The sequence below is a fragment of the Gorilla gorilla genome, chromosome 3 (assembly GCF_029281585.2).
Source record: "Gorilla gorilla gorilla isolate KB3781 chromosome 3, NHGRI_mGorGor1-v2.1_pri, whole genome shotgun sequence".
NCBI classification, from domain to species: Eukaryota; Metazoa; Chordata; class Mammalia; order Primates; family Hominidae; genus Gorilla; species Gorilla gorilla.
This window is the reverse complement of record NC_073227.2, coordinates 27,386,973-27,459,061: the sequence shown is the minus strand read 5'-3', so window position 1 is coordinate 27,459,061 and position 72,089 is coordinate 27,386,973. Positions and strand designations below refer to the sequence as shown.

General features: G+C 35.6%; 1 long non-coding RNA gene across 1 annotated transcript; it reads right to left on the bottom strand.

Annotated features, from left to right (window-relative positions):
• Positions 1-21,014: 21,014 nt before the first annotated feature.
• Positions 21,015-48,093, bottom strand: LOC134758240 (uncharacterized). Its single transcript, XR_010133208.1, has 5 exons — positions 48,040-48,093; positions 36,624-36,738; positions 22,372-22,420; positions 21,397-21,423; positions 21,015-21,246 (listed from the first exon to the last, which is right to left on the bottom strand). It is a non-coding gene; the product is annotated as an uncharacterized lncRNA (long non-coding RNA).
• Positions 48,094-72,089: the final 23,996 nt, after the last annotated feature.

The window sequence follows — 72,089 nt, the reverse complement described above, 5'->3', positions numbered from 1 at the left end:
GTGCTAGACTTTTATAGGACTGACAGTACAGTAGGTTTGTTTACACTAGCATCATAACAAACGTGAGATCTTTGTGAGTAATAATGAAGCAAGTAAAACAGATTGTGGGCTCAAAATAAGTTGAGTTAATAGCCAACTTGTATTACCTAATAACTGCATAAACTCATCAACAAACTTTGCCTGCCAACAGTTCAGTTTTCACGTCTAAAGAATGTTGATAATAATAACTACTGTTTTGAACACAGAATTTATTGATGATTAAACAGTATTTCAAATACTTTATCAAACATATGAAGTCCCAATAGTTGATAGTTTTTATTATTCTGTTCATGATTAACAATGACAATAATATGTATTGTTCTGATTAGCTGTAGCTGAGTATATAGCCACCGAAAAATATAATGGCTAAAATTGAAAACCATTGTACCACACTTCATGATTCCAAGGGTAGGCCTGAGCTCAACTGAGTATTCTCCTTCCTGGCCTCATGTGAGGTCTTTTCTGTGTTCCAATCAGATGGTGGCTGTGACTGGAGCTGCTTAACTCTCCCCTGTGTGCACCCATGTGCCCCTTCTCCACACAGCAAGTTACCCTCCATGGCCTTGTCATGTGGCCATTCTTTTGGGCAAACTAGCCTGGGTTTCTTTTATGGTGGCTGTTATGGAATGAATATTTTACTCCCCTAAATTCATGTGGTAAAGCCTAAATTCCCAGTGGGTTGGTAAGGTAGACCTCCCTTATTCCTGGGAAATGTGTCTCAAGGCCCTAGTGAATACTTGAAACCGCAGATACTAAAAAATCATATATTTAATGTGATTTTTTTTCTATGCACATGTACCTATGATAAAGTTTAATTTGTAAATTAGACATAGTAAGAGTGTAACAACAATAATTATTTATAAAATAAAAGTTATTATGTTGTATTGTCATAATAGTTGTGTGAATATGATCTCTTTTTCTTTCTCTCTCCCTCAAAATGTCTTATTGTACTGCATCTGAGGTAACTAAAACCATGGAAAGCAATATGTAGATAAGCAGGGTCTACTGTATTTGGAGATGGGATCTTTGAATGACAATTAATCCCTTATCTTCTTAAAGTGGCCACTTTAAGAAGATAAAGAGCTCTGATTCTCTGCCATGTGAGATTAAATCCAAACATGGCCATGTGCAAGCCAGGAAAAGGCCACTTGCTAGTCAACGGATCTGCTGACACCTTGATCTTGGACTTCCCAGCCTCCAGAACTGTGAGAAATAAATTTCTGTTGTTTAAGCCACCTAGCCTATGGTATTTTTCTTATAGCAGCTTGAATTGACTAAGACAGTGCTTGGGGTGTCAAGAGAAAGGAAGCAGAGGTCAGAACTCCGAAGTCCTAGAACACCACATTGTCTGTATTCTATTGGTCCTATCAGTCACAGGCTTAAAGGGGAGAGGATACCAAGGAGAGAGGATATATGTTTCCTCTTAAAGGGCAGAGTAGCATGTGTATATAGGAAATTGTCTGGAGATTAGCTGCCAATGGTATGATTCATTTAAAGTACCGATGTTATATTGTCTATTTTATCAGTGTCGCAGGTTCTTTGCACAGAGACTTTGCATCCAGATAACAGCTTTGTTACTGTTATTGAGAGTCAACAGGAATCTGTTAGTTATACATTCAGACTGTACTGCAGTAGACACCACATTAGGGAAGAGGCAAATCATGGGTTTGCAGCAGAAATGAAAATATATTGGTCTATGTAGTGTGATGAAAAGGCAGAAGCATTGGTGGAAGCAAAACCAGTATTCAGCTTCTGGCTCTGCACTAGTCAGATCTGTAAAAGCCAAGGCTAAATATTTCTGAGACTCAACTGAGTCACCTGTGACCAAGTTCCAGGTGCTGAGGCTATGTAATAAACCACTCCCATCTGGTGGCTTCAACAAAACATCATGACTTTTGCTCATGTATCTGCAATCTGGACAGGGCCCTATGAGGAAGTTTTTTTCTGCTATTCTTACCATCAGCAGGAGTGCCTCAAAGGCCAGGGGCTGGACTCTCTGAAGTCTTCCTCATTCACATGCTGGCATCTGGACTTGAACAGCTCTGAGATGGAGCAGCTGAAGCCCCTTGGGCTAGTCTATCTCCATATAATATAAGTTCAAGGGAGCTAAACTTCTTACATGGAGGTGCAGGACTCCAAAGACCTCAGTACCCAAGACAGATTAAAAGAGAAGGAGGAAAAGAGAGAGAAAGAACCAGGTAGTAACTGTATATAGTTTATACAGCATCCTATTGATTAGAAGTGAATCATTTCATGTTGATGCAAATTTAAGGGGTGAGCAATTATATCACACTTCTTGTGGAAGAAGCATGTATTAGTCTGTTTTCATGCTGCTGATAAAGACATACTTGAGACTGGGTAACTTATAAAAGAAAGAGGTTTAATGAACTCACAGTTCCACATGGCTGGGGAGACCTCACAATCATGGTGGAAGGCAAACAAAAAGCAAAGGCACATCTTACATGGCAACAGGCAAGTGTTGCGGGAAGTCAGGGATCCCGAACGGAGGGACCGGCTGAAGCCATGGCAGAAGAACATAAATTGTGAAGATTTCATGGACATTTATTAGTTCCCCAAATTAATACTTTTATAATTTCTTATGCCTGTCTTTGCTGCAATCTCCAAACATAAATTGTGAAGATTTCATGGACACTTATCGCTTCCCCAATCAATACTCTTGTGATTTCCTATGCCTGTATTTAATCTCTTAATCCCATCATCTTCGTAAGCTGAGAATGAATGTTGCCTCAGGACCCTGTGATGATTGCGTTAACTGCACAAATTGTTTAAACTGTATGAAATCTTGGCACCTTGAAAACAGAACAGGAAAACAGCAATGTTCAGGAAACAAAGGATATATAACCTTAAAGTCTGGTTGCCTGTGAGCTGGGTGGAACAGAGCCATATTTCTCTTCTTTCAAAAGCAAATAGGAGAAATATCACTGAATTCTTTTTCTCAGCAAGGAACAGCCCTGAGAAAGAGAATGCCTGTCTAGGGGTAGGCCTCTAAAATGGCCGCTCTGGGGATGTCTGTCTTTTATGGTTGTAGATAAGGGATGAAATAAGCCCTGGTATCCTGTAGCACTCCCAGGCTTATTAGGATGAGGAAACTCCTGCCTAATAAATTTTGGTCAGACCAGTTGTCTGCTCTCAAACGCTGCCTCGTGATAAGGTGTTATCAATGACAATGTGTGCCAAAACTTCATTAGCAATTTTAATTTCGCCCAGGTCCTGTGATCTCGCCCTGCCTCCATTTGCCTTGTGATATTTTATTACCTTGTGAAGCATGTGATCTCTGTGATCCACACCGTATTCGTACACTCCCTCCCCTTTTAAAAATCACTAATAAAAACTTGCTGGTTTTGAGGCTTGAGGGTCATCACGGAACCTGCTGACATGTGATGTCTCCCCCGGACGCCCAGCTTTAAAATTTCTCTCTTTTGTACTCTTTCCCTTTATTTATCAGACTGGACAACACTTAGGGAAAATAGAAAAGGACCCATGTGAAATATCAGGGGCTGAATTCCACCCGATAGGCAAGAGATCTTGTGCAGGGGAACTCCCATTTATAAAACAATCAGATCTCATGAGATTTGTTCACTACCACAAGGACAGCATGGGAAAAACCCACCCCCATGATTCAGTTACCTCCCACCAGGTCCCTCTCATGATACATGGGGATTATGGGAGCTACAGTTCAAGATGAGATTTGGGTGGGGACATAGCGAAACCACATCAGAGCATCAAAGGGGTTGCAGACATGTTTTAAAACTTCTTAACTTCTTAGGATGATACCTCTGCCCTAATTAGTTACTCACTCCACTGAATGTTAGTTGCTCACTATACATTCATTTATTTTTTTTCTCCCTACCTGGGCCTCATGCTCCCATTGTACCACTCACTTTAATTTCTCAAAACAATAATTTGAAAAGATTCAGATAGAGCATCATTTCAAGATCTCGTTTAATTTCTCAGGTCTCAGGGAACATTCCAGTGGTATAGAAGCAGATCCTTCTGTGCAGCTTTAGATATCTGCCTAATATCAGCATTCTTAGAAGGCTCAAGTAATCCATTAGAGGGCCAGCTTAAGGCAGGAGGAACAAAGCACTGGTGTTTTTACAAGGCAGTCAGCCTCTTCTCTATTACTTGGCAGGACTTCAAATTGCCATGGGTTAATGTGTTGGCTCTGGGAAGCTCCAGTTTTGAAATGAAGCCCAGAGTAGTATAGCATGGACCTACTTGGAGAAACTTAATCTAAGAGTAATGTGTGAAAGGAAATGAATGCAGAGATCAACTTTGAGGTCTAAAGGAGGCTGTGGAGAAACCCACAGTGGACTGCAGTTTTAATTCAGCTGGTAGTTATGCAAATTAGGGAAAATATATCCTTCTCTCTGAGTATCACTCTTTTTGTTCATCTGACTCTTCTACCTTGGTTTCCTGGTCAGCAAGGAATCTTTCAAGACTCAGTGAAAATATAATCACCTCTATTTTAATTAGACTCTTTTATTTGCTGTGTGATATGTGGGAATAAATGAACATTTCTGAGCTTCCTTTTCTTCATCTCTGAAATGAAAAGACTAGAAGAGTAAATTATGAGGATGCTTTTCAGCTGAAAAATGTTATTATTCTTTGTTTTTCAAATAGCAAAACCCAGTCCAATGTATGGCATTTGAATTATGTATTTTTCCTACAAATGTGGGTGCTCTAGAATCTCAATGGAAATGTCATCAACAAACAGAAATATTTCCAATTTCCTGGGAACCCAGTTAAAACTCTTTCAGATTGTAAATTTTGGAGATCATTTTCACTAATTATATTTTTCTGTTAACTGAATATTTGGCTGGAAATTTTAAATAAAATATAACTTGGATTGTTTTGGAATTAGAAGCAGGTGACACAATATTTTTACACCTCAAAATAATTTTGATAGGTATTTTGGCATAACTTGCTCAATAAATGGCTGTAATACTAGAGCAAGAAAACGTATTCAATTACTAACAGAAAATGTGTGTCCCCCGGGGGTTATGGAAAATACATTCAGGCATAAAATGTTCGAAGTGAAATTATTTTAGAGTGCACTTCTTTTAAAATGCAAATGGAATTTGAAATTGTACATTGGCACATTTGATCTCAGTGGAATTTTGCAACCACATATTATTATATCACTCCTCTTCTCTGTCATGTATCCAGAGTACCCAGGTGACCAATTGACTAGAATTATCCCTCTATATTTTTAAATGTCTAAAGCATGGCAGTCTTTTTGTAGGAGATAAGGCAAATCACTATTAAAAAGCAGTTTTGAAATTCATTCCAGATGCTTGATGTTTACTTCTGAAAAGATGAGGGACAATAAAAACCGTGGGGCTAGGTGCCGTGGCTCCTGTCTGTAATCCTAACACTTTGGGAGGCTGAAGAGGGCAGATCACTTAAACCCAGAAGTTTAACACCAAACTGAGCAACATGGCAAGACCCCGTCTCTACAAAAAAATACAAAAATTAACCAGGCATGGTGGTGAGTGGCTGCAGTCCCAGCTGCTTGGTAGGCTGAGGTGGGAGGATCACTTGAACCCAAGAGATGGAGAGATCAAGGCTACAGTGAGCTGTGATCATGCCACTGTACTCCAGCCTGAGTGACAGAGTGAAACCTTGTCTCAAAAACAAATAAATAAATATCATAGTTATCTACTAAATGGACCCATGTGATTGAGCAAAAAGGCCTATGCTCTCACCTTCCCCTTAAAAGTATTTCATCAGGAATATTTTTAGTTGAATTCATATGCACTCACGCATGCACACACTCATACAACATCATGTTTATTTTTATATCTACATATGTAATTGATAATTTAAAAAACTCAACTGAATTTGCTTTATCTGTGATGAAATAGTATTGATAAAGTAATTGTATAATAGTATTTTGGTTTAGGAGACATATTTAAGCTTATGAGAACAAAATATCTTTTAATTCCCTTATCTCTCTTCATTTTGTTACAGTTATTTTTACATCAATTATAACTCAATTACAACTAGACATCAAGTAACATCTTCTCTTATAATTTTCCTAATATTTTATTAATTTTAATAAGAGTTCCAAATAGATTATAATCAATCAATTATGAAACAATTGTGTTTTCTATTGTGTGATAAGCTTTTGTAGGTATGGTGAACATGAAGTGCAATATTCTTTTTCTGATTTTAAGCATTTTTCTATCTATCGTGGTGCTGACACAGAGCAGGAACCTATATCTAAATTCATATGGGTTGAAGTCATATGAATTTATGACTTCATAATTCTAATGGCCAATTAGAATTACCTGACACTGATCCTCCCTGCTCCCACAAAAGAGAGGGAAAACAAATGAATCAGCAAATATATTTTGAGTAGAGTGACCTAGGAAGTATACTGGAGAGCACCAGAGGCACAGTGAAATCCCTGTGAAGTACGGAAGCCCAGGATAGCACCGTAGAGAGGGCAGTGAGATATCCTGCCTCTGCCACAGAGTTTCCCCCACTGCTGTTGGCACAGAGTCAGGAGGGACTTCTTATGGAGAAAAGGGAAGCTGAGATCTCCAGGGGTCCCCATTGCTGCCACAAACACCAGCTATCCTTGCTGTAAGAGAGGGCTTTGGTCCTCACAGGCCCCAAATCCAGTGTGGAAAGTAGCCATCAGCCTGTGCATCTGCATTGCCTTTGAATACAAGCCCACCTTGTGTACCATTCACTCCCGTGATCAAAGCTGCTACAGCATAGTGCTATCTTGAAACCAGACCCACTACTAGAGTGTGTTCTTCCTGGAGACCTCGCCATCCCTGAAGCCTCGCTGTAACTCTACTTTATTTATATGGATGCCTCCAGCACCGTGACCTGGCTGCCCACAGCCTAGACCAGATGAGATAGCTGAGATCCTGGTGTCCAAACCCATGCAACATACACAGGATAACCTGTACAGCAGGGAAGCTGCCAAACAGCAGACTGGCCACTTTGCCTACACAGATTTGTCACACAACTGGCAGCCCCCAAGTCTGCACATACCCACCACCAGCTATACAGCCAGTACTACAGTGGCCCCATCCTACAGAGGAACCACCACAGAGCCCTGAAATTCCACTCTTCCTGAACTCATGTATGCCTATTTTGATAGCCAATCATGTAGCAATCCTGTATTAGTCCATTTTCATGCTGCTGATAAAGACATACCCACCAAGACCGGGAAGAAAAAAATATTTAATTGGACTTACAGTTCCACATGGCTGGGGAGGCCTCAGAAACATGGTGGGAGGTGAAAGGCACTTCTTACACGGCAGTGGCAAGAGAAAATGAGGAAGAAGCAAATGCAGAAATGCCCGATAAACCCATCAGATCTCATGAGACTTATTCATTATCACGAGAATAGCATGGGAGGACTGGCCCCCATGATTCAGTTACCTCCCCCGGGGTCCCTCCCACAACATGTGGGAATTCTGGGAGATACAATTCAAGTTGAGATTTGGGTGGGGACACAGCCAAACCATGTCATTCCCCTCCTGGCCTCTCCAAATATCGCGTCCTCACATTTCAAAACAAATCATGCCTTCCCAACAGTTCCCCCAAAGTTTTAACTCATTTCAGCATTAACACAAAAGTCCACAGTCCAAAGTCTCATCTGAGACAAGGCAAGTCCCTTCCACCTATGAGCCTGTAAAATCAAAAGCAAGCTAGTTACTTCCTGGATACAGTGGGGGTACAGGTGTTGGGTAAATACAGTCATTCTAAATGGGAGAAATTGGACAAAACAAAGGGGTTACAGAGTCCATGCAAGTCCAAAATCCAGTGGGGCAGTCAAATTTTAAAGCTGTAAAATGATCTCCTTGACTCCAGGTCTCACATCCAGGTCACGCTGATGCCAGAGGTGGGTTCCCATAGTGTTGGGCATCTCCACTCCTGTGGCTTTGCATGGTAAATCCTCCCTTCTAGCTGCCTTCATGGGCTGGTGTTGAGTGTCTGTGGTTTTCCCAGGTGCACAGTGCAAGCTGTCAGTGGATCTATCATTCTGGGGTCTGGATGAGGGTTGCCCTCTTCTTATAGCTCCACTAGGCAGTGCCCCAGTAGGGACTCTGTGTGGGGGCCCTAACCCCACATTTCCCTTCTGCAATTCACTAGCAGAGGGTGTCCATGAGGGCCCCACCCCTGTAGCAAACTTGCCTGGGCATCCAGGCATTTCCATACATCTTCTGAAATCTAGGCGGAGGTTCCCAAATCTCAATTCTTGACTTCTGTGAACTTTCAAGCTTAACATCACATGGAAGCTGCCAAGGGTTGGGGCTTCCACCCTCTGAAGCCACAACCCAAGCTGTAGGTTGGCCCCTTTCAGCCATGGCTGGAGTAGCTGGGACACAGGGAACCAAGTCCCTAGGCTGCACACAGCACAGAGACCCCAGGCCCAGCCCACAGAACCACATTTTCCTCCTCAGCCTCCTGGCCTGTGATGGAAGGGGCTGCTGTGAGGGTCTCTGACATGGCCTGGAGACATTTTCTCCATGGTCTTGGGGATTAACATTAGGCTCCTTGCTACTTACGCAAATTTCTGCAGCTGGCTTGAATTTCTCCACAGGAAACAGGTTTTTCTTTTCTCTTGTATAGTCAGGCTGCAAATTTTCCAAGCTTTTATCCTCTGCTTCCCTTATAAAACCGAATGCCTTTAATCGCACTCAAGTCACCTCTTGAATGCTCTTCTGCTTAGAAATTTCTTCTGCCAGATACCCTAAATCACCTCTCTCAAGTTCAAAGTTCCAAAAATCTCTAGGGCAGGCGCAAAAAGCCGCCAATCTCTTTGCTAAAACATAACAAGAGTTACCTTTGCTCCACCATCAACAAGTCTCTAAGAGGTTCCAAACTTTCCTACATTTTCCTGTCTTGTTCTGAGCCCTCCAAACTGTTCCAACCTCTGCCTGTTACCCAGTTCCAAAGTTGCTTCCACATTTTTTGGGTATCTTCAGCAATGCCCCACTCTACTGGTCCTAATTTACTGTATTAGTCTGTTTTCATGCTGCTGATAAAGACATCCCCGAGACTGGGAAGAAAAAGAGGTTTAATTGGACTTACAGTTCCACATGGCTGGGGAGGCCTCAGAATTACAGTGGGAGGTGAAAGGCACTTCTTACATGGTGGCAGCAAGAGCAAATGAGGAAGAAGCAAAAGCAGAATCCCCTAATAAACCCATCAGATTTTGTGAGACTTATTTACTATCACGAGAATAGCATGGGAAAGATTGGCCCCCATGATTCAATTACCTCTCCCTGGGTCCCTCCCACAATACGTGGGAATTCTGGGAGATACAATTCAAGTTGAGATTTGGGTGGCGACACAGCAAAACCATATCAAATCCCAAGACACAAACAGACTGCCACAGAGGCATGTGGCCCTGCAGCATCTGCCTGTACCTGTGACTGGCCTGATGGCTGCTCTGGTGGTGCCACCCTCACTCTGAAGAGATAGCCTGACAGCCACTGGGCGGTTGCACCAACATATGCCCAAGCCTTGCCCAACAACCAGCCTGGAAGTTCCTACCACCTCCCCCAAAAGCCCTACAGACAGCCTGTTGGCTTTCTGTATCTGCACATGCCTAGCTCAACAACCAGATGCACAGATATCAATTTGGGGACATAAGAAACAAAAACAAAAAAAAGGCAGGAAAACATTGTCACCCTCCAAAAAAACATAATACCTCTTAAGTAAAATAACTCACCATTTATTAAATGCCTGAAAAGGAATTCAAATTGATAATCATAAGGAAAGTCAGGAAGTTACAAAAGAACACAGTCGATTTAACAAAATCAGGAAACAGTTCATGATCTGAATAAGGAATTTTGATAGATATAAAAAAAAGAACAAACTAAATGTTGGAGCTGAATAAGTCAATGAATTAAGTTTTAAAATACAATTGATAGAGAGACTGATATGTGAGCGTTCATGTTGCCCTGGATGGGAATTTTGTGAAGAAGCTAGATAAAAGGGAGGGGGATAAAAGCAAGGAGAATACAGAGACTCTAACCAGACAATCCCTCCACCTGGGGGGTGGCAAAAGAGTTATGGCCTAAAATCTGGATGATTCTGAGCAAGACAGTGTGGAATCCCAGGACATGGGATCCTTGGAAAGAAGGGGAGGATAGTGAGAATGATATGGAGGTGACAGAAACCTGAGGTCCTTTCCACAGTGTGTCTGACGGTACACTTGAAGACAAAAGCCAAGGACACCATGCTATTCAGTTGGCTTCAAAATAAATAAATAGATAAATAAAATTAAGAGCTTCAACAACACATTATGTCAACCAAAAGAAATAATGCAATCAGAGGAAAAATAAAGAAATAAGAATTAAAAAGAAGGAAACAAGAAATCCTAAAAGGCTTGTGGGATCATTAAGCTGACAATTTTTTTTATTACTATTATATGAGTACTAGAGAGAGAATAGGTGGAAAAACATGCAGAAACCCTATTCTGCAAAATAATAACTGAAAACTTTCTAAGTGGTGAGATGGATATGAACATACAGATTCAGGAAGCTCAAAAGCCCTAATTATATTCAATACAAACTCTCTGAAGAACATTATAATCAAACTGTCAAAAGCCAAAGATAAAGAGAGATTTCTAAAAGCAGCAAGAGAAAGTGTCAACTCACATATAAAACAGTCACCTTTACAGTATCATCATATTTCTTAGCAGAAACCTTGCAGACGAGGAGAGAATGGAATCATATATTCAAAGTGCTCAAATAAAGCAAATAACTGTCAGCCAATAAAACTATTCCAGCAAAGCTATTCTTCGGAAATAAAGGAGAAATAAAGGCCTTTCCTGACAAAAAAAAAAAAAAAAAAAAAAAAAAAAAAAAAGCAAAGAGAATGCACCGTTAGACTGGCCTGATAAGAATTGCTTAAAGAGTGCTGCAACTGGAAACAAAGGATAATGATCACTATCATGAAAACACATGAATGTATAAAACTCACCAGTAGACATAAAGTTATAAATTATACCCAGAATACCCCAGTGATGTAATGGTGCTATGTATATCTTTCAATTGTCTAGTATGAAGTTTTGAAGTAAAAATAGGAAAAAAACACTTTGGGAGGCCAAGGTAGGTGGATTACCTGAGGTCAGGCCAACATGGTGAAACCCTGTCTCTACTAAAAAATACAAAAATTAGCCAGGCGTGGTGACGGGTGCCTGTAATCCCAGCTACTTGGGAAGCTGAGAACAGAGAATTGTTTGAACCCGGGAGGTGGAGGTGGCAGTGAGCCAAGATCACACCACTGCACTCCAGCCTAGGCAGCAAGAGCAAAACCCCATCTAAAAATAAATAAATAAATAAAAGTAAAAATCAACAGATTCAATTGGTGGCTAAGAAACAATAATAGATAAGCAAATTAAGGCAACACAAATATAAATTGTGGGGAAAGGGAAATAATATAGAGTATTTTTATATGACCAAATTTAAGTTGCTATCAGCTTAAATTAATCTGTTATAACTTTAAGACTCTTGATGTTAGACCCATGGTTACCACAAAAATGTAATTATAGCAAATACACAAATGAGAAAGATAAAGGAAACAAAGCTTAGTACCACAGACAACCATCAAACCACAGAGGTAAACAATGGAAGAGGAAGAAAGGAACAAAGCATTAACAAAACAACCAGAAAATTAATAAAATGGCAGAAGTAATTCCTTATCTATCAATAATAACCTTGAATGTAAATGTATTAAATTCTCCAAATAAAAGCTGTAGAGTGGTTAGTAGATGAAAGAAATAAGACTCGATTTCTATGTTACCTACAAGAGATTCATCTCACTGTTTCACTGTTAAAGACAAACATAGACTGAAAGTGAAGGAAAGGAAATATATTTCATGCAAATGAAAACCAAAAGCAAGTATATGTAGTCATAATTATATCAAATAAAAAAGACTTGAAGACAACAACCGTAAAAGAGAAAAAGGTCTTTATTTAATGATAAAAGGGATCAATTCAGCAAAAGAATGTAACAATTATAAATACATTTGCATCCAACATTATAGCATGCAGATATATAAAGCAAATATTATTAGACCTAAAGGGGAAGATAAATGGCAATACAATAACAGTAGGGGACTTTACCACTCCACTTTCAACTGTGGGCAGACCATGTAGTCAAAACATTAACAAAGAAAAATTGGACTTAAATGCATCAGAGACCAAATGGACCTAACAGACATTTACAGAGCATTCCATCCAATAGTTGCAGAAATCACATTTTTCTCAAGTGCACAAGAAACATTCTCCAGAATAGATTACATGTTAGGCCACAAAATAAGTCTTAAACTGATGAAGCTAGAGGTCCAGGTATCTTTTATTTATTTGTTTGTTTGTTTGTTTGTTTATTGATTGATTGATTGATTGATTGATTGGAACGGAGTCTCACTCTGTCGCCCAGGCTGGCGTGCAGTGATGTGATCTTGGCTCACTGCAAGCTCTGCCTTCCGGGTTCACGCCATTTTCGTGCCTCAGCCTCCCGAGTAGCTGGGACTACAGGCGCATGCCACCAGCCCAGCTAATTTTTTGTATTTTTAGTAGAGACGGGGTTTCACTGTGTTAGCCAGGATGGTCTCCATCTCCTGACCTCATGATCCATCCACCTCCGCCTCCCAAAGTGCTGGGATTACAGGCGTGAGCCACCGAGCCCAGCCTGGTCCCGGTATCTTTTCTGACTCCACATGACATAAAACTAGAAATCAACAATACGAAAAACTTTGGAAACAATAAATAGCTTAAAATTAAGCAACGTGTTCCTAAACAATGAGACAATGAAGAAATTAACAGGGAAATTAAAAAATTCCTAAGACAAATGAGAATAGAAAGATATTAAACCAACACCTGTGAGAAAGAGCAAAAGCAGTTCTAAGAGGTAAATTTATATAAAGCAACATCTAAATAAAAAGAAAAGGATTTCCAATAAATAATCTAATGATGCACCTTAAGAAACTATAAAAACAAGAACAAATTAAACTCAAAATTCATAGAAGAAGGAAAATGAAGCTCAGAGCAGAGATAAAATACTTCAAAAATTCAAAAAAATCAACAAAACAGACTTTGGTTTTTGGAAAGATAAATAAAGTCAATCAACTTTCAGCTAAACTAAGAAAAACAGAAACATAATATACAAAGGTCAATAGTGTTTCTATATGCTAATAGTTAACTTTCTGAAAAAAAATTAAGAAAATTTCATTTACATGAGCTACAAAAATAAGATAACTAAGAATGAATTTAAGCAAGGATGCAACAGATCTCTATACCAAAACTATAAACTTTGATGAAAGAAATTGAAGAGGACACACATAAATGAAAAGATATCCCATGTTCATGAACTGAAAGAATTCATATTATTAAAATGGCCATACCATAAGAGATTTACAAATGTAATGCAATTCCTATCAAAATTCCAATGACATTCTTCACAAAAATAGAAAAGAAGTAAACTTCTTATGGAACAACAACAACAAAAATCCCAAATAGCCTGAACAAAGCATAGCAAAAAGAACAAACTTGGTGGTATCACTCTACTTGACTTCAAAATATACTACAAACCTGTAATAACCAATAAAATATGGTACTGACATAAAAACAGACACATAGATCAATAGAAGAGAGAGACTGGGAATAAACTCATGTATCTATAGCCAACTGATTGATGACAAAGGTGCCAAGGACACCCATTATGGCAAAAACTCTCTTCAATTAATGCTGCTGGGAAAAGTGAATATTCATACTAGACCTCCACCTGTCACCATGCACAAATATAGACTCAAAATAGATCAAAGACTTAAGTGTATTACCTGAAACGATAAAACACAAAAAGAGAGGAAATGCTTCCCCATCATTGGGTTGAGCAAAGATTTTTGAAATACCTCAAAGCACAGGAAATAAAAACAAAAATAAACAAATGGGATTTCATCAAGCTAAAAAGCTTTTGCACAGCAAAGGAAACTCTTATTGCAGTGAAAAGACAAACTACAAAATGGGAAAACATATTTGTAAACTATACATCTGATGAGGGGTTAATATCCAGAATATATGAGGAACATAATTAAAAAATGATCAACAGAACTTTCTGTCAAAAGAAGACAGACAAATGGCCAACAGGTATATAAATAATGCTCAACATCACAAATCACTAGGGAAATTTAAATAAGAGTTGAAATGCGATATCTTACCCAATTAGACTATTTAACAAAAAGACAAAAGAAACAAGTATCGATGAGGATATTGAGAAAAGGGAACCCTTTTACACTGTTGGTTGAATTGTAAACTAGTACTGTCATTATGAAAACAATATGGAAGATACATTAAAAAATTTAAAAATTGAACTACCATATGCACAGTAGCAATCACACTACTAAGTATAGACACAAATGTAATTAAATCAGTATTTTGAAGAGATATTGGAGCATTATGTATCATAGCAAAGATATGGAATCAACCTAAGTGTCAAAGAATAGATAAATGGATAAAGAAAATGTGTCAATAGAATATTATACAGTCTTTTAAAAAAAATGAAATCCTGACATTTGTGGCAATATAGATGCACTTAAAGGACATCACATTAAGTGAAAAAAGCCAGACAAAGAAAGACAAATACTGCATGTGCTCACTTATATGTGGAATAAAAAAAATAAAAATATGATATCATAGCAGCAGAAAGTAGAACAGTGAGTGGTTAATGCATTTAAATGCATGAGGTGATAGAGGCACTACCTTGATTGGATCACTATACAATATAGATATGTATCAAAACATAAAATTTTATCTCAGAAATATGTACAATTACAATGTATCAATTAAAAATATTAACCAATTAATAAAAAAGAATCAATTCATGGGTCCATTCAGTAACTATTTTCTAAATGAAAAGAAATTGATAGATGAGACAAAATTTGAGAATAATTAAACACTAACCATGAAGTACTGAGTTACTGAAGTTGAGACAAAAAATAAGTCAATATGCACACTTTGAATCTGGAAAACATTATTGAACAAAGTCAACTTTAAACAGCAGTTTTTCAAGAAAAGTGAGCAAAACTTGTGTGAAAACAGCAAGGGGTAGAACGTCAATAAGCACAATCATTTGTAGAGAATGATAGTTTAATCTCAATATATACTTTCAAAAGTCTGTACCTATTTGGCTCATAGATAGCATCAATAATGGCCACAATTGTTTTAGTTTTTCCTATGTCATTCCTAAGACTTGTATATAAAAAAATTAAGAATACTCTCAGTACATTTAATCTACTTGAGCTATATCAGCTACCCAATAAATACACTTAGCCACAGACATGCTCTTTCTCTCTCTGTCTCTGCCTCTGTGTGTGTCTCTCTCTATGGCATGTGCATACGTGTGCATAACATGCACATAAACAAATTACCTTGCTATATGATATTTTCTATACTTCTTCTCTGCTAAATTTTTAGGCTTGGTTTTTTAGGCGAACCTTCATTTTATGGCAGACAATTTTTTTTAGAGTTTCACATAGTAGAATGGAAAGAGTTCTTTCATGAAATATGTTTAAACTAGAACTCTTTTAGTCTCCTATGTAACTTGTGCAAATCACTTAAACTCTCTCAACAGTCGTCATCTTTATAATGGAAATAGAAAATATCTTATATTCTGCAATGAATATCCTACAGTGTTTCTGAAGATCAAATGGAATGATGTCCACGGACGAAGTCCTGTAAACACTGAAATAGTGACAAAAGTAACAAATTGCAATTATTATCCAAACGAACATCAAGACATGACTGAGGTAACAGACTGATTATATAGTTCTATCAGACAAACCGCAAGGCAACTACCTTAACACTGATTATTTTATTCTATTGACGTGTTCCCTTTGCTTTATGTAAAATCAGATCAGTCCTATGCTGTGTGAAAGATCAATGTCAATACAAAGAGTAAATGAAAGATACATAAGATGAGTCTACAGAAAAACATATCATCTAGCTATTTCCACAGGCACTGTAAACAGCTTTGCTCTTCCTTAGAATCACATCTTACTTAGAATGAAAATTGGTAAAAATATTATTTTCAACTGATGCTATATTGAATATCACCAATGATAAAATTCATCACCATTTGAAGGTGGATTTGAATTTTGGAAACTGCCAAACATTAGCCAGAGTGAATACTAGTGAAAGAGTAGAGTGATTCAACTGAACAATAGAATTTTTCATTTAAAAATAAAAAAAAGTTGGTATATATTTCACCAAAGAGTGGCTCAAAAGAAATTTTGAAATTGTTCTAAATAAAAATAATGGGATTAGTTACATTGCATTCACTGTTGTGAATATAGGACATCTTTGCATGCAGAAATAAATGACAAGATTGTTTTTAAAAATCTGACTTATCATATCATCATCATATTTCATCTACTTCCTCACAAGATGAACCCAGCTGGGCACAAGTGTGTATGTAAAGTCACCCAGAAAGTCAAAGTACTCTCACCTGCACAAATTCCCAGTTATACTTTTATCTCATTTTTCCAGGATTTATTCTTGCTCTTGGGTTTTACACTCAGTACATGTTTCTTGGCACTGAGGAGATGATATTTAAAAAGATGAAAGACAAGAAGCAGCCAACATTAGCTGTTTAGGCCCATTCAATGATACAAATCAGTTTGGACAATCTCTGTTTACGATAAATCTGTAAACTAATTACACCCCACCTCTCCAGACTCCTCAAACATTCAGCCTACAGAGCACAGACCCTGCCTGGATGCTGTCACTTTGGATTATGCAACTGGATTTTCCTCTTTCTGCAGATGCTTCGTGGTTAAACATCCCTTACTGTTATCACTCCCATGATCCATCCCTTATCTGTTTATCACATGTGAGCCTGCCCCCTTCCAGACTCTTACCACCAGGATCTGGCCATTCTCTACAGGATGATTTCTATCTTTGTGTTTACCTATTTACAATGTGAATACAGTTTGGCCTTTACTCTCCTGTCTTTCATGATTAAGCCTTGATCCCCATAGACATAGACAACATCTGCCTAAATCCAGGACCTTTCCATCTCATCTATTCCTATTAGTGATTTGAACCCTACTAAATATTTCTCCCACCACTCCAGCCTCTACATTCTTATTACATTAAGTGTTAAGTAGCTAAGAAAGAGCTAAATTATATTTCAAATTCCTACAGAGATTTGTAAAGCCTCCACTAATTGAATAAAGATAATTAAAATAAGTGTCTCATAGAGTATCTGCTGTGTGTTCCAGACACTGCATTAGTCGTTCTAACCTATTCAGCCATTTAATACCCAAAATGATCCTGAAAATTTAGAGATTCAATAATTATTTATTATATAATCGAACATTGTTTTACAGTATTTGAATGGTTCCTATCAGGCCAATACCTTCCTCTTTATTAAATGTTAGGGAGATTTAGGAAAAATATTCAGTCTTCCAGGACATAGGGAAAAGTGTGGCAGGGCCATAAACTATAGGATGGGTCCTCACTCAAGCCATGAAATTCAGTAGCAGGCATAAAACTGAGATGGTAGAACAATTTCTGGCCTTTGCCAATACTTCAAGTGAAGGGAAAGAGAAAGTAAAGCTGGGGAAAACTGTCACCCTCTGATACAAAGTTACCCAGGGTTTATTCTAAACTCATTAGATACAATGCCTGAAGCAACCTGGCTAATACTGTTATCTCTTTAAATATAGGTTTCCTTACTGGGTGGTACTTTGCCTATTGATGATAGAATCAGAGGATCCATTTCCAGGATGAGAGAGAGTTTAGGTGTCTCTCCTCCAAGTAAGAGCAGAGAACTGTCCTAAAAAAGCAGCATTTTCCCTACATATTCCAAACTTTCTTATTTATTTTAGAGCTATTTTTCCTGAGATGACCTACCCTCATCATTTGATATATTAATAATTTTATGTGATTTATTCGTAACAAAATATGTCCACTATTTATTTTAGTTTATAATATATAAAATGTATGTTGCTGGTGGTCTCAAGAAGTGAATGTATAAAAAGAATTTAGAGGAAGGAAAAGAGTAAGTCAGGTTTATTGTACATATCTTACCTCTACAATACAGCTAAATATCTTAAATTATGTCATTTGATTGAATGTTAGTCTGTAAGATCATTATTATACCCACTTTACAGATGAGAATATCTGAAGTTTCTACAAGTTTAAGACATTTTCCAAAAACACATGCATAGCATTCAGCGAATCAAATATTTTAGAGTAGTGTTTCAAATACTTGAGTAATATGGTTGGTGCCTTCAGGAAAATGAAAATCCAGACTTTCCATACTCCGTGTATCCAACTTTTAAAAATACTGCAATCATGTTTAAATGCTGTCACTTAAGTATTTTTTTTAGTACCAATGTGACTATAAATATAAACAAAAATGTTGGCACTAAACTCTTGAGACATGATTCTACTTTGACATTGTCATTTAAATGATGCTGAAATATTCTTATATTAAATATATTATGGAAGTAAAAGCAGTTTAAAAAATCTTGTTAAAACATACAGGTTCTAGAAAATGTGTTCCAATTTTTCTAAGGAAGAGCAATTTTGGTTAAGGTTGGGGTTTTGCCCTCCATCGGGCTTAAAGATTCTGTAGTCTCCCTCCAGGCATAAAATTTGGTGGTTCTAAATCATTAAATTTTTATAAAACTATTCTTATTCCAATTTCAGAAGGTTTCCTCTAGTTCTGGTAATTTTCTTCTTACTGTCCAGAGTCCAGTCTCAGAAATTTAACCAATATAATGCGGTGAAATTTTATATTTAAAAATGTCACTGTCAAATGTCTGGAGTTCTCAGTGTGGAGGTTGGGAACTTAGTTTCTCCTCTTTCAGGTGAAAGTTAAGTAATATTTGCTCCCTTGTATTTACTTTTGACACCAACATTCTGCATATCCTTCTCTACTGACATATTTAGTGTGGTGGGCATGCTTCCCTTGTAGTCCAGAATTAAAGGGATCAACATAAATATGATCATAAGTTGAACAGAAGCCAAAGAGCTATTGGTGATTATAGACATGATAATGTAAGTCAAAGGCGGACATGATTCATTTCACCAAGGGGGATTACTCAGAAGTTTAAAGCATGAAGTTAAAAGGAATGTTGTCTGTGGACTGCTCTTAAGAAAAACAAGTCACTCCAGGAGAGGAAAGACTGACGTTTCAAAGCCATGAATCCCCACGAAGTGAAGGAAAGGGGAAGGGAATATAACTGGTATTTACTTAGCACTTACTATTATGCTCCTTAATTTTATATTCTAATTAATCTTTCAAGTAGTCTTGTAAGATTGCTATCATGCCCACTTTATGGTGAGGCTCAGGATATTCCACAGTCAGTGATAGCGCTGGATATGTAATTCACATCTCTCTGACACTAGAATCCATGATCGTTTCCATGGGTTCCTGTTTTCCTCCTAAGAAGGGGTATTGGTATAGGATATTCATTGGCACTTAGTAGGTAGTGATTCTGAGCCCAGCCTTTTTCTTTTGTCTTCAAAATGGCTTTAAAATTAGTACCAATCCCTGGTTTATTCTATTTTAATGGACATCTTGGTAAATAAAGGATGATAATTCCATTCTGCAGAATTCTCATGAGCCTGGATTCAATGTTGAATGAACAGCTTTCATAAAGTATCTTCCAAAAGAAGTAGATATATGCATGAAATTAAATGTCTGGTTATTTATTCAGTCTAATTACATTCCATACCAATTGTTTAAGAGAAGGGAAATTTATGAATTCAGCGTGATCCAATGCAAACATCTTTTTTTTTTTTATACTTTAACTTTTAGGGTACATGTCCACATTGTGCAGGTTAGTTACATATGTATACATGTGCCATGCTGGTGTGCTGCACCCACTAACTCGTCATCTAGCATTAGGTATATCTCCCAATGCTATCCCTCCCCCCTCCCCCCACCCCACAACAGTCCCCAGAGTGTGATGTTCCCCTTCCTGTGTCCATGTGATCTCATTGTTCAATTCCCACCTATGAGTGAGAATATGCGGTGTTTGGTTTTTGGTTCTTGCGATAGTTTACTGAGAATGATGGTTTCCAATTTCATCCATGTCCCTACAAAGGACATGAACTCATCTTTTTTTATGGCTGCATAGTATTCCATGGTGTATATGTGCCACATTTTCTTAATCCAGTCTATCAGTGTTGGACATTTGGGTTGGTTCCAAGTCTTTGCTATTGTGAATAGTGCCACAATAAACATATGTGTGCATGTGTCTTTATAGCAGCGTGATTTATAGTCCTTTGGGTATATACCCAGTAATGGGATGGCTGGGTCAAATGGTATTTCTAGTTCTAGAACCCTGAGGAATCGCCACACTGACTTCCACAATGGTTGAACTACTTTGCAGTTTTTTTTTTTTTTTTTTTTTTTGAGACGGAGTCTCGCTGTCGCCCAGGCTGGAGTGCAGTGGCGCAATCTCGGCTCACTGCAAGCTCCGCCTCCCGGGTTGACGCCATTCTCCTGCCTCAGCTTCCCGCGTAGCTGGGAATACAGGCGCCCGCTCCCTCGCCCGGCTAATTTTTTTGTATTTTTAGTAGAGATGGGGTTTCACCGTGTTAGCCAGGATGGTCTCGATCTCCTGACCTCGTGATCCGCCCGCCTCGGCCTCCCAAAGTGCTGGGATTACAGGCGTGAGCCACCGTGCCCGGCCGATCCAATGCAAACATCTTAATAGAATCCCAAATTTTAGCCCCAGCTCTGCCTCTAAAGAGTGTGGAATGCTGTCTGTTCTGGTTCCTCATCTGAAAACAAAGAGAAGAGACCTTTCCTCCTGTGTATGCAACCTTAGATCTGAGACAGAAATATAATCTTAGCCAGGGGAAAACATTTTTTCTTTTATATTGGGTTTTATGGAAAGATGAGAATAATATAACACTCATACATTGTCTTCAAGCTTGTACATGACAAATCCCATCAAGTAATCCAGTTTCTTCATTGGATGTTGTGTGTGGCTTGGTTATAAGCTCTGAGTCCTCTGCAATGATGCCGTAGCCCGTTCTCTAACTGCCTGCCTTTTAGGAAAACATTAGTGATGATAAGAAGGGAAAGAAGCAGAGCTAGAGAGGGAAACTTTATCTCAAAGTCATGCTTTCTTCCTTATAACACCCGGTCTCAGATAGCACCATGTTCTGAAAGGCTGTAAGCAACTTCCTGTGAATAAAAATAATAATAGTTACAGCTGAGACAGGCACAATACTAACTTTTACATGGCTAACTAATGTAAGCCTCATAGCACCTTACTCCCTAAGTTCCCATTTCTTCCCCCACCTTTCTTTAATGATAAGGAATATTTATACTTACTAGGTAACTTGTCCGGTGTTCAAATAACTAGTAAGGGAGAAAACCAAGAACATAGATCCTTGTAATTTGAAAATTCACTCCAAAATTATCAAATTCTCTAAAGTGCGAAGCAATATTGCCAGTGTGGGTACTGACTCAGCTTTATAATTTTGCCCTATTTTTATAATAAACATCAATGAATATTTTAACATCTGCTATTGGCTGTCACGTGTACATATGTGTATATGCATGTATTTATGTTATTTTATACGATAACCAAGCATTATGATAATCATTATTCAGGGCCATTAATCTCATCTTACACTGAAGGAAACTGAGGCACAGATTATGAGATCTCCCCTCAAGGTCTCATAACTTATACGGGGCAGAGTCAAGCCCAAAACACAGGTCTGTTTGAAATGTAGGATCCATGCCATGGCTTTTCACCACTTTATAGTAGACTAGTTAACCACACAGTGACTAATTAATACCTTCCATGCCAGGTTGGTTTTAAGATTTGCATGAAGTGAGTACAACTCAAAGTTGATATATGTAGGAAATTAATAGGATATATGTAGGAAGTTAAGGTTATTGGTTACAATGGTCTCTAAGGATTTTTGGTTTCTCACTTAACCATTGAGCCTTCATCCCTAAACCTTACCTCATGCTATTTATGTTTAAACAATAAACACAGTTATTGACCAATGAACAGACTGAAGAATTCCAGCTCACTTGACCACTCCTTGCGCCTCTTCAAGCCAAATTGCCTTCAGATCACTATGCTTTAAAAAGCAGCTGGGACTCCACTGTTGCCCAGAAACATTTTTGACCAGAATCAAGAGACCTGGAATCTCTTATTGGCTCATCTGGTGAAGCAAAAAAGTGACCGTGGCAAGTTGCTTGACATCTCTCACCCTAAGTTGCCTTGTCTGTGGAATGAAAGTTTGAAACAGATGATGTTTAAGCAGTCTTCTAGTTCTGAGGGTCTATACTCACCCTGGTCCTCTCCCAGAATACAATTGCTGCTGCCATTCTTCAATTGTTGCTGGAGAAGGGAGAAGGAAGCAATGGTAAATACTTTCAATGGTAAATACTTTCACTGCACGGCTGCCTGTGGGGTCCTAATGAAAATCACAGTGACTCGCTCACAAACACTACAAGGAGCTGCCTTCTCAGTATTTGGTTTCTTGTAGGAGGCACTTCAAGATTTACATACATATTTCCTTCCTTCTGATTATTCAGGTCAAGTATTCAGTTTCCAAGATTTCCCCCTGCAATCCTTAGGCCTTCCTCCTAGCCTTCTTTCCTCTTCCCTGACTCTGTTCTCTCAGTGACACTCTTTAGTGTGTCCCCACTTTTTTACAATGTCCTCAGCTTTATCACTATCACCCATACTTCCCACGATGAAGCACTTGTCAGGGTAGCTGGCAGTTCCACAAAGCCTGTCAAGCAAATTCCCGGTGTTTGTGAGGTCCATTTATGTCACCCAACCTCTAGATAAGTGGACTGGCTGATATAATCTCCCACCTGGGACATCCATGATAGCTTTTTCTACATTTACCACTGAAAATCCTTGGTTCTGTAACGGCGATGCCTCCATAACTGTAGGACATGATTTATTCAGGGAAAAATGAAGATTAGATAAACTCTGTGTCAGATCACAGAATGAGCCCTCATAGAAAGCAAATAGAAAAGCTGAACTACACATATTTTATTCCTAGACAGAATCCATACCTACATACTTATGTCCTCATTTACCGTATTTCCTCCCTGTTCGTTTTCTTCAATAGACAGTTATTGAGTACCTACTATGTGCCAGCCACTGTGTTATAAGCTGAGAAAACATAAATAAGCAAGTCATAAGATGCTTCTGCCCTCTTGGGCTTAACAGTTTAGTCTGTCTCTAATATAGCACTTATTACATTCTAAGTATACAAAGTAGCTTGTGTGTGTGTGTGTGTGTGTTTCTCTAATAGATTGTGAGGTTTTTTAGAAGGGAGTGTCTCTATTTAAATTATCTCTGATTGCAATGGTTGCAAATAGTTTTTAGTATATAGGAGATGCTTAATAAATATTATGCATGTACAAAAACTTCAGTTTGTACAAATGTATACAAATGTGTACTAACCCCTAATGGCTTTCCAGCCAGTATAAAATAAGATCGAAATGCCTTGCCACAGCCTACAAAGCTTTCCTTGATCTTTCCTTTATCTCACCTTGTTCCTACTTTCACTATTACTTACAATGATTCAGACTCCCCGATGTTGTGTTTGCTCCTTAAGAAGGCCAGGTTCTTATGCCCTCAGGATCCTTGCATATGCTATATACCCTCTGCCTGGCATGCTTTATCCCCAGAGCAAGGCATAGTAAGCTCTTCTTGTAAAGCTGTTTTCAGTTCAAATGGCTTTCAGCAACCACTCACTCTGGAGTTGACCTTCCCTGCCTGGCTGAGTAATTGTCTATCTCCTTGCTCCAGTGTATTTTCTTCAGAACACTGATTGTTATATAAAATAAGCTAGCTGTCTTGAACTTGACAACCTCCCTGGACTTTTGCTCTAAGTGGAAAATTAGGCTCAATAAATATTCATTTAAAAAAGAAAAGGCCAAAATTATGCTCATTTTAAAACACGTATCAGGTATCAGTCAACAAACAGATCATGTTATACTTTTTTTTTTTTTTTTTTTTGACAGTTTAGTTCTTTGTCACCTAGGCTGGAGTGCAATGGTGTGATCCTGGCTCATTGCAACCTCCGCCTTCTGAGTTCAAGCAACTCTTCTGCCTCAGCCTCAGGAGTAGCTGGGATTACAGCCACATGCCACCATGCCTGGCTAATTTTTTTGTGTTTTTAGTAGGGATGGGGTTTCACCATGTTGCCCAGGCTGGTCTCAAACTCCTGACCTCAGGTGATCCACCCACCTTGGCCTCCCAAAGTGCTGGGATTACAGGCATGCGGCACCACACCCAGCTTTGTTATACTTCTTAGGTAAGAGTAAGTGATAGTTGCTGTGGTGTATTACAGACGAAATAATCATTTTTTACAGCAGGAAGTTGTCAATTTGTTATGTGCATACACATACAATGAAAGACAGACTATCTCTGGCATTTAAAATAATAAAAATAATGTTCTGAATTCACAGATGTAAGAATCCTGGTTGGCTAGGAAATCCATGAATGTGTGTGGAGGGAGGAAGGATGGGCACTAGGGCTTAACTGATGTCACTATTTCAACACGTATTTCTAAAACCGTTCTAAGCAGAGGGATTTTTGTTTTAAGTAAAATTTAGTAGGTAGGAATTTACCAGCTGTTTGGAGAAGAGTATGATGAAAATAACAGGTCATTCAACATTCATTCAGCTGTATATCTTTTTTTTTTTTTTTTTTTTGAGACGGAGTCTCGCTCTGTTGCCCAGGCTGGAGTGCAGTGGCGCGATCTCGGCTCACTGCAAGCTCCGCCTCCCGGGTTCACGCCATTCTCCTGCCTCAGCCTCCCGCGTAGCTGGGACTACAGGCGCCCGCCACCACGCCCGGCTAATTTTTTGTATTTTTTAGTAGAGACGGGGTTTCACTGTGTTAGCCAGGATGGTCTCGATCTCCTGACCTCGTGATCCGCCCGCCTCGGCCTCCCAAAGTGCTGGGATTACAGGCGTGAGAGCTGTATATCTTTTTGAATGTCTGGACTGGAAGCACAAATCCACTTCTACCTAATACAGCTTTATAGAGAGGAAGATATTAATCATGCAAATAAATACATAGTTTAAAACAGTGAAACTTAACAAAAGTGCATGTATTGGTGGGCTTAACATAGTTTGGGGTCAAGGATAGCTTTGCTAAAAAAAGTGAGGGTCAAACAGAATGCCTAGCTGCAATAACAATATTTCTTCCCCTGTCCCTTGAGCAGCAGGTGAATTTACCATATAGTACTGTAGATATCTGGCACTAGTGTAACTCAGCTATTCTCTCCTTATCTGCATCAGTAGGTCTGAGAGAGGATCTAATTAACCCAACTAGCCTGACAGACCCTCTGAAAATCAATCATATAGGAATATGTCTTAGGCCAAGCCCCAGACAAGCCCTCATCTTTGGGAGATCTCCACTAAATCAACTCTGCATGGGTTAAGGTCGCAGATAGAGTGAATAAACTCTTGTGCATAAGAAAACTCTGGACTATAGATCAGGCAGTTATTCAGAGAAGGGAGCCTGGGATGACAAGCACTAGGGGGGTGCCCCTCAACATATGTAACCAAAGCTTCATGATCTCACAGACCCAGTGCCAGAAAAGAAGTGACTTTTACAATGGAGAGGAAAACACAGACAAATGCCTCCCAAACCAGCTGAAATGGGTTTAGAAGACTACCTAGAGGTGGTGGTACTTGAACTAGGTCCCAAAGCGTAAAGAGAGATGATATAAGACAGGTATAAGAGGGGCAGAGAGAGCAACATGATCAAAATCCTGAAAGTATAAGACAACTGAGTTAAAAATTAAAAGAGATAATCATGAAATCACAGATCATTGATAAATTCATGGCATAGTGCCTGATGTATTCTAACCTCTCAAATGTTCATTTCTCAATTGATTTATATTTCTGATTAGAAGACAAAAGACTGCCCATGCTCCCATTCTCTTAATGCATACTAGTAATAATAGTACCAGTTTTACCTACAAAAAGTTGGGGAGAAAATATAGTCAGTAGCATACATAGTACTAGGAAATCAGAAATTTTTACAATGAGTTTACTTGAAAGTCTGACAAGCAGCTAAATATTGCAGCCATCCAAGCATATCCATATTTTATGCCACTGAAATGATGACTGTGACATTCTAGATGACTGTCTTAAGAACCTTTTGCTTTTCAGACTGAGTACAGAATTAAAAGGAATATTCTGCTTGGCTCCTTGGAATGAATGGGTAGGGTGACAGATATGTATCTAGGGATAAAACTCCTTTAGAATTTTGAATATAAAACATTTGTTTGCAGGAATAGAAGAAAAGTGAAAGTATGACACACCCCTGGCTCTTCCTTCCTTCTTTTCCTCCCTCCCTTCCTTCCTTGCTTCCTTCCTTCCTTCTTCCCTCTTTCTTTCTCTTTCTCTTTCTTTCTTTTATTTTTCTTTCTTTCTTCCTTCCTTCCTTTCTTTCCTTCTTTCTTTCTTTCTTTCTTTTTCTTTCTTTTGTTCCTTTCATTTTAATTTTTTTTGACATGGCATCACTCCGTTGCCCAGGCTGTAGTGCAGTGGTACAAGTATGGATCACTGCAGCCTTTACCTCCTGGGCTCAAGTGATCCTCCTTCCAAATTTTCCTGAGTAGCTGGGACCACAGGCATGTACCACCATACTCAGCTAATGTATTTTCAATTTTCTGTAGAGACGTGGTCTTGCCATGTTACCCAGGCTGGTCTTAAATTCCTGGGCTCAAGAAATCCCTTTACCTCAGCCTCCCAAAGTACTGGGACTACAAGTGTGAGCCACCATGCCTGGACACTTACCTATTTCTCATCTATTGTGTATTTATCAGAATTTAACAGTAAGGCAGTAACAGCTAGCTAGCTAATGGAGAGTAGAGACAAGTGGCCCCAGCTCTGTGCATAGTGGTTCCAGAATTGTGTAGCCAGAAAAAATACAGAGTGTCCTGATAAATTTGAAGTTCAGATAAACAATAAATACATTTTTAGTTTACCTATGTCCCATGCAATATTTGGGAGATATATATACATACATAGATAGATAGATAGATAGATAGATAGATAGATAGATAGATAGATAGATAGATAGATAGACAGACAGATAGAGATAGAGATATACTAAAGTTATATTTTTGTGTATTTGAAATTTAAATTTAACTAGATATTCTCTACTTGTATTTGCTAAATCTTGCATCTTTTTACTAGGATTGATCTTAATGGACTGAAAAATGATATGTTAACCCAAACAAGTATGAATGCTGTGTTCATTAAAATAATATTTCTTGAATGACTTAAGCTTCAACAAGTACAGATCAACTCCTTGAGATCTTCATTTGGTGATGCATAAATGATTCATCTGGCTATCATAAAGTAGATGTACTTAAATGGACAAATAAATCCATGTGCAATATCAATTCCCTTTTTCTCTCTTTCTCTCCAGCAATGAATTTGAAAGGAAAAGAGAAATGGAGGAAGAACATGAAGAACAAAATTATATGTATAGTTGAAAAACTCACTTGGCAACATGGATAAGAATTGAGATGGTTTAATTTCCCTTAATGACTAAACTTTGATAGAAATCTCATGATGATAGTGAAAGTAGAAGTAGTAATAAAAATCCCCTCCCTCTACATTATCCCTGCAATATTATTTTTAAAATGTTTTTGTTTCTTGACAGAAAAAAAGAAGCACTCAGACCAATTTGCCATTCAACATTATGGATCATACACTGGCAAAAATATGTCCTTTTGCCCAGTAGACAGCAACCATTTAAATCAAATTAATTTAATTATTAAACATACAAAAATGTGGATTGTTGTAAAGGAAAATGGCAAGTGATGGTCAGCAAGCAGCATCAACAAAATGACATTTATATCAAAATACACTTCAGGGAAATTCAGGCTCTGGAAACATTGTTTTAATAATTTACAACATATTGAAAGAAGCTACACTATTTCTTATTAAAGCAGAGATTGATCTACTTGGTTTAAGTCAGAGCTGAGAGCCTTAGTGTTTTCAATAGTGTTGTCGCCTGCTTCTATAGATTTACTTACCCTCTCTATATGCACGAGACATAGATCTAATTGTCCAACCCTTGAGAGAACAAAATCAGTTTACTTCCAACTGATGATATAGATCTTTTCTTTTTTTACTTGAGGAAACATACTTCAGTCTTAAAGGATCTTTGCGGCATTTTAATTCCAGTAGAAACAATCCTCTTATAGAGTTTTGCTTCTTGCCACACATATTCCAGAGCCAGGTAAAAGATTCTACCTAATTCCAAGGTGATACAGCACCATGATTGTGCAAAATGTTAATTACTTCATGTATTAGTCAGGATTCTCCAGAGAAACAAAATTAATATATATTCATTTTGAGAATTGGCTCATGTGATCATGGAGATTGAAAAGTTTCTTGGTCTCTCATCTACAGCTGGAGAAACAGGAAACCCTGAGGTCTAATTCAGTCTGAGTCCAAAAGTCTGACCCAGGGGAGCTGACGGTGAAACTCTTAGTCTGAATCCAAAGGCCTGCAAATCTGGATCAATGGTGTAAGGCTTGGAGTATAAAGGCCTGAAAACCAGAATGTTGATGTTTCAGGGCAGTAAAAGATGGATGTCCCAGTTAAGAAGTGGTAGAAAGAGAGGGAGTTCACCCTTCCTCAGTCTTGTTGATCTTTGTGGGCCCTCAGTGGATTGGATGATGCTCACCCACATTGTGGAGGGTGATATTCTCCCCTCAGCTGACTCAAATGCTGATCCCTTTGGGAAATACCCTCACACACCCAGAAGTCATCTTTTACCAGCCCTATGGGCATCTTAGGGGCCAGTCAACTTTACACATAAAATTTACCACTGCATTTAAGCCTTTGTATATCATTTGTAGAAGGAAATAGAAATTCCAATCATATAGGTTTAAAAAAGGGAAAAAATCACCCCCCACAATCACCCACTAATTAAACTGAAAGTAAAAGGCCTCTTCCCTTTTTCTTTCAGCAGTTTCAACACATTTTCACTAAAAAGCTTCCATGACAACACAGACAAAAAATATATATTTGGCATATATGTTGATATATACATCAACATAGAAAAGAAAATATATGTGTGTGTATACACACACACACACACACACACATACAGCCATGCACCACATTATGATGTTTCAATGAGAAATTGCATACACAATGGTAGTCCCACAAGATTATAACGCCATACTTCTACTGCACCTTTTCTATGTTTACATATGTTTAAATACAAAAATACTTCCCATCGTGTTACAATTGTCTAGAATATTCAGTACAGTAACATACTGCACAGGTTTGTAGTTTAGGAGCAGCAGGCAAGACCATGAATCCTAGGTGTGTTGTAGGCTATGATGCCTAGTTTTGCTCATTACACTCTGTGATGTTCACACAATGATAAAATCACCTAACAACACATTTCTCAGAATGTATCTCCCTCATTAAGCAACACGTGGGTGTATATTCTCTATATATTTTACATATAAATACATATACGTCTCTCTCAAGGATGGGGATAGAAATTTCATTTCACTACTTTGTTGATGAAAAGAGTCAAACTCTGTAAAATATATAAAGAGGTTTATTCTGAGCCAAATATGAGTGACCTTGGCCTGAGGCACAGTCTCAAGAGGTCCTGAGAACATGTGCTCTAGGTGATTGGGTACAGCCTGGCTTTATATGTTTTAGGGAGATAAAAGACATCAATTAATACATGTAAGTTGTACATTGTTTCTGTCTGGAAAGGTGGGACAACTTGAAGTAGTAGCAGGGAGAGAAGGCACTTGAAAGTCACAGGTGGATTCAAAGATTTTTTTCTGGCTGGTAATTGTTTGAAAGAGTTAAGTTATTATCTAAAGACAGAAATCAATAGAAAGGTGTCTGGGTTAAGAGATAAGGGTTGGTGGAGACCAACGTTCTTATTATGTAGATGGAGTTTCATAGGTGCCCACCCTTAGAAGCAATAGATGGCAAGTGTTTCCTATTCACACCTTTAAAGGTGCTAGACTCTCAGCTAATCTTTTCAGAATCAAAAACGATGTGGAAGGCTGGGCATGGTCTCTCATGCCTGTAATCCCAGCACTTCGGGAGGCTGAGGCGGGTGGATCACCTGAGGTCAAGAGTTTGAGACCAGCCTGGCTAACATGATGAAAGCCCGTCTCTACTAAAAAATACAAAAATTAGCTGGGCATGGTGGCGCATGCCTGTAATCTCAGCTACTTGGGAGGCTGAGGCAGGAGAATCGCTTAAACCTGGGAGGCGGAGGTTGCAGTGAGCCAAGATTACGCCATTGCACTCCAGCCTGGGCGACAAGAGTGAAACTCTGTCTCAAAAAAAAAAAAAAAAAAAAAGCCTGGAAAGGGAAAATGATTCTCTACAAAATGTTAATTTCCCTCACTAGAGAAAGCTTTGCAGGGCCATTTTAAAATATGTCAAATAAATATATTTTGTGGTAGAATATTTTTATTTCTTCCAGGGCCTGCTACCTGTCATGTGATGCTATACTAGAGTCAGGTTGGAATTTGGTATTTTATTGCTACAGAGTCTGTTTTGCCAGTATTGATGATACTGATGTTTTAGGAGAGGTCCCTAAATACTGATGGGACCTCAATACCAGCTGGTGTCCAGGTTCTTGGCACCGTTGCAAGAAGGAATTCAAGGATGAGTTGGAAAATAGTTAAAGTACAAAGATTTATTGCAAAGAGAAAACTACGCACTCAAGAAAGGAGAGTGCAGATATACTCAATGGGGTTTTGCAATGGAGTTTGAGGTCTCTACCTTTATGAATTACTTTAACCAAGGGGTGGGATATTCATAAATATTCCTAGAAAGAGGTAAAGATTTCTCAGAACTGTGATGCCACCCATTTTAACACCAAATATGGGTATTCCAGGAACAGCCATGGAGCTGGTGGTTGTATTATTTAGTATGTAAATGAGCATATGATGAAGTCATAGGTGAAACCTAGGTCAAATCCAGTGCCATGTTGCGTCCAGTCCATCTTGGCCAGCTTGACCCACATTCTGGTTTTTCAGGCTCTTATCAGCCCCGAGTTTATGCAGCTATTTCAACCGTTTCCTTTTGCTAGTCATGTGAAACTGCTGCCTGAAATATTCTATTCTCCTGTGACCACCCTGTATTATTTCTTTCTTATTAAGATCTCTGTTTTAATATTAATCCTGGTTAGTTGTGCCTGAATTCTAAAGAAAGGAGAGTATAGTGAGGCATGTCTAATTCCCCCCTTCCCATTACGGCCTGTACTACTTTTTCAGGTTTCCTCGACGTCCCCGTGGCTGAGAAGAAAAGTCCATTTAGTAAGTTGGGGAGCTTAGAATTTTGTTTTTGCTTTATAACATGTATCCAAATGAGTGTGCCCACTTCTCTTTTATATATAAATGCACAGTACCCAATATTGGAAAGCTAGAAAAGTCTGCCACTAGGTCATGTCTGGACAGTATTATCTTTCAAAGCATTAGCTTGCTGCTACAGAAATGGAAAATACTGCTCAAAGATTGCAGAAATATATATTATATGCACATAAAATGAACTTTTCTAAAGCAATAGGCATGCCATAAGAAATGGATTTTGGACAGTGCATTAAACTATGAAATCATTTTTGACAGAAATATAAATCAATTTAAGAAAGCCCAAAGTTCATGAATCAAATAAGGAGAGGGCTTTTGAGAAAGCATCAAGACGAGATAAGTACTAAAAGTACCGAGGTTAACTGTATAAACATTATGAAAACAACATTTAGCCAAGGGAATAGAAGGGAAGTAGCAAAAATACTTCAAAGCATGCCTTATTTTCATGAAAAAACAATGCTATGATTAGCATCAGTTTTCTACCCTCGAGGTACTTTTTTTTTCATTTTTCTTTTGCGGAATTCTTTGTACATTATTCATATTCCTAACAAAAAGAGTTAAGCTGGCTTCAAACTGATTGGTAGTTATATGGCAACCACGTTGTTTTGATGCTGCTTTTATGTTCATTTCAATAAAATTGCCTAAAAGGAACATGAACAGCCAATGCACAAAAGAAATACAAATAAAAAATACAGGCATAAACAATTGTTTAAGCTTACTAGTAATCAACAAAGTGGGGATTAAAACAATAATGGGATACTATTTTTATACACCAATTAATTAAGATTTTAAAAATAAAAATGCTAAAATTTGCTGAGAATAACAAGCAGTTTAATAAGATATTGGTGTAAATAAAAATAGGTACACGTTTTCTGAAAATCTATTTGGCATGTATATAAGAATTTTAAAATGTTTGTACTCTTCAATCCAGCATTTTCAGCTCTAAGAAACAGTCTGAAAGAAATAATAAGAAATAGTAAAAACAGTTGAAAATTATATATACATTTGTTCACTTCAATTATTTATTACAATGAATAACAGAAAATAACTTGAGTGTACACCCATATGGGAAAGTTTAAATACATTTTGTTAAATGAATACAATGTCACATTATGTAGTTTTTCAAAGAGTATTTACAGGCTAAGGGACATGCATATAAAATAACGTTAAATTAAAAAAAGATAACAGTACCTAAAGTTTTGTATTCCAAGTTATTCCAATGTTCAGACATATGGGTGTGCATCTGATGTGTGTGTGCTTGTGTTTATGGAGCTGTGCATCTGTGTTTTCTACATTCACAGTTAACACATCAAGAAAACACAAAAAAAGAATATACCACATATGAACAAAGCTTATTTATGGGGTGGTAATAGTACGTGTATTTTAATAACATTTTTGTCTTCCATATTTTTCACATTGTCTACATCAATTTATGATAAAATATATTTTTTTGGGAGGCCGAGGCGGGTGGATCATGAGGTCAGGAGATCGAGACCATCCTGGCTAACACGGTGAAACCCCGTCTCTACTATAAATACAAAAAATTAGCTGGGCATGGTGGCGGGCACCTGTAGTCCCAGCTACTGGGGAGGCTGAGACAGGAGAATGGCATGAACCCGGGAGGTGGAGCGTGCGGTGAGCGGAGATCGCACCACTGCACTCCAGCCTGGGCGACAGAGTGAGACTTCATCTCAAAATATATATATATATAATATATAATATATTATATATTATATATTATATATTATATATATTTTATATACATTATATATAATGTATAATATATAATGTGTATATATAATATATAATACATTATTATATATTATATATATTTATATATATAATTATTATATATATTTATATATATTTATATATATAATTATTATATATATTTATATATAATATATAATATATTTATATATTTATATATAATATATAATATATAATATTTTATATATAATATATAATATATAATATTTTATATATAATATATAATATATAATATTTTATATATTTATATATAATATATAATATATTATATATTATATATATAAATATTTATATATTTATATATTTATATGTATAAATATATTATATATTATATTTATATGTATAAATATATATTTATATATTTATATGTATAAATACATTATATATTTATATATTTATATGTATAAATACATTATATATTTATATATTTATATGTATAAATACATTATATATTTATATATTTATATGTATAAATACATTATATATTTATATATTTATATGTATAAATACATTATATATTTATATATTTATATGTATAAATACATTATATATTTATATATTTATATGTATAAATACTTATATATTTATATGTATAAATACTTATATATTTATATGTATAAATACTTATATATTTATATGTATAAATACTTATATATTTATATGTATAAATACTTATATATTTATATGTATAAATACTTATATATTTATATGTATAAATACTTATATATTTATATGTATAAATACTTATATATTTATATGTATAAATACTTATATATTTATATGTATAAATACTTATATATTTATATGTATAAATACTTATATATTTATATGTATAAATACTTATATATTTATATGTATAAATACTTATATATTTATATGTATAAATACTTATATATTTATATGTATAAATACTTATATATTTATATGTATAAATACTTATATATTTATATGTATAAATACTTATATATTTATATGTATAAATACTTATATATTTATATGTATAAATACTTATATATTTATATGTATAAATACTTATATATTTATATGTAATGTATATAATTAACATATATTATATATTATATATAATATACATGTTTTATAATATTATATATTATATGTAATATATAATATATAGTATTATATTATATATTATATATTATATATGTATTATAATAATATGTATTATATATTATATGTATAACATGTGTATTATAATAATATGTATTATATATAATGTATAATATATAATATATTATATATAATGTATATATTATATATTATACATATTATTATATATTATATGTATAACATATGTATTATATATATTACATATATATTATTATATGTATTATAATAATATGTATTATATATTATGTATAATATATAATATATTATATATTATATATAATATATATTATGTATAATATATTATATATTATACATAATATATAATACATATTATTATAATACATATGTTATGCATATAATATATAATACATATTATTATAATACATATATATAATATATAATATATATAATATATTATATATAATAATATATATTACGTATAATATATAATATATTATACGTAATATATATTATATGCAATATATAATATATTATACGTAATATATATTATATGCAATACATAATATATTATACGTAATATATATTATATACAATACATAATATATTATACGTAATATATATTATATACAATACATAATATATTATACGTAATATATATTATATACAATACATAATATATTATACGTAATATATATTATATACAATACATAATGTATTATACGTAATATATATTATATACAATACATAATGTATTATACATTATATATATTATATACAATATATAATGTATTATACATTATATATATTATATACAATATATAATGTGTTATACATTACATATTATATACAATATATAATGTATTATACATTATATATTATATATAAAGTATAATGTATTATACATTTTATATTATATATAAAGTATAATATATTATACATTTTATATATAATATATAATGTATATTATACATTATATATAATATATAATGTATATTATACATTATATATAATATATAATGTATAATATACATTATATATAATATATAATGTATAATATACATTATATATAATATATAATGTATAATATATTATACATTATATATTATATATATAATATATATGTTTTTAAGTGGTCCAACAGATTGATATTGTAATTTAATGTAACAAACGTCTACTTTTATCTCTCAAATTAAAATGAGACTCAGTATTTTAAATGACAAATCATAAGGAATCTGAAAACGTTCTAATTAAATGAATAACTGGGATTGTTTCCTTCCTTTACTTTATCTCCCACCCCAAAATAAAGGGTGAGAATTAGCAGTTTTTCTCATAATTTTATAAGGATTTGAGTTTTATATTAGTTTCCCTAAGAGAAAATATTAATATAGTCACATAAAGGTGTACAATTGAGTTGTTATATACTCTCATTTTTAAAAAGCGCATCTTTTTGGAGTGAAGCCTCAAAATATGCATTTTGTAAATTTTAGCTATTTGAACACTTTGAAAATATAAAAGCTATATGTTTTTGTAAGTTACATAGAATCCAAACCATGTGACTTGTATCTATATTAAAAAGAATAATTTGATTATTTCCTTTTATTTGGATCTCATCAATTGTTTACTTTTAAGGACAAAATATATAATTTTTTTTCTGTAATATTTTAGAGATTAATTTACATGAATATCTGAGTTTATCCAAAACAGCAATTAAGATAACTACAAATAAAATTAATTTTAATTGAATTTTCTGATATAACAAAATCAAAAGAGTCAAATATTTTCTGTGGATCATGAGTCCAAAAGTTTACTTTTTTGTTTGTTTGTTTGTTTGTTTGTAAGGAATTTGGTACCTCTCTGCAGTTCAACCCATTTCAAAGTCACATTTAACTTTAGCTTGATGCTATCCCTACGTTTCAAAATCGTGCATTTTACAGGAATCTGTAAATCTGAGGTCTGTGAAAATCTGTGGAATGGTTAAAATCTCAGTCTAGACTCAAAATAATGTGGACTTGATATTTGAAACTCAACTCTCTCATTTAAAATGGTATAAGCTTTCACAAGTTCGTAAACCTAAAATTCCAAATCCTCATCTACAGAACAGGACCAAAAATATACCTACCTTATTAGACTGTAGAAAGATATACTGAGGTGATATACGTAAAGTTTTTATCCCTGTACTTGGGACTTCCCTAAGCACTCAATTAATTTTACCCATTATTGTATGTTTAAAAAACAAAAAAATCTGGAATCATTGGTGCCTAAATGCCTGGCATTACACTCAGAACAAGTTTCTTTCAAAAATGTTTCCTCTTAGCAAACACCTACCTAAACATTGGTCCTTTTATACTACATGTGGACCTTTAATCACTCTCCTAGGATTAGCGGAACAACTCAAACATAGATCTGAACATTCAGGAGTCAAGTGTTCAATGAGTTCTACCTGTAAAACAAGAAAAATACATTTTAGTACCTTCCCATCTATTTAATATTTTCTCCAGACTTCTAAAATCTTATTTCAAATAGTGAACAAAATAAACAAATAATGAGAAAAACAAGTCATTGTTGTGAGAGACATCTGATTTTTTTTTAAATGTGGCGCAGTAACTTACTCTGATTTAATTTTTCTTAAATGCCGCCATCTAGTGTTCACTAATTTAACTTTTATTACTTACCTTAAAAAGATATTGTTAATGTGGAAGTAATGTTCCCCAGTTTCCCAGAGGCAAATATCATCAAGTAAATTTGTTTCAAGTTTCTAAGTCATTCTAAAAAAGACTTGCTATATCTGAAATAGCACAATAATGTTGAAATAAGAACAATCACAGTAGTAAGCTGTAGGACTATAAACATGTTTTACCTTGTGAAATACAGACATACTGTATTTCATTATAGTTCTAGCTCTCCCCTCTCTCTCTCTCTCTCCTCCTATCTCCTTCTGCAAGAATTCTTTAGAAGTGCTTCTCTTATAAACTCAATGGCAAAAGAAAAACAGTTATAAATGGGCAAAGGACTTGGATAAGCATTTCTCCAAAAAGACATAAAAACAGCAAACAGGTATATCAAAAGTTGTGCAATATCGCTAATCATCAAGGAATACAAATAAAAACCACAATAAAATATCACCAAACTCTTAAGATGGCTATTATAAAAACAAACAAACAAAAAAGATAACAGTTGTTGGTGGCTGTGTGGAGAAAAAGGAAACTTTGTACACTGTGTTGGGAATGTAAAACAGTGCATTCTCTATGGAAAGCAGTATGAAGGTTCCTCAGAAAATTAAAAATAGAACTACCATATGACCCAGGAATCCCAATCCCACTTCTGGATATATGTTTAAAAGAACCGAAATTAGGATCTCAAAGAAATATCTGCACTTCCATGTCTATTGTAGCACTGAAGAAAATAGCCAAGATAAAGGAACTGAAATGTTCACTGACAATTGAGTAAAGAAACTATGGTATAAACACATAATAAAATATTATTCAGCCTTAAAAAAGACAGAAATCCTACCATTCACAACAAAATGGACAGACCTGAAAGACGTTCTGCTAGGTGAAATAAGTTAGTCTCAGAAGGACAAATAGTGTATCTAAAATAGTCACACTGGCCAGGCACGGTGGCTCACGCCTGTAATCCTAGCAGTTTGGGAGGCTGAGGCAGGTGGATCATTTGATGTCAGGAGTTCGAAACCAGCCTAGCCAACATGGCGAAACCCTGTCTCTACTAAAAATACAAAACAATTAGCCAGACGTGGTGGTGGATACCCATAATCCCAGCTACTTGGGAGGCTGAGGCAGGAGAATCGCTTGAATCCGGGAGGCGGAGGTTGCAGTGAGCTGAGATTAAGCCACTGCACTCCAACCTGGGCAACAGAGCATGACTCTGTCTCCAAATAATAATAATAATAATTAATAATAAGAGTAATAATAATAATGAAATAGTCACACTTACAGAGGTAGACAATAGAATGATGGCTACCAGGGAGTGAACGGAGGGGAATATGAGGAGCTGTTATTCAATGGGTATAAAGTTAAAGTTACGTAAGTTCTAGAGATCTGCTGAACAACATAGTTCCTATAGTAAACAATAAAGTATCACGCACTTAAAAATGGTTAAGAGGGTAAATCTCAAGTTAAGTGTTCAATACAAACAAACCAATGAAAAGCAAAGCAACACAAGAAAACTTTTAGAGGTGATGGGTACGTTTGTCACCTTGATTGTGGTGAAGGTAACAGGAATATAAACATATGTCCAAGCTTACCAAATGGTATGCTAATTATATATTAATTATATGCAGTTTTGGCATACCAATTCTATTCCGGTAAAGCTGGGGGGGAGAAGAAAGTTATCAGTTGTGGTTGGACAACTCTGTGAATTATGCAAAACTCATTTAATTGTACAATTTCAAATGGTGAACTTTACGGATTGCGACTTACATTAATAAATAAAGTTATCCAAGTGAAAAAAGAGAAAAATAACTATTTTGCTCTCCATTGTATCCCGGGCTTCTAGCATAGTGCTTGCCACATAGTTGAAGATCCATTAGAAGGGTCCTGTTTAATAAAATACCTAATGTTTATATGCCAGTGTGTTCTAAGAAATTCTTTCTTTCTTTTTTTTTTCTCTTTTTGAGACGGAGTCTTGCTCTGTCGACCAGGCTGGAGTGCAATGGCGCAATCACGGCTCACTGCAACCTCCGCCTCCCTGGTTCAAGTGATTCTCCTGCCTCAGTCTCCTGAGTGGCTGGGATTACAGGCGCACCACCACGCCTGGCTAATTTTTGTATTTTTAGTAGAGACAGGGTTTCACCATGTTGGTCAGGCTGGTCTCGAACTCCTGACCTCGTGATCCGCCTGCCTCGGCATCCCAAAGTGCTGGGATTACAGGCGTGAGCCACCACGCCCGGCCTAAGCAATTCTTATATGTTATCTCACTGCTCTAAGTTTAATTGCTGAAAACTCCAAGGAACGTTCTGTGACTGTTTCCTTACGGATAAGAAAACTGCACTCTAGGAAAATTTGATAAGCTTCTCATGAATATACACTTGTTAAATGGTCAGGTCAAGATTTGGAGTCAGTGGTCTGACTCAAGAGTTCTCAGTGTCAACCATTACCGGTGCTGACAGTTATCAAAATTTCAAAAGTAAAGTATCAAATTCGCAAAAAAACCTTTGGATCCCAGAGTACCTACAACTCTGCACACACTGACTGAAAAAATGAGAATTGAGAAGTAAACATGTTTGGAATCATTTTTCCTCTTTAGAAGACAGAGTCGTTTCTAAAGAATTTAAAAGTATTATGAAACTGAACTGAAGGTAATTGAAACGTTTCATTACTGATCTGCAAAATAAAAAACGTACAATATCTTGCTCTGTCTCCAAAAGATTAATGCTCATTAATAAATTAGCTGTTCAATTTAGCCTTTTTAAAATGAATTATTGTCTCTCCAACAAAAACTGAATGCAAAAATATGACAATTTAACTGCAGAGATGCTTTATTTAAATTGGTGATTCAGTGGTGTGATTTTAATTACACTATGCATTTGTTCTATTACATTCTTATGGTGTGTTGTAAAGATTATATATTTATATATAATATTATATATATGTATCTTTTGCCTTTTTACTTAAACTGCCTGTTGTAGGTTTGTGTGCGTGTGTGTGTTTTTGTTTTTTTGTTTTTTTTTTTTTTGAGATGGACTTTCACTCTTGTTGACCAGGCTTGAGTGCAATGGGGCGCAATCTTGGCTCACTGCAACCTCCGCCTACCGGGTTCAAGTGATTCTCCTGCCTCAGCCTCCTGCGTAGCTGGGATTACAGGCGTGTGCCACCACGCCCAGCTAATTTTGTATTTTTAGTAGAGATGCTGTTTCTCCATGTGGTTGAGGCTGTTCTTGAACTCTGGACCGCAGGTAATCTGCCCGTCTCGGCCTCTCAAAGTGGTGGGATTACAGGTGTAAGCCACCGCGCCCGGCCAAACTGCCTTCTAAGCTTAGGAAATTATTTCAAGTTGGAAACCTTTCATGAGGTTCATTGATAGGCCACACATTCACCAGTTTCATACCATGAACACCTACTCTAATGACAGAGGGAAAATTGTACATATTTTGTCCTGGAAATCAAGGAAATATGCATTGTTAGGTTACCAAACTCATTTCCAAAACAGGAGAAGCCACAGAGAATGGTGCAATGATACCAATCCCTTCTCACCAGGACATTGTAAACAGGGTATACAATTTCCTGCAGAATCAGGAGTATCTACAATATCATTACCTAACATAAATTTAAGTAACTGCCCTGATTCATGATAGATTAGGGTTAGGTCTATATTTTTTTAAAAAAGGGAAACATTTTCCTTTAATATTTATTTGTGAACATGCTTATGAGAGTTATAATAAAAATGAGTTTAAATACCAGGGCTGAAAATTATATTAATAATTAGGAGTATTTGAAAGCATTCTAAGAGTAATGTTGCATTATTTTGTGTTTAACTCAGAGAAATACAGAATGCTACAGTGTCCCAAAAAAAGCCATGCAAACCTTTATTTGTCAAATAAGAAAATGGTAGCTGTGAAATATTAGGAGATTTGTTGAAGTCCAAGTGCCATTTATAAATCTAAGACAAGAACCTAGAAAATCCTTCTCAATACAATGAACTTTTTGCTACATGGAAAAGTAGTATCCTTTCTAAACTATACTCAGAATAAATTATTGCTAAAAACAAATATTGAAGGGACAGGAGTGATGGATTTAAAGTCATAGACTCTACCATCATAATGCAACACAGTTAAGTAGCCATAACTTATTTAACGATCATTCTTGGGATTATTTATTCAACATGTATTGAGTAAGACCTCACGATCTTACACAAATAGGCTAAAATCTAAACAGCAGCCTCCTCTTCTACTTTCTGTAGCTAAACGCACCGGATGTTAAAGCAGCATATGTGTGACAAGGCAGTGGGGTGACTATAGTCAATGAGAACTTAATTGTGTATTTTAAAATAACTTAAAAGAGTGTAATTGGATTGTTTGTAACTCAGTGATGGAGAATGGGGTATCCATTCCCTCAATCAGTGCTTGAGAGGATGGATACCTCATTCTCTTTGATGTGTTTATTTTACATTGCATGCCTGTATCAAAACATCTCGTGTGCCCGGTAAATATATACACCTACTATGTACCAACAAAAATTTTAAAACATAATTTAAAACTTAAAAAAAAGATGTCAGTGCTCTTTCTGTTTTTGTTCCTGTACTTATCTCTAGATCCATTAAGGCAATTTATTAGTCTGTTGTTGTTTATCTGTATATTTTCCTTAGTAAATTGTAACTCGCTTTGACCATAATATATCCTTGAAAAATGTTTATTAAAAACTAAGGACCTAATTCTTTGAGAAATAGTTTGTTTCTTCCTCACTGTCATCCTCTCCTTCTTCCTTCCATTCCATTAGGAAGACATCCCACTGCCTCTAAATTCTCCTATATATTTTTCAGAAAAGGAAATAAACATAAATAAAATAATATAAAAACAATTGGTCATTTTTTCAGTATAGAAATAAAACATATTTAGACGTGGCATGTATTTAAGCCATTTACTTGGATGCTACTGTCTTGAAAATGTGCTTAAAAAGAGCCTATTTTTGCTTCACTCTTACGGAGTTTAGGAACTAAATTACCCAAATATATTATCTATATTCCCCTAAATTGCTCATTCAATAAACATTTTACAATTTTGTTTACCAGGTCTATAAATCTAGGTACTGTGTATAATTTGTATTGGAACAGATTTGGGAGACCTTATTTTGTAGTGTTACCAAACAATATTAAAAATATAAATGAAAATTCAAAATTAAACATTTTCTCTAAGGCAACTTCCAAGACAAAAGCAAAGATTTTGTATATTATAGTGTTCAGGCAACTTGCTAATTAAAACCTGCCAAGAAAACAAGCATTTTTTAAATGTCTATGGTTCTAATCTTTCATTTTATAATCTGAGGGAAACAATTTTAATAAGAATTGCTGAGTACATTTTAACATTCTCTTTAGGCATAAAGAAATGAAGAGATACCTGAAACAACGCTTTAATATCTTATGTTTTTCCAAATATATTCAGAAAGCAAAATATTTTTAAAGTCTAAGTTGTATTTGACATGGGTGATATTTACAGTCATATGAAGAGAATAATTATAGAGGAATCACTACATAAAAATAATGCAGCTGGAGAGAGAAACAAATATAATGGAAGTAAGACATTCTATGGAATTTCGAGCATGACATCATTTGGGTTGAGTTTTTATCAAGCAAAATATTTTCAAGTTTATATTACTGCAGAATAAATACCCATACTTAATATTTTATGATTTATGTAGGTTTAAAAAACTTATATGCACATAAAATCATATATGTACACACATAAATACATACAGATATGCATAAAATATGTGTATATTCATAATATTTTATTTTCCTGATGTTCCATTTTTTTATGTACCAAGCCCTATTACATTTCCTACAATGACATCACCATCCCCATTCCTGTAACATTCAGATGACTCTGAATAGAAATACTGAGAATCTAGAGGGAGCGAGTAAGTGCTATCTGGATTTGGAGAACAAAGGGTAATACTGTGAGAAGCGGTATATACACCCTTCTAATCATGTTGCATTCCTACTTTATTTGTGTATTCAGTAAATTGATTAGTGACCAGTACTTTTCCATACAGTACAAGTTGTAGAGTATGAATTCATGATAAAAATGTTTTGGCTTTTACTCTGAGTGAGATGACATGCCTTTGGAGGATTTTAAACAAAAGACTGACATGATTCGATTTCTGTTTTGAAAGGGTCACTGGCCGCTGCGTGGAAAAGAGAATGTGGGCTCACCAGAGTGAATGCAAGGACACTGGTAAGGAGACTACTGAAATCATGCAGGCAAATGTGATAGTGCCTTGAAATAAGATGGTAGTAACTATAGCTGATGGTTCTATTTCTAAAAAGGAATACTTTTAACTAACCTATGAATTACTAACTTAGTTAAAACCATACAAACTATTCAATCAGCCCTGAAGTCAAAACATGACAAAGTAATCTTAATAAAAGAAAACTAGCGAGCAAACTCATTTATTATTTTAAATACAAATACAAGTTAATTGAGTCCTTCACTTCCTTGAAATAATAAGAAAACAATAAAAATATAGAAAATTATCCTGATGTACAAAGTGCTCAATTTTAAGGAATTAATCCCTGTAATTCATGACTTCAGTTACAAGAAAAAAAAATACGTCTAGTTGAATGCATAAAATATTTGATGAAGCATATCATCCATTCCTCAATAATATAAAATTTAGTAAAATAAGAAAAAAATATATTTCCTCATTCAAAAGAAGATAATCAATTTAAAATCTTGAAAACTAAGGTAATTATGTCATGCTATAAAGATACACATATTATTGTCATACTCAAGGATAAAAGGATACTCATTGTCATTACTAGTATTTGACTGTTTTGTGACTTGTAGTCAATACCTCAAAATTAGAATGTAAGTAGAGGAATATGCTTGCAATATATTACAAGCTTCTTAAGAAATAGAAATTACGGCAAATAAATATTTGATAGAAAATATTTGCAAATTTGCAAATTAATTACACAATGTATTAGTCCATTCTGATGCTGCTATGAAGAAATACCTGAGACAGGGTAATTTATAGAGAAAAGAGGTTTAATTGACTGAGTTCTACATGGCTGGGGAGGCCTCAGGAAACTTGCAATCATGATGGAAGGCACCTCTTCACAGAGGGACAGAAGAGAGAATGACAGCGGAGCAAAGTGGGAAGCCCCTTATAAAACCATGAGATTTCACTCACTATCAATAGAACAGCATGGGGGAAATCACCCCCATGATTCAGTTTTCTCCACCTGGCCCCACCTTTGACACCTGGGGATTATTACAATTCAAGGTGAGATTTGGATGGGAACACAGAGCCAAATCAAATTACAAAGTTATAATAATACATAAATTAGAAAATGAATAATTGTTTAATAATATGACAATTACTAAACTTCTCTATCATTAGACAAATGCAAATTTAGAAATTATATGCCATATTTCACTACTGATATTGACAGTTTTATAGAATGGTAATAATATACAGCAGTTTAAGGTAACTCATGTTGTCAGACATTGTTGATGGCAGTAAAAGTTATTTAACATTTCCAGTTGTCAATTTGAAAGCATATGAAAGGCTTCAACTCTTGCATTCCTTTTACCTATTAATTTCATTTCTACATAACTCTCGTTTAAAGAATTAGTTATAGGTGCAATCAAAGATATAGACGTAAGAATCTTCTTCACATTATTTATTACAACAAAGCAAATCTCTTTAAAGACAAAAGAAAATATAGATATTTTAAAAAGGAAAATAACTAATACATTATGCCAAACCAAGATGATGGAATATCAGTCATTTAAAAATTAAACAAGAGAAAATTTTAATAAACTGGACATTTTCATGATATACTGAGTTTAATTAAACTGATTTCAAAACAATGTGTACAGTACAAAATAAATTTTAAAAACCTATCTTTTTATACTAGCAGTTGAAAAACTTGTAAGCAGATATTCTGAAATGTTACCATTGGTTATCTCTAGGTGATAAGACCCTAGTATGTTTTCACTTTTCTTGGCTCTTTAGAGTTTTTAAAACTTCTGACAAAATACATGTGTTATTTAATAACTGTATGAAAACAAGACATATGATTTATTTTAAAATCATCCAATTGAAGTTGTTTTTGATGCCAAAGGAGAAAGGAGGTGAAACAGTATTGATTAGGGACCTAATATTTCTTTAGAAAGGCTTATGGCACATTCATTCTTTCAGTAAGCACAGATTGACTCTCTGTTTCATTTTTTTTCCCCATAAGCTAGACACAAGGCATTTAAAGATGAGTTAGTCACAATCACTTTCACATAAATCTCATAGACAAATGAAGAAGCGTGACAGATGCAATGTCAGTATAATTGCAATGAATTGGGTCTTAATGTGGTATTAAAGGACCTAAAGAAGGAGTGAGGCTGCCTGGGGGAATAGGAGTGTATTACACCATTTTTATATTGCTATTAAGAAATACCTAGGACTGAATAATTTATAAAGAAAAAGAGGTTTAATGGGCTCACAGTTCCACATGGCTGGGGAGGCCTCAGATCACCGTGGAAGGCAAAAGAGGAGCACAGACACGTCTTACATGGTGGCAGGCAAGAGAGCATGTACAAGGGTACTGACCTTTATAAAACCATCAGATCTTTTGAGAACTCACTCACTATCACAGGAACGGCATGGAGGTAACCGCCCCCATAATTCAATTACCTCCCACTGGGTCCCTCCCATGACGCATGGGGATTATAGGAACTACAAATCAAGATGAGATTTAGGTGGAAACACAGTCAAACCATATCAAGGAGGTTTTTTTCTTTTTTTTTTTTTTTTTAAAAAAAAAGGTTTCTTAAAACAATGACCTTCAAATTAATAATTTTTTTATAAGCAAAACCTTTTCACATAGAAATCAAAGACCAAGTCATTCCAGGATGAGTGAATAGCATGAGAAAAAGTATAGGGAAAACATAATTTGAAGCATAATGTTGTTAATTATTACTACCCTATCATATTTGTTTATAAAAGTTCTTAGGACAACCAAAATTCTGAATATGAAAATGTTTGAAAGAAGTTCTTCATAGTTGCTATAGAACTTTTATATGGTGACTTACAAATAAGACCCTTAATGATCTGGTCCCTTCCTAACACTCTTTCATGACTTCAACCTGCCCACTATTAACATCGACTATAGTATATTACTCCATGTCTCCCAAATATGGCATTTTAGTTCATTCTCAATACTTTCTGTATCCTATTCTCTTCAAAAAGTAGTCCCAGAAACCATAGACTTTGTAACATAACTACATTTTATACTCTCTTGGCATCATAGGCATAACTCATTAAAAATATTTTGTCCTATATAATCTTTGAATGATCATATCTTATTCAATTAGTCTAACATCCAGCATCCAACACAGAACCTGGTGCCTTATAAACACACATGAAGTAGTCATTGAATAAATGAATTAATAAATGAATGAATGGTAAGTCTTACCACTCTTACTATAGAATTCAGTAGACAAATTCTGTCTTTAGTATGACATTGTTTCTAAAGACAAAACAGGTTAAAGTGACCATCAGTTTATATCTATTTAAGAAATAAACCAGAAATCAGATTGAAACAACACAATTTATAAGCTCCCAAATAATCTAAATTAACCAAATTGAACCAAATTTCTAAAGCTAAACAAACAAAATTTTTTTTAAAAAATGGTTCAAATTGAAATCTGGTATTTTCATTTCAAAAAAGATTTTACTGAACAGATACAGCACAACCGAATAGCCTTAAAAAATAGTTTATGTCAATTAGAACACTAGTAAATTAATCATGACAGTACTGTACAAAAGTCAGTGTTATGTTAGATTCTGCCTCTGGCATTAAAAATAAAAATAGAATGACTAGTAATGTCACTGAACCCCAGGCTCCACAGGCCATGTGAATATCAACTAAAGAATGAAGACTTTTCTCTTCTCCCAAAGGGTATGAGATGCTGGGTGGCCCAAGAGCTTATCCAGCTACTGAATTCTTTTCTTACATATACAGCCATCTTGTAACTGGAGTCCTAAAAAAAAGGCATGTTAAGGGAAAAGCTTGCTCTAGAGACATTCCTTATTTGCATGGTTGCAAAACATTCTTTAAAGAGCACCAGAAGCATTTGGGCCACAGAGTGGAGGTTGAAGATTTTTTGTTATCTTTTCTTGGTACATGAGAATTTTTATCCTATTCTGAAGGGTCATAAGGCTTGTCAGCAAGTGAGTTAAGTAGACTGAACAGACACTGCTTGGAGACTGTGTGCAAACGACAGAACTGGCTCTTTCGTAAGCCTAGGAACTGCTTCATAAACTGTTTGGCATTTGGAAGTGTGCACTTTGCATATGTATATTTCCAATGATGCTGACCACAGAGTTTTAGACAGAGCAGTGAGTCAATCAGTGTTGAATAAAGAAGTAAATGAGTGAATGGATAAATTATGTTTAATGAAACGTTGTTTGATAAAAGGTTGTTGGTGAGCTATTTCTAATCAGTAATCCACGTAAAAGCCTGCTGGCTAAAACTTGCAGTCCTAAGCAAAAGTTGTATATGGACATAAGCTTTATGCCATAAGCTATATATGTATGCATATAGATTTGGCTGTTTGTACTCAGATTTATGCATATATGTATTCTGCTTAAATACATAGCCCTAAAGATATATATATGTATATATGCACACACACAAACATATTTTTTGTGCATATGTATATATGCACAAAAAAGCAGCAAATGAATGTCTTAAAAAAACTAAATACCTTAAAGTATTTTACTTTAAGTATTTTACTTTAGTAAAATACTTTAAGCTATTTAGTTTAAAATGTTTATCTTTTCTAGTGAGAATATGGGTATTTTAAATTTCTTAATTTTGTTTTTCTTTATTTTTTAACTGTTCAATAATAAAGATGTATTATTTCTCTAGTCACAAAAATATTTAGCAGAAGCTACTTGTGAAGATATAGAGAGGAGAGAGACTAGAATTTCTCTTTCTACTGTAAAATTAAAGGTTATTCACTAGATTGAATATGTGAAGAGAGAAGTCTGGTTCAATAATGGCTTACTGTTTTGTTCTATTTTGCTTTGAGTATCCACTCTGGGTGAAACTGTGTAGATGCTGCTTCTCAAAGGACAGTTGTAGACATGAATGGAAATTATCTTTGCCTCATGATTTTAAACAAAGGTTGAACCAAAAACATATAGAATTAATCTTTTGTTAACAAGAAAATCTATTACCTTGGAAGCCTCTGTTGTAACAACATTCTGATTAACTGAGGCTCTACTGTACTTGTGGGTAATTTTATATATGGCCTCTTGAGTCAGTCTCCTCACTTTCTCCCGGAATTGCTCTTGGTAACAGGCAGACAACTAGAAAAGGAGGCCATGACCCCCTTCCAGAGGAGAAAGGATTTGCGATGAACTCAATGGAACCTTTGGCAGGAACATTAAAAAAGACCTCGGTGTCTCTGACTGCCAGATTAAACAAAGTAAAGGATGTCGTTTATTTTACTTAAGTCAGCTCAGTTGATTCATAATACTAGTGGTAAAAGCATCTTAGAGGAACAGGTCAGGGATCACTAATCCTTTCTTAGTGGCTTTCTTATCTCATTAGATTTAAGCTAAAGGAAAAACAAAACAATCCAATAAGCAGCCAAGATGCTTACAGAGAATTAAAATGCTTTCTGAGATTATTTGTGACTGAACACAATTTCCATCTTAACTTAAAATAACAAGTAACTTTCCTTCCATTAAGTTCAATAAAAGAATGCTATCTGTGTATTAAAATGCAAAATATCTGGGATTTATAACTATCTTTGCATCCACTGAAATCATCTCCTAGTTGGTCTCTCAGCCTCCCAGTCCTCATTGCTCTATTTCGTCTTTCACTTGGGCACTGTCTACTGCTCACCTCCTCTTCTGGTTACCCGCTACTTATAGACATGGGCCTCCGTGTGTGATATCCAGAAGCCCAGGCTCAGAATTTTCTGGGGTGCAAAGTAAATAACTGTGGGGTTAATCACAGCAATCCTGATGTTTTATTTGCACAATAACTGTTTAGAACCACTGACCTCAAAACTACTATATAAATCTTTTTATGTGGCATTTTGTGTCCTCTGAAATCTGTCTCTGATTTGGTTTTTGGTCGTTTCCAAGTATTTCTCTCCATTTGTATAAATGAGTCAGATTCTCTCCTGCTTCATGATCTCACCACAGCCTTCCAGTCTTAAGTTTCTCGTTGTACTGACTTCTCGGCCTGTATTGTTCAGTTTCTTGCTACTGTTGAAAAACATTGGATTCATCCTTTAATGCTGTCTACTAGACCACATCAGACATTTCTACTACCTAGCATCTATCACTCTGGAACCAGAGAGAGAAGATTTTGAGCCACTAGGCTGCACTGTTTAGGGTTGCTTGGGTACATACCCAGTGTTTAATGAGTATGAGTATTAAGGTCTTATGCTAAGGCTTATCCTGAACCAATGTATTTATAAATATTTTATTCCTTAAACTCAACAATAATTGATGATTATTCCAGCCTCTTCATACATGCCTGTAGATCCAGCATAATACAGCAAAAGGACAATACAAAAGAAAAAAATTATGGGCTTTGGAGTTCAATAGTTCTGGCCTTGATGAACAGGACTGCCATCTAACAGCTATAGCTTAACTTTTTTACTTCAGTTTACTTTTTTATTAATGGGCATAATATCTCAGGGTGGTTATGCATATTAATAAAAAATTACAGAATTCTGATTTTTCTTTGAAATGTGTCTCTGCATTACAATTTCTCACAGGATAATGTAATTCCCTGCTCTGAGATTATATTTAGTGAATGTTTGTGAAACTTATTTGAATAAATAGATACAATTTTTAAAATGCCAAATAAAATTCCCTTAGAATCATCTACTTTATTGTTACATTATCATCTGTTTTGGTCTAAGTTTTATTCCCAAAAAATTCATATGTGAATGTAATAATCCCCAGTACCTCAGAATGTGACTATATTTGGAGATCGGGTGTTTAAAGAGGTGATTAAGTTCAAATGAGAATGGGACTGAATCCAATCTTACGGTGTCTTTATAAGAAGAGTTGAAGACACAGACACATAAAGGAGAGACTGTGTGAAAAAACAGGAGAATTTAACAATTTCCAAAGTGAGAAGAGAAGCCTTGGAAGAAACCAACCCTTCTGACACTTTGAGCTCATATTTCTAGCCTCCAGGAAAATGAAAAAATAAATTTCTGTTGTTTAAGTCACTGAGTCTGTGGCACTTTGTTATGGCATCGCTAGCAAAAAATATACCAATCCTTTACATAACGGATAAAATTGGTACACTTGAAATATAGACTAATTTGTTTGTGCTTAGGGTGTCTGTGTTCATTTGTTTGGAAAAACATCAGATATCATTACAAAATTATAACTTTCACCAGGAAGCAGGATGGCAACAAAATTTTTCTTGATAAAGAAAGTGGAGTCTGAAAGGCAGCCTGTGTCCCAAATGGGCAACTCTATCTCATGCAGAGGATAGGCAATGAGTTTGGTAAAGAAACTGCATTAAGTGGATTGGGCTGTATTGCAGTGGATTTGTTAGCAGGGGTACTTGAGGAGAGTGAATCATGAATAAACTGCACAGTATTTGGAGACAGAATAATTATGGTTTCAATTTAAGGGTGCAGAGTGGTCAGTCACATTTCCCAGTGGTGCTTGGTGGATTCCACTTCAATGGAACTTGCTTCACTGGGTCCCAGAGCAAATATAACCCAATCTATTGCATTTGTATAGCACATTACAGATATGAAAGTATTTCATTGCATTTTCTTATTTGTTCTTTATATTATTAATTATCATCATAATTATAAACCCAGGGTGGTTACCCAAAAGCATAAAAATATAGTCTTTTTCTCAAGTCCCAAATGATGGAAAGTATAAAGGAACTAGATTTTTAAAAACTAACTAGTCATTATACAATTTTTTATTGTTTCATATCCAACTTTTTATTTTGAAAATTCTAAACTTAAAGAAATTTGAAATTCTACAATACCTAAATACTATTTGCCTTTATTTATCAGTCCCACACATTGCACTCCCTGTCCCTTTTTTAAAAACTTTATTTAAAAAAATTTTATGAGTACACATTAGGTGTATATAATTATGGGGTATATGAGATATTTTGATACACGTGTATGACGTGTAATAACCATATGAGGGTAAATAGGGTTTCCATCACCTCAAGCATTCATCTTTTCTTTGCGTTATGAACATTCCAATTGTACACCCTCAGTTACTCTAAAATGTTCAACAAATTATTGCTGTCTGTAGCCATCCTATTGTGCTATCAAATACTAGAGCTTATTTATTCTATCTAACCATATTTTTATACCCATTAACCATCCTCATTTCCCACCTCCCACTTCCTACCCTTCCCAGCCTCTGGTAACAAGCCTTCTACTCTCTGTCTGCATGAGTTCAATTGTTTTAATTTTTAGCTCCCACAAATGAGTGATAACATGCAAAATTAGTTTTTCTGTGCCTTGCTTATTTTACTTAACGTAATGTCCTCCAGTGGTATTCATGTTATTAAACATAACAATATCTCATCCTTTTTTTTGGCTGAATAGTACTCCATTGTGTATATGTACCACATTTTCTTTATCCATTCTTCTGTTGATGGCCGTCTAGGTTGTGTTCAAATCTTGGCTATTGTGAATAGTGCTTCAAGAAACATGGGGGTGCAGATATCTCTTCGACATACTGATTTCTTTTCTTTTGGATATATTCCTAGCAGTTTGATTACTGGATCATATGGTTGTTCTATTTTTAGATTTTTAAGGAAGCTCCATGCTGTTCTCCATAGCAGCTGTACTAACAGTGTACAAGGCTTCCCCTTTCTCCACACCCTTGCCAGCATTTGTTATTGCCTGTCTTTTGCATAAAAGCCATTTTTACCGGGGTGAGATAATATCTAATTGTAGTTTCGATTTGTATTTCTCTGATGATCAGTTATGTTGAGTGCTTTTCCATATGCCTATTTGCCATTTGTATATCTTCTTCTGAGAAATGTCTATTCAGATCTTTTGCTCATTTTTAAATTAGATTATTAAATTTTTTCCTATAAAGTTGTTTAAGTTCCTTGTATAATCTGGTTATTAATCTCTGTCATATGGATAGTTTGCAAGTATTATCTCCCTTTCTGTGGATTGTCTTCTCACTTTGTTGATTGTTTCCTTTAGGAGCTAGGATTTCAACTCAAGATCTGTATGTTTCTTTCAGTGCTATGGCTGCTGGACTATACTGCAAGTTACTACTTGATATGGTTTGGATTTGTGTCCCTGTCCAAATCTCATGTAAAATTGAACCCCCAGTGTTGGAGGAGGCCTAGTGGAAGGTGATTGGATCATGCAGGTAGATTTCCCCCTTGATCTTTTCATAATAACGAGTGAGTTTCATGAGATCTGGTTGTTTAAGAGTGTGTAGCACCTCCCCCTTCACTCTCTTTCTCCTGCTCCAGCCATGTAAGACTTGCCTCCTTCCTCCTTGCCTTCCACCATGATTGAACATTTCCTGAGGCCTCCCAGCCATGCTTCCTGTATGGCCTGCAGAACTGTGAGCCAATTAATTTTCTTTTCTTTATAAATTACCCAGTCTCAGGCAGTTATTTATAGCAATGCAAGAATGGACTAATACACTACTGCTTAGCACTGATTCCTCTGAGAACAGAGGACAAATTTTAAACTACAGGGTGATGCAAGTTCAGGCTGTTTGGGAGGGAAATAGTTGGTGAGTTGAGAGTATTAAAAATCAAAGAAGATACATAAAATTATCGGTATAAATTTTGCTAAGATTCTGCCTGTCATAGTTTTGAAGAACAGTTCAAGCAAATCTCATTTTATAAATGAAGACAAAAATTCAGAATGTTACTCATTCAAAGTCATCGTCATAACTGGAATTTGAAAGTAGCTCTGTTGGACTGCAATATTTATACATTTCCATTAAAATATATTAATTCCTGTTTGTTTGTTTTGTTCCCTAAATGTATTATCTTAATCTGCTTAATTATTACGGGTAACAACCTTGGAGCAAAAGTGACCACCATTATGGAAAAATTCTCATGCCAGAAAAGTGCTAACAAAAGAACTAGAAATAATCCCTTACATATTATTATCTTTATAAATCCCACCCTCTCAATATGGCTGAAGATCATAGTGTGAAACAAAAAGCATGATAGCACACCAACATGGCACATGTATACATATGTAACAAACCTGCACGTTGTGCACATGTACCCTAAAACTTAAAGTATAATAATAATAATAAATAATAATAATAAAAATAAGATGCAACATTTATGTTGTGCTTACTGTACATGAGATGAAAATCATGAAATGCCTACTAAAAGACAAAAATGCTCTGAGGTAGATATTATTAACTTAAAATGAGGGAACTGAGGCAATGAGAGATGAAAGAACTTGTCCAAGGTCATATAGCTAGTGCATGGCAAAACTGAATTTGGAACCTAGGCATCCAGGCTCCGGTGTCTGCCACTACACTGTTTTATACTTCAATTTAAAATAGCTTAAAATTATTCTCTAAGATAATATAATATTTTACTTTGGCTGTTCTATATTAGATAGCTATCTAAATATATCCATTGTAAAATTATTTCAATATAGCCATTCACTGATTTATGGCAACAACATATTTACTGAGCACCTATTATGTGCTTGGCATTGAGATATATGTCAAACTTAGTTCTTGTTCCGGATACGTAAGTTTTGCTGATGGAGAACAAGCATTAAGCAAATAAATGCATGTTTACTTAAACATAACAAATGCTATATTGAAACTGTACCGGATACTATAAAATAACAGGAGAACTAAATATTTATTTTAATGATGAAACTTTACTTCTATATCAGTTAATACACATAATATGGTTTTTAAATTAACATTCTGCTCAATATATGTGCAATTGATCATTTTTGTTGTCTCATCTTGCACTCACCACATATTTAAGTGAAAGCATGAATCCTGTTTAAACCACTGTACCAAGGATCTACATTTTTGTTCACTTGTTAATAATGTCCTTATTCATCTTATAACAGTGCTTTCGGCAGAACTCTGCTAAGAGCTATAAAAATTACATCAAATACTTCATTTCGGGTAGGGCACTCAGATGTTCATTTGTTTAATAAGAGAAAGCCTGGAATATTTTTTCTTTCCCTGCTTATTTATATCAAAAGAAGATCAGGGGGAAATTATCCCCTGGTCTTCTATGCTATGCCCGGTATATAAGAATTACATATCAAAACTTTGCCAAGTTTAGGAATGAGGAACCAAATCAGTCTGTGTGTGACTGTGTGTGCCTGTGTGTGTGTCTCTGTGTGTGTGTCTGTGTGTGTGTGTGTGTGTGTATGGCTGAAAGTGTCTTGGTTATGAAATGCTTTATTACATTCTCCAACTCAACAATGAAGTTCCACCTTTTAAGTTCAAAATAGCACAGAGGGCCATGTGGTACCATGGAAAGATTAAAGCATTTGAAATCTTTCAGAACCAAATTCAGAGCCAAGTTTTGATTCTTATTAAATGTAACTGTTAGCAAATTAATTTATCCGAGGCTCCATATCTATTTATCTATGTACCTGCCCATCAATCTGTCTATCTGTATGTGGTAAAGACAATTAATATAAGTACCGTTTAATGTCAGCTGAGCATTCAACAGGTAATTTATCTTAAGCATCTACAAAATTCCTAGGCTATGTGAGTACCCAGTCTGACAAGATTATTATTAAAGCTAAACTCCTCAAACATATATAAATTACAGACATCAGTGAAATCAAAGGCAATATGGAGAGGCAACTAATGCTGGAGGGTTTTTGGATTTTCTTCTAGAATTGATTTCTTATGTAGCAAAGATGAAGAGGATAGCAGATGTTCATTTCTGAATTTTATAAGCTTTAAGCCATTGACAAGAATGCCTCATTGAGCATTAAAAATATTGAGAGTAATCAAGATGCCAAAGATAGTCTATTACAGTTAAATTAGTATCAGAATTATTCGAGACTTTGTAAAGACATCCAACTGTGCTCTCCAAATGTGGACAGAGAATATCCAATTTAGAGAGCATAACAAGAACAGCAAAATTCACAGAATCTCTCCAAATTCTTAATATTTACCTGAAATATCAAATGTGACAGATTGATAGGGCAATTTTGAAGAAAATGACAAGATCTAACATAGCAAAATTATATAACTATGGGTAACTGATGAATTTATGTATAATGCAACACTATATAAAGGAATAATTGTAAAGGTCTCTATGATACTCACAGATTTCTTAACATGTAAATCCATGGAAAGTTAAATTTTGGGACAGTTCTGTGTTTATTCAATCTGACAGGAAATACATATGTATGTAGAATCTTCTCATGATGTTAATATTTATTTCCCAAAAAGTGAAAAATCATTCTTATTCATTTTCGTGTTCATTCATCCATCCATTCATTCAACACTATGGAGCATGATCATAGGCATCAGTATTATGGAGATGAGTAAGAAAACCTTACACACTCTTGTTGCTGATCATCTTCGGGCTGTTTCATGGCGAGACTCAGAATTATAGTAAAAAGTAGGAATAAGGAAGATGGAATCACTAATACATCATAAATGAATCACAGAGGATTTCTCATAGGAATTACTCTATGAGATGAACCTTAAGAGAAGAAGTTTGCCTGCTAGAGAGGGAGAAGACCAACAAAGATATTACAGTCAGAAAAAAAAAACAGAGAATATATTAAAGCAAGAAGGAGAGGTGCATTCTTAGTGCATAAGGATGGCACAGTGTATCTGGTAGTGTAGATTTCTCACAGCAGGTTTGGACCTTACTGTGATGGTCCTTCTCTGCCAGACCAGGAGGTGGTATCCTGTCTCATAACTACAGGTCCCCCTTTCTGACTGTCTCCACACTATCCTTCGAGCACTTCTATGTGCCAACCACTGTGCTAAAAATATATTGACTTATGTAACACTGGCAACAACTGTAAAGACGAGTACTAATATTAACCCATGCAGGAACAAGAATTTGAGGTTTAACAAGACTATGTAACTAGGGTTGAATTCAGACATTCTAATTACAGAGCTCACACTCACAACCTGCAGGTTATATATGTTTCCAATATTATTGTTGGAATGAAAGAAAAAAAGTTAATAAAAACACAGAAAAAGACAAAAGCAATGCCACCAATGAAATTTTACCCCATAATTGGGCACTTGGAATTGAATTATAGACATGAATTATTTAACTTACAAAGAAGTTATAGACTACAAGGGGAAAAGATTATAAGCTCACCACGTGGGAGCTGACAAAAACTCACAGGAGTAAAATGAAAAAGGGTTTTGTGAATAACAAATATTCTGAATTAATTATAGAAACACTGTCAAGTTCTGAATCGATGTCTGTGAGAGTGATGATATCAGTAAGAAGTGGATTCCCTGATCTAACTTGGAAAAGTGTAATTGCACGTTTTTTAAGACCTATAAAAATATCATTTTCAATAAGTAGCTACTCACTTGTCTTAAAGAGACAGATTTAGTATGTTTATGTTTTCAAAAATACCTGCTAGTTAGCACACCATTGAATACCACTTGTCTGTATTAGTTTGTCTGCTTAACAATTTTAAATATATATAGACTGTGTGTATCAGCAATGACCAATTTAGAATTATCTAGATTTGGCTTTGAATTGTGGGTTGGGCTTAATTCTGTTGCATGTGTTTTCCAATTTATTTATCTTTAGTCAGTAGTTATTCATGTCATGTTCATTTTATAGATGATCATAGGAACTTAAGAAAGCGAGGCAAGCCATGCCCACATATTTAAGTCCACATCATATTTATTAATATTTTATTAAGCAAAAAAGGTCACAAAACCAAGACAGAAATCATGGCACTGGACGAATGTACTCCACCCATAGTGAAAGACACACAAAGGTACATAGCAAAGTAAGTGGATATAATCAGTCTACCACAATGCCATAACAAATTCAGCAAATTAAAGCATGTATGCTTTATAAGTGAAAAAATGCATATTATATTTTGAAGATTGACAATGATAATCCTAATTTTTGACCATGAGATGATAAGCAATTTTTTTCCATTTCTAAATATCATTTTATAGTCATTTTCTATATGGCAAAGTAGATTAAAATATAATAATATGAAAAATAAAATATTCTGTAAATTTATTGAACTAAGGGTAATTTTACTATGACACACCTCAGTGTGCTGAAAGCAAATGAAAAATTGTGATGGTCTTAATTGTTAGATTTGTGGTGAATACCCCATCTTTACCTTGGGCATCATCAACATACCACAAGTAATATTTTCCTTTTAGACATATGAACCTGATATGAAAACTAGGGTGAAAACATAAATATTCATAAAAATCATAAAGATCACAATAAATTTTCTATGAATCATTTTGTGAATACCATTTGGGAGACTACTTCATAGAGTAATAATTAAAAGCCTAGACTCTGTAAACCGGTTATTATTATTATTATTATTTATTTTAAGTTCCAGGATACATGTGCAGGATGTGCAGGTTTGTTACATAGGTAAACATGTGCCATAGTGGTTTGCTTCACATATCAACCAATCACCTAGATATTCAGCCCAGCATGCATCAGCTATTTTTCCTCATGCTTTCCCTCCCTCTACCACCCCTCCCTGCCTGACTGAAGGCCCCAGTATGTGTTGTTTCCTTCAAGGTGTCCATGTGTTCTCACTGTTCAGCTCCCACATTCAAGTGAGAGCAGGTGGTGTTTGGGTTTTCTGTTCCTGTGTTAGTTTGCTGAGGATAATGGCTTCCAGCTCCATCCATATCCCTGCAAAGAAGATGATCTCATTCTTTCTTATGTCTGCATAGTATTTCGTGGTGCATATGTACTACATTTTCTTTATCCAGTCTATCATTGATGGGCATTTGAGTTGATTCCATGTCTTTGCTATTATGAATAGTGCTGCAGTGAACATATGGACACATGTATTTTAAAAATAGAATGATTTATATTCCTTTGGGTATATACCCAGTAATGGGATTGCTGGGTCAAATGGTATTTCTGTTTCTATATCTTTGAGGAATCACCATACTGTCTTCCACAATGGTTGAACTAATTTAAATTCCCACCAACAGTGTAAAGTGTTCGTATTTCTCTACAGCCTTGCCAGCATCTGTTGTTTCTTGACTTTTTAATAATTGCCACTCTGACAGTGTGAGATGGTATCTCATTGTGGTTTTGACTTGCATTTCTCTAATGATCCGCGATGTTGAGCTTTTTTTCATGTTTGTTAGGTGCAAAATCTCTTCTTTTGAGAAGCATCTGTTCATGTCCTTTGCCCACTTTTTAATGGGGTTGTTTGTATTTTTCTTGTAAATTTGTTTAAGTTCCTTGTAGATTCTTGATATTAGACTTTTGTCACATAGGTAGATTGCAAAAATTTTCTCCCAATCTGTAGGTTGCCTGTTCACTCTGATGATAGTATCTTTTGCTGTGCAGAAGCGCTTTAGTTTAATTAGATCCCATTTGTCAATTTTGGCTTTTATTGCAATTACTTTTTATGTTTTAGTTATGAAATCTTTGCTCTTGCCCATGTCCTGAATGGTATTTCCTAGATTTTCTTCTAGGGTTTTTATAGTTTGGGGTTATAAATTTAAGTCTATAATCCACACTGAGTTAATTTTTGCATAAGGTGTAAGGAAGGGTCCAGTTTCAATTTTTTGCATATGGCTAGCCAGTTCTCCCAGCACCATTTATTAAATAGGAAACAGTTTCTCCAACACTTTTTTGTCAGGTTGGTCGAAGATCAGATGGTTGTAGATGTGGGGTCTTATTTTTGAGTTCTCTATTCTGTTGTATTGGCCTATGTGTCTGTTCTTCTACCAGTGCCATGCTGTTTTGGTTACTGTAGCCTTGTAGTGTAGCTTGAAGTCAGGGAATGTGATGCCTCCAGCTTTGTTCCTTTGCTTAGGATTGTCTTGGCTATCTGGGCTCTTTTTTTGTTCCATATGAATTTTAAAGTAGTTTTTTTCTAATTCTGTGGAGAATGTCAATAGTAGTTTAATGGGAATAGCATTGAATCTATACATCACTTTGGGCAGTATGGCCATTTTCATAATGATTCTTCCTATCCATGAACATGGAAAGTTTTTCCATTAGTTTGTGTCCTCTCTGATTGCCATGAGCAGTGGTTTGTAGTTCTCCTTGAAGAGGTCCTTTACTTCCCTTGTTAGCTGTATTCTTATGTGTTTTATTCTCTTTGTAGCAATTTTGAATGAGAGTTGTTTAATAAGTTTGAGTTTCGTTTTTTTCTATAAAATGGGAATAATAATATCTACTTCTTAGGTTTGTTATACAGATTAAATGAGGCAATTTCTATAGCAGACACATCACAGTGCCTAAAATGTAGAAACACAACTACTATAATTATTTATATTATAATACTTAATGTTCTCAGAACCTCAATTTTCTCATCTGCACCATAATTGCTGTAGTACCTATTTGAGAGCATTTCAAGGACTGTGTGAGCATTTTCTATGTGTATCAAGAAGCCAGGGCTTTCAGATTTCTTTAATCCAATAATTTGAAAGAGAAGCCAGCAACATTCATTGAAACACAATAGAAAAAAACTATTGTAAACCTAGAAAATATAATTGAAAATAAAAATAATGATAAAGTCAGGACATTCATGTCAGAAACTGTAGTCTGACTGGAGAGAGGAGAGGCAGGTATTGAAGGAAATGTGAGCAAGTATTGGAGTAGGCAATAAAGAGAAAAGTAGGAGTTTTATAAAGGAAAGGAAGCTGTATTTGTAGATGAAGATGGAAATCAACTTCATTCATTTGGAAATACTGCTAGGATTTTGGCAGAGTGTTTTGAATAGTTGGCAAAAATATTGAAGTATGGTTTTTCAAAGAAAACTGAATAAATTACTTAAAGTTCCAGGTTCCAATATAATCATCCAAAGGAAAATAGAAATAAGGCTATAACTTTTTTCTCCTGAATCCATAGTCTTTGAAATCTCTTCTAATGTTATATTTTAAACTTGCTGATGTCATATTTGAAACTTTCTGCGAACCCATTTAAAACTATATATATCTATATCTGCCATCGTTTCTTCCACAGATGAATCATCTTAAATAGAACATTTACCTTGTAATGACTGTTTGACAATTGACTAGCAAATTGAATTTCCTAGGTTCATAATATGCTCTAGCACCATCACTTTCGAATTTTGAAGAAGATATCAACCTTTCCAAGTTCAAATTCTCTTTAACAATAGCAAAGCATGATTTTCTGTTATCTAAAATAAATATTTTGTGTTTGTTTTTGTTCTTTTTAAAAAATAAAAAATAAAAAGGGATTCCAGTAAATGGAGACATCAAAAAAACTCATAAACATTCTTTAATAAGTAAATCAAAGTTATAACATGTAGTGTTGCTTTGAAAATGACATAGAATAAACAACTGTGGGAAATACTTAGCATGAGAGAAAACCAAAACCAATCAAAAAATAATTCAGGTCACATTTATGAATGTATATGAATGAATTATGAATGTATCAGTGTGTGTATGTGACAAAGGAGGAGGATACAGATTCTTTAACTACCAGTGAAATATTTTAGGCTTTTAAAAATATGAACCTTTATGTCCATAGGATATGTGTATGAATAAGAATTTAATATATATATAAAGATATTAGCCAGTGATTATAAAAAACATCCTTATTATCACAAATTATTGAGTAAAATATAAGTTAAAAGAACTCATAGGACAAGTAACAGTACAAAAATTATTTTTAAAAAAAACCAACCTGCCTTCTATTTTAGCAGTTGTTACCTTCTTTGTGGAATATTCTCTGAGTTGTACATTCAGATTTAACATTGTGTTAATCATGAGGACTCTTCACAAATATTTTTGTCTATTATTCTAAACATATTGTCCTTACCCATTGCCTCTGAAGGTAAGTGTGGTTTTATGACTTGTTTGGATTAACAAAAAGTAAAGGGACGCTTCACTTCCAGGTAGAAGCTTTAAGATTCAGTGTGTGATTGGTTATGTATGGTTTTTTCCCTGTCATGGTGATTATTAAGGCATGTGGCAATATCGAGCCTTTTTTAGCCAGATCCCTGGGTATCTATAACAACTACAGCAACCTGCAGCCTGTGTTAGACATACAGAATGAGAGAGAAATAAAATTTGATCATGTTAAATCACATAGACTTGGGAATTGATTGTTATAAAGTACAACTCAACTTGTCTTGACTAATATAATTGTTGCTCTTACTTTTGTGATTTAATTTTAGTTAATTCAGTATATAGATTTTCAGCAAGTAGCTCTTCATAGAATATTATCTAGTTAAATGTCTGTTTTTTAATTTGAATTTAAGTATTTTTAGGATCGGTTTTTGTATTTTCATTTGGGCATTACTTGATATACAGCAGGCACTAAAATGTGTTTTCCAAATAAATACTACTAAAAAGTGCTTACTCAATGTATGCTTACTTCATTGACTTTTGTATTCTGAAAATTTATAGAATTTGGATTTTTTTCCTGAACATTTAATGATGAACAAATGAATGTATCATTTCTATCAGAAATAGTAAATAATTGGGAAATAAAATATTGTGCATTTTTTATCACTTAACTTTGATACTTATAGCCTAAAAATTTATTCCTTCCCCCAATCTCACATATAAATTAAGATAGAATACTGTATACAACATACATTTTATATTGTCAAAATAGGCACACATAAGATACGTGCAAACAAAAAATAGGAGAAGTAGTACCGATAACAATACATTTTTCCTCTCGTAAGTAGATAATAGTCAAGTTCCTCTGGCACAAAAGTGAGCTCACAATCTATTTTACTATAAGTGAGTGTTTTTTCCATGTCTTTGAAAGGGAAAAATTTAATATATCTTATAGTCAGCTAATATGTGTTGCCACATGATGCACAGTTTCTTTTTCTATTAGTCAAGATTTTTCCTCACATTAAAAAAAAATAGTTTCTATGCATTTTTAACCCAAACATCCTACTTGTTTCTAATAAAAAATTGTACAAATTCAGTAGGCACTGCTCAATTTCACTCTTCCAATTGTGCTTATAACACACTGGAAAGCAGCCAGTAAAGGCATTTGAGAGAGAAAAAAGAAATGTATTGCACGATTTTATAAAATTGAATTGAAATTTTAGAGGGCAATCCTTCTTGCCTCAATCATTGTTTACAGTGAATCCATTATGCAATTTGATGTAGAGAATATAAAGTCCTTAAAAAAATGTAAAGCCGGTCTTATAAATGGATGGCAGTCGTAGCAGTGGCTTTAAGTTATACCACCCTTTAGTTTTTCCATTTCCTGTTACTGAGACTTTTGACTGCTTTCATATAACCACATCTAGTTCTTTGCCCAACACAGTAAAAAATCAAGTTATATCCTTCTAATAGAGGTACAAAAATGGAAATTATTATTGAAGTCATGTAGGAAAAGCCATAAGTTAAAGACCTGAAGTTTTCAACCTTCAGCTTTAATTTATACAGATTTAACTTTTCCTTGTTATGTTTCTGAGTTACTTCAAGACACCTGTCATTCAGGGGGCACTCTGTAAATAATTGTCAAGTCTTATAGTTTAATATCTTCTTTGTCAACAAGGAATATCTTTCTCATTCTAGATAACTGGATTATAGTTATTAAACTAGAGGATGGTTTAATAAAGGGATTATATTCAAGGGGGTGGATAGGTTTAGGGACTAGAACTTGGGTTGATGCAGTACCCTGGGGCTGATGGTGACAGAAATGTTTTCCCACCTTTGAGTTGGAAGTAACACATGGAGGAGATGGTTGTAGGATCCACCAAGAGAATGATATAGAGAGGGTCAGTGGACAGCACCTGTGAATTCTGATATGGGGACACATCCAACTGTGGTTACCCAGCAGGAAGGAAACCAAGGTAATACCTTCCAGGACTTCATTACCCCTTTTCCTTCTCATACTTCAGATTGATGACACCCACATGAATGTCAGATAGCAGGAAGGGAACATACTGATGCAGTCCCTAAGGAATGGTCCCCCGGAGTATAGAGTGGATTTGGCTGGCAAGCCGAATATATCAAGCACGTTCTCCTCCCTCCCTTCTGTAAATTATTGAACTTTAAATATAACCATCAAACCAACATAAGGTGTTCCTTATTTGTTATTATTATTATTATTAATTATTTTTTGAGATGGAGTCTTGCTCTGTCAGCCAGACTGCAGTGCAGCGGTGCTATCTTGGCTCACTGCAACCTCTGACTCTTGGATTCAAGCGATTCTCGTGTCTCAGCCTCCCGAGTAGCTGGGATTACAGTGTGTGCCACAACACCCAGCTAATTTTTTTATTTTTAGTAGAGACGGGGTTTCGCCATGTTGGTCAGGCTGGGCTCCTGACCTCAGGTGATCCACCCGCCTCAGCCTCCTGAGAGACAGGAATAGCTGGATTTCCTAGGCCGACTAAGAATTCCTAAGCCTAGCTGGGAAGGTGACAACATCCACCTTTAAATATGGCGGCTTGCAACTTAGCTCACACTCAGCCAGTCAGATAGTAAAGAGAGCTCACTAAAAATCTAATTAGGCAAAAACAGGAGGTAAAGAAATAGCCAATCATCTATTGCCTGAGAGCACAGCAGGAGGGATAATGATCAGGATATAAACCTAGGCATTCGAGCTGGCAACGGCTACCCTCTTTGAGTCCCCTCCTTTGTATGGGAGCTCTGCTTTCACTCTATTAAATCTTGCAACTGCACTCTCTTCTGGTCCGTGTTTGTTACGGCTCAAGCTGAGCTTTCGCTCACCGTGCACCACTGCTGTTTGCGGCTGTCCCAGACCCGCCACTGACTTCCATCCCTCCGGATCCAGCAGGGTGTCTGCTGTGCTCCTGATCCAGCGAGGCGCCCACTGCCACGCCCAATCGGGCTAAAGGCTTGCCATTGTTCCTGCACGGCTAAGTGCCAGGGTTCGTCCTAATCGAGCTGAACACTAGTCACTGGGTTCCGTGGTTCTCTTCCGTGACCCACGACTTCTAATAGAGCTATAACACTCACCGCATGGCCCAAGTTTCCATTCCTTGGAATCCATGAGGGCAAGAACCCCAGGTCAGAGAATACGAGGCTTGCCGCCATCTTGGAAGCAGCCCACCACCATCTTGGGAGCTCTGGGAGCAAGGATCCCCCATAACACTCCCAAAGTCCTGGGATTACAGGCCTCAGCCACTGAAATCAGCCCTTACTTACTTATTATTTATTGACAATTTACTTTGATCAAAGCTAAAAATTAAAAAAAATAGATTATAATGCTACAGTTTCTTACCTTAAGCATTTTATCACTTAGTAGGAAACAAACGTATGTATGCTAAAAATTCAATATCATGCAAAGTGGTCATTGCTGTGATATTGACATGAATATAGGTGAACAGACAACAGAGTTAACAACTCTTAAAGAATTCTGCAACTAACTCCTTTAAAATTCTGAATTGGATTTACCCATTGAAAAATAAAACCAAGAAGGAATCCTACCAGAAATGTAAGGGCAGTGTCAAATTTCAGTCACATACAATTCAACTATGTGACAGGATATTGTAATTCAAAAAGACCGTAATAAACAAAAACAGGCCTCATTAACTGTATATCAAATGTCCTAATAACACGACCATATGCTAACCTGATAATCTGGTTTTAGGCAAATTTTCCTGCTTATTCAGTAGGTGTCTTAACTCCCTTTGTACCCTTCATTCTCATACTGGCTTGACTCCAGGCAGTATTATTTTTTCTGTAGTTATTTGGTGAAGTTCCTCCTATTGCTGACCAGAAAGCCAGTACCCCGAGTAGCAATTTAAAACTCAAGGATTAGTCCCCCTACACATCTTCGCTGACCTGCTCCCCGAAATACAGTAGTTTGATGACCAGTAAAATTGTGAATGGTTTCATTACTATTTTCTTAATGGGATTATTAGTCTGGCTTGCCATTCATTTTTATCGCATATGTCACTTATTTCTGTGATAGAGGCTCACAATAACCTTAGGAGTTATTCTAGCAAAGATGACTACTTTGGCTTAGCATTATTGCAAATCAATAACAGCAAAAATTTTACTCAGAAATACCCAGCTTGAAAGACATTGCCTTGTTCTTTGTCCAGGTTACTTTTAGGAATCAGTTTTAGCTTGCATTGGAAGGTGAAAGAATGTTGGAGCTGGACATGCATGTATGTGAAACCTTTTTCATCATCTTACTAGCAATCTTTAAGCAACTTTCTACATTTGGATGATTTTATTTTACTGCTTGTATTGTATATCCCACAGTTCCTACGGAATGTAGAATGTAGCCCTCTGAAGGAACCTTGATATACACCACAAGCAGTAAATATATATATATATATACACACACACACACACATACACACACATATATGTATATATATACACATATATATGTGTGTATATACATATACACATATATATGTATATATATGTATATATATGTGTATATATATATATACACACATATATATATGTTTACTGCTTGTGGTGTATGTATATATATATGGATAAGCAGCAAGTCTAAGTGCATTCATCTAAAAAACTATGGTGCAATACCTATTTCAGATTTCTATTAAGTTGAACAAATTGTGGATATTGATAGGAGAGAGCTGCAGGTGCTAAGAGTACAATCTAAACCACTGTCATTACTAACCAGGTGGTATAACTTTATATCATTTACTTCACAGCAAAATAAGGAAAATAAGAGCGATCATCAGATTGATTTGCTGTTTGCCTTTAATGAGTTGATGTGGCTTAAATACCTGGTACAGTACCAGGGCAACAGTAAGCATTCAGTACAGTTACTTTTTTACATCAAGTTCTTGGTAAATGTTGGTTTCCTTCTTCCACAAACCCTTGTATGTGTCCTTTAATAGATTGTTAGTGGTATGCTAAATTAGGGCCCTTAAACAGAGGGGAAGTTCTTGCTCACTCTCTTCCTGTTCCTCCTCTTCTATTCCTTTGTGATCCTCCATCCCCAGCACCCCTTCACTGACCCTTTTTCTCTCAAGGATTTGTTTTGTCTAGCAAGGAGCAATAAAGGATATGTAGCAAAGGAAGGCTTAAAAGTGCCTTTTGGTGACAGCATACATGCCAGGGGGAGACAAGATGCCACAGAGATCTCAGCCAGCTGCCCTGGGAAACACATACCTGCATAATCAGGCCAGATGAAAGTCTAGAGCTTCCTTCCTGATGCAATGGGGGGCTGGGACTGTGGGGAAGATCATTCAAGCACAGCTGGAGAAATGGAGCACAGGGGGACGCCAAGGCCTTATTAATCCTAACTGAGATTGAGAACCATAGAGGGGTTCAGTGGTGTCTAAAGGGTGCTAAAATGACCAGACCTGGAGCCTGCAAAGGATGACTGAGAGAAAGTCTACATGAACCTGTTTTTCTTTATCAAGGACATAGTTTAAATAAAGAAAAACAAAACTGATAATGAGGCCAATAATCATAGCTTGTAATCTTCTCAGGCTAAAGATGCTGTAGCTAATGTGCGGGTCCCAGAAAGCTCGCTCAGTGGATTGTCTTGCTGAGTTACTTGTGGACTAGGAGGTGTGTGTTTGTGTACCACGTACCATTGCAACACACTTTCTCTGTGCTTATTTATGTGCTTTATGTATCACATAAATACATAACTGCTTAAGATTTTTCTATTTCTCAAGAGAACACGTGGAAAAAACCCATGAGACTCTTTAAAAGAGAAACGGGTAAGAGATCAAAAGTGTGAGTTAAAATTTAAAAAAATATATAGCAAAGCAACATTAAAAAGAAAGGATATATAAAGGATACACCCACACAGAGAGAGAGAGAGAAAGAGAGAGAGAGAGAACAAAAGGGAAATAACAGAATTTTCATTTCTTTTACAGAGTAACAACATAAATGCATTTATTTATAAGCCTAAACTGTGAATATAATGTTCATAACCATTTCCTCCCTAGGATTAGATTTATCTTACTTTTTTTTTCTACTAAAAACAAGCTTTGAGGCTAGTCTGTTGCATGTTTGAGAGATTTGGGGGCTGATTTAGGAAAAAAGATATGGCCACAATAAGAAGTTACACTCGTCAAGCTTTATTGGGAAGTGGTTGCACAGGGTTAATGAGAGGGGAAGTCCCTCACAGCATGATACCATCCAGAGGCTTATGACTAGGGAATAACCATCCATGAGGAGAGGAAGGCAAGGAATTCTTGAGAGAGAGGAGAATCCTAAAGATGTTTGCATATCCAGGTGATGTTACCAGCAGCTCAGAGGGGAGTCTGTGTCAGAGAGCTCCGTGCAATCTGGAGATTTTATAACAACAAGGCTCTATCTTATCAATGGCCAGAAGATGTGAGGTGACATTTTATAAGATATGTTTAGCAGGCAGCCCCTAAATGTTTAAAAATCTTCTTGTTTTCACCATTTCTTTTAAAATTGGATGTGTAAAAATGTGATTTTTGGCTCTGGCAGGCTTCTGAGTCTCTACCTCCAGAAGTGTGTGTGGCCCAACACACAGAGGCCATCATTGGCTCATTTATAAGAAATAGTCCCATCACCTATTTTATCAATCACTATTGCCATAGTTACTGAGGTTGTGTTCTGAAATACACCCCAAATGAGACTGGCATCCTGTACACCACCTGGAACCTGGAAGTCATGCATATTCAGGCATTGAGAAGCAAAGGGTGAGTGAGTAGCTGAACTACAAAGTTAAGATCTTGAGGCTCCCCCAAGCCCATTCCTCCGAACTTTGACCACCAATGACTGATAGTCATCATGAGGATGAGAGATTGTTTGCATAAAATGAACACAGACATTGGAAAACCCTAGAAAGTCAATGCCTCCATTACCCTTCTCTTAAACAAAACAGGTCAGCCCTCAAGGAAAACACGGTATTCAATTTCAGCACAATAGAACTGAGTGTGTGGGCACAATATGAATATTATTTGTATTTAAGGCACTCTACTAGGAAGCAAAAAGGAGTCCTGTAAGCTAATATGGGCAATGAGACCTGTGCACAATGGCCATGCTAAAAGAAACGGAACCAGGTGTGCGAAATAAGACTGGAGTACGCAGAGTGTTACTGGATTCAAAGAGGAAGGATACAATCATCTTGTGAAGAAAAGCTCCCCAGAGAAGGAGGCATCTGAATGGTGCTTTACAGGACGTGTTTTTGAAGGTGAGTGTAGGTGAAGACAAGGGGTGGAGTAACTGCATCAGCAAAGATATGGAGGTATGAATGTGACCTCAGTGAATAAAAGATAGTAACATCTGGTTGAACTTTGTAACATATTTAGGAAAATAGTGTATGATAGTTCTGGAAAGTCACCCTTTACTAGGTGGTGAGCTGTGTTTTCATTTTCTTACCACACTAAAGGGAGTGCCAGGAATGGCTTTCTAGAGGTAGAGTCCAATTTTGTTCTCATTCTAAGGGAAGAGACCACGTCTCATATTGTCTCCCAATTTGAGGGGTGCCCAATTTCTGCCTCCAAAGAAAGAAGAAGTAAAAACTAAAAGGCAGAAATGAAATCCACAGCCCAGCAGACAGCCCAGCGCCGTGCCCTGGTCCTTGTAGTTAAAGATCGACCCCTGCCCTAACCGGTTATGTTATCTATAGATTCCAGACATTGTATGGAAAAGCATTGTGAAAATCTCTGTCCTGGTCTGTTCCGTTCTGATTACCGGTGCATGCAGCCCCCAGTCACGTACCCCCTGCTTGCTCAATCGATCATGACCCTCTCACGCGGACCCCCTTGGAGTTGTAAGCCCTTAAAAAGGACAGGAATTGCTCACTCCAGGAGCTTGGCTTTTGGAGACATGAGTCCGCCGATGCTCTCAGCTGAATAAAGCCCTTTCCTTCCACAACTCGGCGTCTGCGGGGTTCTTATCTGTGGCTCGTCCTGCTACAATTTAACTCAGTAAAGTCATCAATCCTATTACTAAATGTGCGTGTATATGTATATATTATAATGAGTGTCCAGGGCATGCTAATCTATAGATAATATATGATTCTGTGTCTGTTTTTCTAATACCATAAAGTATTATCTTAATTACATGATTTGTACACATTACATAAAATTATTTGATAATATGCTGAATACTGTTTTTATAATTCTATTTAATTCATGATTTAAATACAATAATAAAAACAAGTCTTTACTTCCCTCTGTGCTACAGCTACTGTAGGGTTAAATGAGAAAGATTTAAGCATTATCTATGCATTCACCATACAATAGATATTCCTGGAGGACCCATAGAGTGCTTGGTTCAGAGTTAAGCATGATAGACACAAAGGTGTATTAGACAGAGATTTGCCTCGAGGACTTCAGAGTTACAGTGTGCTATAAGCATGGAATCAATTATTCGTTCATTTATTTATTCAGCAAATATATTCTAAGCATATACTCTGTTTCTAGAGAAACAGAACAGGTACTGTTCTAGTTTCTAACTAGAGATGTAAGCTATAAACAAAATTAAAGCACAGAAAGAGATTGTCAGAGACTATTTTAGCTAAGATTATGGGAGCCGACATAGAGGTGGAGACCATAGAGCTTATGGTGATGAATAGCTATTTAATGGTAATAAAATGGGTATTCAAAGTGATCAAATGGCCTGTCTAATGTCTGCAAGATTACTGAATAAACTAGGATTAGAACCTGTGTCTTTTCAAACAGTCAGTACTCACTCACTACTTATAGTATAATGGAGAGAAGGAAAGGATAAAAAGGAAAGTGGAAGGTATGGCAAGTCCAAGGGAAGACTCTGGTTTGGGGGCAACATAAGGTCCTTATGTGAGATCAGTGGAGCAGAGATGGTATGGGCTAATAAGAGACTGCAGAGCTATGGAATGCTGAGCTAAGTGGTTTCTCTTCAATTTCCTAGGCAACAGGGAACTATTGCTTGAATATGTATTCAATTCTTACTGCAAAATCAAAACAATTGAAAATCTCCATATTCTTCTCATTCATTATTTAACTCATTCAATCTTTAAGGAACACCTTCTATGTGACAGGCACTTTGATGAGAACTGTCCTCAAGAAACACACAGCCTAGTGGGGCAACAGACATGAATATTATGCCTTTTGACCCTGACAAGTGCTGTGATGGAACTCCCCACTCCTCTTCTTTTCTCTCGTTCTGTCTTCCTCCTGTGATGAAGGGTGCACACAATGCTCATCAGACACCAGAGGAGGAATACCTAATCCAGTTTGGTAGGCAGGATCATGGAATCTATTCAACTCAAAGCAATGCAAGGTCTTTCCTGAATGATAAATAAAAGTTTTCCAAGACAAAAAAGGTATAGAAGGCAAATTGATATTAGACATTAATCTTCAAAACAATGATTTTAGCATATGATGTAGAGTCAATGCAGTTTTATTCGACAATGTCTGTAATCCTGAATGCTGGTAATGGTGAAACTCTCTGAAATGTTTCAGTAAATTTCTCCCTGCTTGAAACAATGTCTTTCCACTCTCAAATCAGATTTGATTAATTCATATTTATCCTTCCATATCTATTTTAAATATTCTTCCTCCTTTAAAGCCTATCTCAGAAGAATTAATTGTTTTTCCTGCCTGGATCCATGTAGCTCATTGGGCATCCCTCAACCATAGAGTATCTATCTCATTTCTGTTCTGTCATGTCTGTATCTACCTCTGTCCACCCTCAACTTTGAGCAAACCGGGGTCCAAGACCACCTTGTTTAACCTTGTGCCACACTGTATCATACAGCACCTCAAATAGAGTAGATGGAGTAAAAAAATCAAAGAATACTGAAATGCCTCCAGAAAAGTCACTAAATTGTTTCAGTATGTTTCTTTGACAAGCCATAGGCCATAGACCACATTTTATTACATGTGTCAATTGCTAATAATGTTCAGCTGTAGACACTGTATCTGGCACAGATAAAAAACACGCAATATTGTTTTTCTTAACGCATACTGATTCAGTAAACCAGATGTCTTATTTTGGTAATTATTTTGGAAAAATATGAATTTCTTTTTTAGTAAACTACCTAACTATAAGAAATTTAAAATATTCAGAAATGAATATGTACAAAATCCTGTCACTTGAGTTGAAATGCACACTTAATTTATTGTCCTCTTCCCAATAGTGTTTCATTTATATCTTTGTATTTTTCTTTTGTAGCTTCATTGATTTTTCTCAACTCACCCTTCATATCATCCATTCTCTTGTCAGGTCACTTTATTTGCTATCTTTTAATCTAATCATAAATCCAGTAAACAAAAGTTCCAAGTGATACTCCTCTCAAGGTATTTTAGACATAGGATAAATGCAGTTGATGATAGATTCAAGAAGGTATAACTACAAAGAACTGTTGCAAGTCTATAATTGCAGATATAGCAATTTGAACTGAGCTCTCGATACAGCAGAGCTATTTAAAGTACAGCTACTTTGTTAGATCAATGCTGATGAAACAACTTGAAGAAATATCAGTATAAATTCCTTATCTAAATTAGTTCCAGAAACAGGATGTACAGTTAAGGAGAATCTGAAACTGTTATGTGTTAGGCACTGAAATTGGATACTTTAAAACTTAATGTTATTGTCACCATTCTAGATATAAGAAAATTGAGGTTCATAGACATTAAGCAATTTGCTCAAGACTACAGGTGAGCAAGGCAAAATATGAGCTTAGGCTTAAACTTAACATATTCTAATTTTACCTACACTGTACTGTTTCTATTGTTCCATGTTGAGAATACACACCACTGAGCAGAATAGTCTGGAAACATTTTCATTTATCTGAACCAGAGTAAGAAATTCCAAAATACACTAATGACACTACCTGCATGAATTAACCATCACAATATTTTTGTTTGTTTTATCAACCCTGAAGAAAACTTCTAAAAAGTCTGAAAGAGCACTTTCTTAACTGGAATCCGAAGACAGAATTTTGCCTCAAATTTGTAGTAATACTTTGTATGATTTTTGCAAAGTACCTTAGCTCTCTGAACTTTGACTTTCTTATTTTAAAAATATT